Source organism: Panicum hallii, chromosome 4 (genome assembly GCF_002211085.1).
Source record: "Panicum hallii strain FIL2 chromosome 4, PHallii_v3.1, whole genome shotgun sequence".
Classification (NCBI taxonomy): Eukaryota; Viridiplantae; Streptophyta; class Magnoliopsida; order Poales; family Poaceae; genus Panicum; species Panicum hallii.
Window position 1 is genome coordinate 23,923,455 of NC_038045.1, and position 70,389 is coordinate 23,993,843.

Sequence of the window (70,389 nt, forward strand, 5' to 3'; positions counted from 1 at the left end):
AGGTTAATTATTTTTCCTAAGTCCTACATGTCAAAGCAAAACTAACACAATTGAGTTTACATTTTTACCATTTTTCTGGTATTTATTATGCATTTTCTTAGCCTAGAACTACTTAAACTTAGTATTTAAATTAGAGCACAAACCACTCAGAAACTGAAAGTTAACTTATAATGAAAGATGTAGATCTTAAAATAAGGATTCCAACAAATTTTAGTTTGCATTTTTATGGTTTTTCCTTGAATTGATATGGAATTTCAAAGTCTGCAATAAAAATTACACAAGGGGGTCCTTAGGGCACTATTCCTATGAGTCACACTCTTTGCAGACAGCCCCTCGGGCTTTTGATTCTTCCCACCCGTGGTCCTTGGCTGTGGTCAGAGAGAGGGCAGGAGTTTGACTGGCCGGTTCCGACGACGGCGATCGCCGGCGGCGAGGGTGGAGGGGTGGGGAAGTATCATTGAGTTCTTGCGCACCTGGGGGTGGTTGGGATCAGGTCGGGGTGGCTTGCTGTGGCAGCGTGACGAGGGCAGTGCGGCCGGCGGCAGAGGTGATCGGCGGGGGTGGTGCTCCGGTGGTTGGGGGTGGCGAGGAAGAAGTCGAGGAGCTTCAGGGCAGTGTGGAGAAGCTCGGGGTAGAGGCAATTGGGGTCGAGGAGGGTCGGAGAGAGGCGTCCCACGGCGAACAGAAAGCAGCGGCGGGTGGAGATCGCCGGCACTCATCGGGAAGCTGGTGTGGTGCACAAAGGGATCGATTGAAGGGTCATAGAGCTTCACGGGGTCGATGTGGTGCTAGTTAAAGGGTTGTTGTGGTGCGGGGATGGCGGAGGTGGGCTGCCCACGGTGAGCAGGAGGCGGCGGCAGACGGTGGTCGGCGGCGACCGTGCTTCGGCCAAAATTGGAGGGCGGCTAGGGGCTGGGAAGCACGAGCAGAGCTTGGGGAAGCTTTCTAGGGGGTCAGTGAGAGCAATGGGCGCTCGGTGGTGGCTGTCCACGGTGACCCGTGGCTCACCGGAGAGAAGGAGCGGGCAGCGAAGGCGATTGGAGCTCGGGGTGTGCACGGCAAGGGGAAAAGAGGTGCAAACAGTGTCATTGTGATCTCCTGGTTCTGTTGGGCAGAAGAGAAGAGGAGAGGAAGTAGGCGCGAGCACAGAACGTGGCGGCCGGCGGATGGCTCGGGACGCCGTGGCGCGCGCGGAGGAGGGCAGCAGGGAAGGGGAGCAGAGCCGAGATAGGGAGAGGCGATGCGTGGAAGTCGATCCAGCAGGAGGTGGAGCGGCGGCGGCGGCAGAGCGGCGACCAGGGGCGACGCACTGCGCCGGCGGCAGGGGAAACAAAGCAGGGCAGCACGTGCTCGAGGAAGAAGAAGAGAGGGGAGGGGTCCGGGGGCCTATTTGGAAATCCCAAAAATTCTAGGCACTTCTCGGTAAACTAAGATTTTCCACTGATGTAGAGGTCTAATGAGGAAATGCCCAAAATGAAAGTTGGAGAGTTTTTCAAACTCTAAAATATTGTTTTAGGGCTCAAGTTCAAAAAGCTAAATTTTACAGCTTTACATGTTAAATTTTGAGTAAAGGTGGAATTTGAATTACTTTTGTCCTTACCAAGATGGATTTGATGTAATTTTGGGTATGTTTACAAGTTTTCCTGTGATGTCATGATGACTTGCATTCTTACATTTTGGCCCTAAGTAAATTTGAAAGTTACTCTTATATTTCAACTATTTTACATAAAAGGACCCATGGTTTTTGTTCTAATCACATCTAGGTCCCTGTCTTCATACAAAGACCCATTTTTTTCATAGAATTCAACTCATCTTTTGCACTTTCTTTCCTATGGTGATATAAATTTGACACCTAGTGTCACATTTTTCCTAGGTTTTAATACTATCTCCCATTCTTACCCAATTATTACTAAAGGGCCTATATTTTACAAAATTACAGTTATACCCCTATTCCTTTGTACTACACACATACACCATAGCAAGCATATACTTTCCACATTAGAATCTAGTGTCTATATTTCTAATTACCTGAATGTCACACATGGTGGGGGCCGGGGTGCTACCACTTGTCACTGCCCCCACCATTGCCAACACCAGGCTACACCACGTGCTGATCGACGGAGGCGCCGGCCTCAGTGTCATCAACTATGCAGCGTTCAAACACCTGCAGATTCCGGAGTCCAAGTTGGCCCCGTCTCGTCCATTCTCCGGAGTGGGCCCTGGTCCCATCTACCCGGTGGGGACCATCTCCTTACCGGTCACATTCGGGATGGAGGTGAACTTCCGCACAGAGAATGTACAGTTCGAAGTTGAGGAAGTGAACCTCCCTTTCAATGCCATCATTGGCAGACCGGCTCTGTACCGGTTCATGGTCGCTGCCCATTATGGGTACTTGGTCCTCAAGATGTCGTCCCTTGCACGAGTTCTCACCGTGCAGGGTGACCGGACCGCTGCGGTGGTGGTGGTAGAGAAGCTGCATGCGATGGCAGCGGGTCTTGCCTCCACTGCCGGCGTAGAAGGGTCCAACCCCTCGCCGTCACGCGCCGGGGTGCCAACCAAGGCACCCAAGGTCCATCCGTCTAATACGGACAATGTTCCCATGAAGACCATCTAGGTCGGAGCAGAGACCTCCCGGACCACCCGCATCGGTGGGAACCTGGGAGAGAAATAGGAAAGCGCGCTCATCGCCTTCCTCCAAGCAAACATCGATGTGTTCGCCTGGGAACCATCACAGATGCCCAGGATTCCCAGGGAGGTGATTGAGCACCATCTGAAGATCCACCCTGACGCCGAGCCGGTGCAGCAAAAGCCACGAAAGCAGTCCATCGAGCGGCAGAACTTCATCCGTGAAGAGGTCCACAAGCTGCAGCAGGCTAGATTCATCGAAGAGGTCTACCACCTTGTGTGGTTGGCCAATCCGGTCGTCGTCCCAAAGGCTAATGGAAAGTTTTGGATGTGCATCGACTACACAAACCTCAATAAGAAATGTCCAAAAGACCCCTATCCACTTCCTCGAATAGATCAAATTGTAGACTCCACCTCCGGGTGTGACTTGCTGTCCTTCATAGACACCTATTCTGGTTTTCATCAAATCAAAATGGCTAAGGATGATAGGAAGCATACAGCTTTTGTAACAGTGGATGGTCTTTATTGCTATGTTGTAATGCCATATGGACTACTTAATGCTCTACCCACCTTTGCTCGTGCAATGAACATCACATTAGGTGATTTGGTTAAAGACATAGTTGAGGTGTATGTTGATCACATCATTGTCAAGACTAGAGAATCGAATTCCCTGCTAGAAAATTTAGCTCAAGTCTTCGACAAGCTACGTGCAACCTCCACGAAGCTTAACCCCGAGAAATGTGTCTTTGGCGTTTCAGCGGGGAAGCTTCTTGGTTTCCTAGTGTCACACCGGGGGATCAAAGTGAACCCGGATAAGATCCGGGCAATCGAGGCAATGAGACCCCCTGCACATCTCAAGGACGTGCAGAGGTTGACGGGGTCCCTTGCAGCCCTTAGCCGCTTCATCACAAGGCTGGCGGAGAGGGCCCTCCCCTTCTTCAGGCTAATGAGGGGGTCCGGTCAATTCACATGGACTGAAGAGGCAGAACAAGACTTCCAGGAGATGAAGCAGTACCTCACCTCCCTGCCGGTCCTGGTAGCCCCGGACCCAGGTGAGATGCTGTTTCTGTACCTTGCAGCGATGACTGAAGTGATCAGCATGGAGGTGGAGGTCCGGCCTCCACCAAAGTGACAACCGACCTTGCTTTGGGTGGTCCGGCCGGGTCCCGACCCAGGGAACAACCAGAAAATCTGGGGTCCAGTGAGTCCCCAGCTCAGGGAGAAGGACCCAGTCTCGCTGGCAAAGTCAAGACCGTCCAGATGCCGGTCTACTACGTCAGCGAGGTCCTGCATGAGGCAAAGGCCAGGTATCCTGAGACGCATAAGCTCCTTTATGCTATACTCATTGCATCCCGGAAGCTCCGCCATTATTTCCAGGCCCACAAGATTGTGGTGGTGACCTCTTACCCTTTGAGGGCCATCCTCCACAATTCCAATATGCCACGGGCAACATCGCCAAGTGGGTCGCAGAGCTCGCTGGATTTCAACTCGACTTCCAGCCCCACCACGCCATCAAGAGCCAGGTCCTCGCCGACTTCGTTGCGGAGTGGACTCCAACACCAAGCATCCCAGGGGGTCCCGACCATGGTTTGGACCCCCCACCTCCGGGAGTCCGGGCTTCGGCGTTCACCGGACCCCACTGGACGTTTTTCTTCGACAGGTCCACACGTAACAAGAAGGCTCTAGCTAGCGTGATCCTCATCGACCCAAGTGGCGAACAAGTCAAGTACATGGTGCTCCTTGACTTTGAGGCCACCAACAACATGGCGGAGTATGAGGCCTTGATCTTCGGGCTTACGTTGGCCCTATCCCTAGGGGTCCGGGAGCTCCTGGTCAAAGGAGACTCCCAACTCGTTAGTAGACAAGTCCGGGGGGAGTGTTGCTGTAACAATCCCCAGCTCGCAGCATACCTCATCCACATGAGGAAGCTGGAGAAGGACTTCGATGCATTGGAACAACAACACGTTCCACGTGAGGGCAACTCAGCGGCAGATGCACTCTCCGTGAAGGCATCAACTCAGGCACCCGTGCTGGAGGGTGTCTTCCAAAGATGACTGCTGAAGCCTTCCGCCTAGCCTGTCGGACTGGGCGAAGGGGGTCAGACTAGCACCTCGAAGCTAGCAATCCCGGTCGCGCTCCATCCGTGGAACCCACCAAGGGTTGTGTGCACCCTCGAGGGTCCCGAAGACCTCGAGTAGCCGCACCCAGCTTCTGAGGAAGGTCCCGATGCATGGATCTCCGAGATCTGGGACTACCTGAAAGATAATTTCCTTCCTGAAGACCAAGCATCTGCTGAGCGCATAGTGCGGTTGGCTAAGCGATACGTGGTGGTAGAAGGGGATCTCTACCGCTGCGGCGCCATGGCATCCTCATGCAGTGCATTACTCGGGAAGAGGGCTGTGACTTGCTCGCAGAGATCCATGGAGGCGAGTGTGGAGGTCACTCTTCATCCCGCACGGTGGTAGGTAAAGCCTTCCGGCATGGCTTTTACTGGCCAACAGCACTCCAGGATGCAGCTGAGCTGGTAAGGTCCCGCAAGGCTTGTCAGTTTCATGCAAAGCAGATACACACTCTAGCTCAGTCTCTGCAGATGATTCCACCCTCTTGGCCTTTCGCCGTATAGGGGTTGGATATCTTGGGACCTTTCCCCAAGGCCGTCGGCAGGTACCGGTACCTCTATGTTGCCATTGACAAATTCACTAAGTGGTTGGAAGGAACTCCTGTGGTCAACATCACCAAGGCATCAGCAACTGTGTTCCTCAAGTCAATTGTGTGCAGGTTCAGGGTCCCTAACCGAATCATCACTAACAACGGCACCCAGTTCAAGAGACAGTACTTTCAAGAGTACTGTGAGGACATCGGCATCTAGCTCTGTTTTGCTTCTGTAGCACATCCCAGAAGCAATGGCCAGGTTGAGCAGGCTAATGCCGAGATACTCAGGGGGCTCAAAATCCGCACCTACAACAATCTTGAGAAACATGGTGCAAGGTGGATTGACCAGCTTCCAAGCGTACTACGGGGGAACCGGACCACACCCAGCCGAGCAACCGGGGAGACCCCTTTCTTCTTGGTCTACGGGGCCGAAGCATGCCTTCCCCCGGAGATCACCATGGGCTCACTATGAGTCCAGGCCTTCGATGAGGAATTGCAAGAGTGGCAGCATCGCCAAGATGTAGACCTCGTCGACGAGCGAAGATGGTGAGCAGCAGTCCGAAATGCACGGTACAACCAAGCGCTCCGGCGTTACCATCAGCGGTTCGTGCATAGTAGGGAGCTCCGAGTCGGGGACCTAGTCCTGCAGCGAATCCTGAACCGAGAAGGGCTCCACAAGCTCTCCCCTAGCTGGGAGGGCCCCTTCAAGGTGACAAAAGTGTGCCGGCCCGGATCAGTTCGCTTAGCTACGGAGGAAGGCATGCAATTACCCAACCCGTGGAACATTGAGCACCTCCGTAAGTTCTACCCTTAGAGGCCTAGCTGAGAGAAAAAAATTTCCTTTGTAAATGGTAGCATCCCAAAGCGGACCAGGGCGGTGGAGGTCCATCCTCGTAAACCCAGCCCCCGGCGTCCAATGCACGTCCTATCTGTACCAATTTATTAAGGAAAAATTTATTCTCAGTATGTCTTTAAGATTTATGCTATCCGGTTTTTTCCTTACGCTAACCCCCACGTGGTCCTGAATCCCCATGCCGAGCCCGAGGCCCGCTTTGAGTTGCTACGTGTGTCTCCATCTAGGACCTCTGCTTCACAGGAAGGAAGGGTCCGGCCTTCCGGGGACTGGCTTTAGGGAAACGTACTTGTCCTCTGCGGGGTCCAGAGTTGTGTAGCCGCTTAGCCTGGTTTCGTACCCTAAGCCTACACGCTCTACCTCCCTAGGATAAGCATCATAGTACCTCAAACCACGGATCCAGAAGCCTGGACCCCTTCAATCCTTGAACCCAGGTCCTGGTGCTCTGATTCGCTATGCATCTCAAAGGACCCTTGCCGGCAAGGTCCGGGACCCCGTGGGTACGATTGCTAAGCAACGATTCAAAGTCATATGCAGGGTTACACCTCGTTTTAATGGTAGCTAGTCCCGATTCATCGCGACAACCTCCCAGGGGGCCAAGGGACCTCGGCAGGTCCAAAACCACATGACAGGATAGGAAATTGGAAAAACGGCTAAGTTTTTCTCGCAAAAACAGTTAAGTTTGCTTATCATATGCAAAAACATTACATTATTTACAATATACAAAAAACTACTCCTATTCTATTGGTGGTCCGAAGGGGTCGCTTCCGTTGGCAGGTCCAGCCTAGCGCGGCGCTTGATGGGGGACACCACGATCTCCACCGCCTCTTGCACTCCTTCCCGAGCAACGGCCACCATTTCTGGTACGGGACCAACCAGGATCGGGGTAAGCAGAATGGCGGGGTCGTGGCTCCGGAAGCAGGTGAGGATGTACTCGACCATCGCCCGGGCAACCACTCGCCCTTTGGTCTCCAGGCGCTCGAGGACGGTGGACTCTATGCGTAGCAATCGCTCTGCGGCGGAGTCCAGCGCTGGAAGGACGGCGCCAAGTGAAGGAGGGGCCTCTGCAACCTGGATGGGACTTAGCCCGAGGGTATCCAGGGTGGGGTTCGCTTCGCCGACCCACTTCACAACCCGTTCGATCCCGGCGCTCCGCTCCGCCAGGAGTTCCTCCATCTTGGCCTCCCTCTCATGGAAGGCCATCTCTCTCTCCTGGAGAGCCGCCTCCTGCTCCTTGAGGTCTTGGGCCTGGGTCACCAGGTCTACCCGGCTTGCGGAAAGGCTAGCTCTCTCCTTCGCCACGGCCAGCTCCTGTTCCTGGAGGTCGGCTCGCTGCTCGTCAATCATCTTCGCCGCAGCCTTGGCATGGTTGATCACGTCACGAGCGGCCTTCACCTTCTCCTCCACCTCCAGGTCCCTCTCGATCGCCGCCTTCTCCCGCCGGACGACCGCCTTCTCCCGCTGGGCAACTGCCACCTCTCGGTTGAGGGTCCTGCGCATCTTCTCATGCAGGACATCACGCTCCTGCTCAAGCTGGGCTCACATCTCGGCATTGCAGGAGGTAACTGCTTCGATGCGTTCCCCCAGGCAGTGTTCCCAGTCGGCAAGTCGGTGGCGCTCTACCTCCAACTCCTCCCACTCCTGCCGGAGGCCCGCCTCCATTTCTTCCATCTCCCGTTGGGCCTTAACCATGAGGCGGGGGAATCGAACCTTCACTGGCTTTGGGAGGAGGCGCCTCCCGTACACCACCTCTGGCGCATCCTCCTGTGCGGGCTGCGGGTCGGGGTCGGGGGCCTCTGCGACCTCCGCTGTGGTTGCCTCCACCGTTGCCGCAGCCTCCTCTGCAGCTGGCTCTTCGCCTGCTGCGACGGAAGGGGCTGCCTCACCCTGAGGTGCGTTCTCGTCCCCCTGGGATGCAGTCTCAATCTTCCGGGGTGCGGCTTCGTGCTCCGGACCTCCGGGTCGGGCCCCTACCAATGCAAGTGGGGACGGTGGTGCTGCTGGTTTGTCATCGGTCTTCCGGCAGAGGTGGATGAAGCTGGCTGGGGGCCGGAACCCCCGGCCGGTGATTCGCCGGAAGATGCGGTGGTCACGGGAGGGCAAGTAGTCTTGGTACGCATCAATAAGGTGAGTATGCAGAAATTAAATGGAACAAAGAAAAGCATGAGGAGATGCCACCCACGTGAAGCCGTCCACCACCCATTCTCCCCCAGTGATCGGGGTATCCTTCCTTCCTGAGGAGGATGCCCCGATCGACTGGTGGGGCCTTCTCGCTGAAGGCGTCGCTGGCGGTGGAGGCGGGACCTGCGGCTCTCGCTAGGTTGGAGGTGCTGGCGGCGTTGCCTGGCGTTGCTGTGTTGGCGGCAGCGATGGTGGTTGATCCTACAGCAGAGACCACCTCGCCTCCTCCGGCTTCCCCTGAGGCTGCTGGCGTTGCGGCGGGGGTGGTGGAGCCTAGGAGTTGCTCTGCCCCCCCTGACTCCGCCGTCTTCTGGCGCTTGGGGGCCGGCTCCCCCACGAAGGTTCCGTTGCCGTGACGGAGCCTCCGTGACCTGGCCTCCTCGTGGTCCTGGCTGCTCCGGGTGGTGGCCGCTCCCCGCACCTCATCATCCTTCCGGATCGGGATGGAGCCCACGTTGTACTTGCGGCGGAGCTCCGACTCCTGCTCCTTCCTTTTCCCTTTCCCGGCGAGGGCCGGACCTCCATGGCAGGACTCTCTGGGGCCTTGGTCGGCGCGCTGCTAGCTGTCGGGTGAGGTACTGGGGATCCGAATCCAGCGATTGGGATCGCCTTCCACCTGCCGGACCGCCAGGCCGCCCTCGTCGAGAGTCGGCATCGACACCAGGACCGCCGTCCGCATTGCCTGGTCCTCGCACAGGGTCTTGATCCCCCTCGAGAGTACTAGTGACTCCGGGGTGTACGTCTCGCCGGTCATCACCCGGATCGAGGCCTCCAGCTCCGCACCGGACAGATCTGTGCCGGCCCTGCGTACGATCCTGTAGTAGTCGTTCACCCCGGTGAACATACAGGCCATCCTGGACCGCTATTGCAGGGGAGCGATGCGGCACCTCAGGAAGTCACCCAGCACCATCATGGACGTCAGGCCACCCCTCGCCAGGGTTTTGACTCGGTCCAGCACTGGATCGAGCTCCGCCGGCAAGGTCGGCCTGGCCTTCCAGCAGCTGCGGTCGCTGAGGTGCCCTTCCGTTGGCAGCTCGAGGCGGTCGTTGGCGTCGGTCATGTAGGAGCCGGACATCCCGTGCCGGAGCTGGAAGTAGTAGGCGTCGATCTCGCGTTTGCTCCTCCCTGTGCCAACTAGAGCATAGAAATGCCTGAAGATGGTGATGCAAGGACAGACCCCCCACGAACATCTCCATGAGGTGGGCGAAGATGGCCACGAGGAGGATGGAGTGGGGAGTGAGGTGCTGGAGCTGAAGGCCGAACTCCTCCAGGAGCAGGAGGAAGAAAGAGGAGATTGATGGCACCAGCCTGCAAGTGATGTACGAGTTGAAGAGGACGAACTCCCCCGCGACCAGGTCGTTGAGGGAGCTCGAGCCTGCCCGAATCTTCCCAGCGAGCTCCGCGTGGTCCACCCCAGGAGGTGGCGCACCGTGTCAAGCTGGCCCTGGCGCTGAAAGCGGCGGGGTTGACGAAGCAAAGACGTGGCGGTGGTTGCTGCGGTTGTGAGGGGATGGATTGCAAGGGAGCAGGAAGAGGAAGAAACGCCGGGCGCAAAATGCAGATCGCAAATCTGCAAGTGGAGATGAAGGGGCGCTGCGGCGTCTGGACAAGGCAAGTACGAAAAGATTGCCGATCTCTGCGGCGCATCCTTTTAAGTAAAACTGCACACCCTTTCGAACTCCACGAAGACCGAGCAGAAGCCGAAGGGTCGCTCGCACCAGGCCCCCGCCTCTCACCCTCTATGATTGGTGGGCCCAGGCTTGCCAGTCAAGGGAGCGGTCGCTGGAGGCGGGGGGAAAATGTGGAATCCGAACCGCCAGTGCTGTGGGACAGGCTCAAATAAGATAAGAAGCTGAACCGTCAGGCGCGTAGAACGCGGGCCCCCTCGGGGATCTCGCCGAGGGGGAAAGGTCTTTCTTGCCCCTTTACTGCGGACGCAAGCTGTCCACCCGGCGCAACGCTGGGATGTGGCCCCACCTGCGGGTTCGTTCCTCACCCGAGGTGGGCCCGGGGGCCTCTGTCGGTACATACGGACAGGGGTACCTCCTGCTTGGGTGTCCAGCTCCGGCATGTGCGCCAAGCGCATCGTGGTGGACGCGGGCCACCATATGCTTAGCCGCCTTTCCTCGATCATCGCTAAGGAGCTGCTCAACGGCAGGAGGTCATGGTGGTCCGCTGCGAGGAGATCTGCATGTCCGGCGGCCTCGTTCGCCAGGGTGTCCAACCCGATGGACGCAAGGTTATCCGTAACCTCGCCCTATGCCTTTGGGTGACGGGGCGTACGGCCCGGGCCTGACAGCTGGGGGCATGGTCTCCGGACCTTCCCTCATGCTCTTACAAGTCCGGTGCCCCCACGTACCCACAAGGACAGGTTGCTTAGGAATGGCCTCCATGGACCCGGACCCCCCGCGGGGGGTCCGGTGCCACCACGTGTGGGAGCCAGACCCCCTGGGGGCCTATGCACCCGGGCCGGCCTCGGGGGCCCGGACCTTCCTTCCCCCCTAGGAGGAGGTCCGGTGCCGCCACGAGCCTTTGAGGAGGCGGCTGCTAAGCCAACTCTGTCACGTGTCCGGTGGCAGCTAGCCTTCTGCGGGGCGCCAGCCCAACTACCGCATTAAGTGCGGGTAGGTGGGGTGTGCCTGCCCGGGTCAAGGTGTGGGCTGTCCACGGACACGTCGGGCAGGTGTGCTGACACCACGGTAAGCCCACCTGTTACCGAGGCAGCGCGTCACATCACCGCGCTGCGGGCGCGGGCAGGCGGCGTATAGTCACATCACAGCGCCGCGCGCATGAGCAAAGGGTAATTATGATCTGCTGCAGGAGATCTGCGGCGTGCGCTGCTACAGTGTGCGCAGAGGCTACGGTGCAGCGGGTCAACATAGCCCCTTCGTCTGTCAGTGGGAATCGACCCAACAGTGACAGCACGTCTTCCATTGTGCATGTCACTGACAGCAGGCACTGTGCCGGTAAGGCGGCACACACCCTGGTTGTGTGTACGCACATCAACTTCTCGATCGAGAGAGCTACAGGAAGGAAGATCTTTGTATCTTGGCGTTAAAGGCTCCAGTGTGTGTACATTATTTAATAGGTCACCGGACCCACCTGTCGGGGCTCCCCCCAGTGTACGCGCTCCCCTTGAGCCTATAAAAGGGAGAGCGCGCACGTTAGAACACAGGCTCTCGAAAGTCGAACTAGTCCAAGTTCTCTAAGGTCTCAAGCTCTCGAGCTCGCTCCACAGCTCTAAGCTTTTACAAGCAATACAGCACACAAGTGGACGTAGGATTTTACGCTTCGGCGGCCTAACCACTCTAAATCCTTGTGTGTCCCCCGTGTTCATTGGCCTCTTGATCTTGCGCTCCTTGACTTCCCCAAACTCATCCTAAACTAAGATTAGGCGGGTGCATTCTGCCACCCGGCTGGAGATTTCCTCCGACACAACTGATTGCGTATAATAAGATTTTTGGATTGGTAAGAATATAGGCAATTGCAGTATTAAATTCCGTATAAAATAAATCTTGATGATCACATAAATTAGCATGCATAGATCTAATATACTAGACAACATAAATAGCATAGCCAGGACCTTAGGGTATATGCTTAAGAAGTAGATCAGATCACAGAACACGTACTAAGTATTGGCTGGAGGGCTCACGACGACGAACCCGCCGCTACTGGAGACGACGAAGGCGGTTAGCCCGTGATGCGACGAAGTTGGGTGGAAGATGCGTTGTGGTGAAGACCTTGAGTAGTCGCGCGAAATGCTTTCAAAAACCTTATTTGTTCTCTTCCGGTGCAGGATTCCAAAGACGAAGCGTTCCAGAGACCTACTCTCCCGTTTGCCGGTGCATGTTAGTGCTCGGGATGGAAAAGGCTACAGCGACGGCGCAGTAGCGAGAAGAGGCAAAACTCTAGCGTTTTGATATATTTTTGGTGTAGGCCGTTGGATCATATATATATATATATATATATGTATATATATATGTATATATATATATATATAAAAGCCAACCGCTATCACTCTCCTCCGCTATCAAGGTGAGACTAAATTTGCCTCTATCCTCTTCCATACGTAGCCTTAAGATTTACCAAACTTATTGTTAATGGCCAAACCCACTAAAATTCCAGCAGAGCCTGCCTCGACTACGGCCGCGCGCGAGCTAAGCTTGCTGATGATCTCTCTGAGCCATCACCCGCATGTACCTTGCTGCCTGCTATTACGCGAGTCTTGCTGAAGTGCTGCCGTCGGACGCCCATGAGCGAGCTCGTAACATGTGCTGATTTGGAGAAGATTGAGATGCTTCTTGCATCTCAAGCAGATAGGAGCGCTTGCTCTCTATCGATTGCTTCCTGGATGGATTGGATTTGGAGAAAACAAGAGCTGTTGCTGCAAAGGTGGATTGGATGCTTGGATTTAATAGGGATGGAAATCTGATTTATTGATTTGGCTGTTTGCTTGCTAGAACAGAGAGGAGGGAGAGATCGATGGGAAGACGGGGAAGAGAGAGAGGATCGGGAGAGGAGGGAGGGAGACGACGATAGCTATAGCAGAGAGAAACAGTATAAAATTATGTGAAGAAACCCTGCATCGGAGACTATAGTTTCTAACATGAGTGTCTTGCTGATGGCACCTTAGACACTACCTTAGGAAACCAGCGTTGGGACTGCCCTAAACAACGAACGAACGACTGATGGAAGCTTGGGAGGCTGGTCCCCGTTCTTCAGTTCTTGCCACAGCTGCTCCGAGAGTTTAACCTCTTCAATCTCTGTCCTCGCGGAGCTCCTCTGTTGGGACCATGTCAGTTTGCTGTCCGATCCCAACCAAACATTTTGAATTTTGGCTCGGTTCACGAATGCATTGCAGCGGCCCTTTGCTCTAACTTATCAGTAGCAGGAACGAAGGAGATCCCTCGACATTATCTTGCTTGTTCCTTAAAAATCGCATCTGCATTCGTTTAGTCGTTTGTTTCCACCGATTCACCGGTTTCTGCGCTGCACCCGAGTTCCGAGTCCAGTGAGCCCCTCAGTAGTTGAGTCCCATGAGAAAACCCAACTAGAGCATGAGATGCTTTGCACACAGGTGTGCTGCCCGACGGCTTCCCTGCACGAGTAGCACAACCTGAAACCTCCCAGAGGCCATAACGTTGATAATCCTGTTTCTGCTAGTGTGTTTTTTAACATGCTAACGCGCTCATGCCCATCACTACAAAAGGCAAGCATCGCCCAGTTACTGGACATGGTTGTGCTGGCTTCTCTAGGGTTGGGCTTGAGTTCAGATCTGGGTTCCTTTTGTTTCCGTGTAGAGCCACAGTATTTGCCTACAAGGGATTTTCAAGCCTTGGGCTGTACAACAGTACTAGATAAAAATTGTATCATGTATGAGTGTATGATAGCATCGATGGCAGAAAGGATCACACAAACACCAAATGATATCTCAAGTGGCTGAAAAAGAAGCAAATTGGTCAAACCACCACGATCCCGTTTGTTGTCCTATGTGGAAGAGTTCACAAAAGAAACCATACCTTGACATGTACACGTAGTTGTAAACAGTATCCGTGTGTACACGCACTTACTTTTTCAGCAGCATATCTCACCACGATTTCCTTATCAAAAGACTTCTCAACAGATTAAAATTCATATTAGCTTATCCTTTCCATATCTTGACATCGCAAGAAGCACAAATGTAGAGAAAAAACTGCCACACTACGCCTAATCCTCAGGTACCTTTGACACCACATGAATAACCAAAATGCTATCATGGAGAGCCAAGGATCTCGTTTCCTTTTTTTTTAAGAAAGAAATAGATTAGGCCGGTTATTTAGTATGCAAACCTTCACTTGCGCCCAACTGCGCTTATTGATAAAAGCAAATATGGTAAAAGCACCAACACACCACTTATTGCGCACAAATGTGGACTGAAAAGAACTTGTTCATTGTTCCATTTCAATAATTCACCGAATTGCAAACATTGATTGATATTCTTAACCACATCAAAAGTATACTTGTCTCAATGATCAGATGTCTCTAAAGAGACTAATGGAGCAGCCAAAAGGTCAAACAAGGTTACAGGGGAGAATTAAAAAAAACTGCAACGTTTTTCCTGTATACCTGCAAAAATGTACAGATTTTTCAATCCCAGATCAAATTTTAATCTCACCCTTCAGCAACATATAACTGATTTTTAACGCATCCATGCAATGCAAAACATGTATTGAAGTTCACCGACTCCAACAGTTCAATCTCCCATCACAAAATATGTGTGGAGGCCTGGAGAGTGTACTAGTGCAAAAGCAGTCAGTACACTACATTCATCACAAATACCGGAATCCATTTAAGTTCAGTACCTACACACTGCCGTAGTGCCATACAACCAAACCACACAAGTAAACACTCAAGAACATCTCAATATATGATGTCATATGTGGCATTACCTTGACGAGATGGTGGAATAGGGCATAGGAACATCTTGAACAGAGGCATCCAGAACATGGAATACAGAAAAGGCAGCCTGCTCCACTTCTCCAGTTAATTTGTGGCTCTGGACCACTCTGCTTTCATACTGTTTCTTCAGAGCTGAGGGCAGTTGGATGCACTCCAGCTGCTCTAGATGAAAATCTTGGAGCAGAAACCCTCCCAAGCACTGCCCTAATGCTAAATGATAATCAAAATTGATTGATGCAAAACGCAACACCAGGCTGAAATATCAGCACACTTTGCATTGCACAAGATAGGCTTTGTGAAATGTTTTGGCCACAAGGTGCATGTCATGCTTATAATTTTGAAGGAGGTGTCGTGCATGCTAGCAGCTTGAAACCACCAGTCCATAAGATGATGTACGCTTTACAGAATAAGTATAGATGATTGAGGCAGATTGCAGAGTGAGAATAAGAGCATGGCTAATGATTTAGCCAGCTGAAGGCTAAATGCTATTGCCATGTCAGATGAAGTTGAAAATATAGCCTGTTCATATAATGACTTAGCTGCTAGGTTGACTATTAGAATGGTTGGATTGAAGATGTAAATAATTAATGTTCGTATGACTATTGGCTGACGGCTAAAAGCTGGCACTTTTTTTCTCGGTTCCTATGTTGCCCGGCATTTCACCAGCAGCCAGCTCTGTTCTCTCTCCCCTATATTCGCACCTCCAGCTCAGATTTTGTTGACGTGGAGTGCTCTTCCGCCGGCTGAATAGGCATTACTATACTTGCTCTAATAGGATAGATCTTGAAACAAACGTTAGCTTTGTATTTCGAATTTTGATGCTGTGGGAAAATTATTTTTCCTGCAGACAACTGATTCTCAGCTGAGGCAATGGTAGGGTGCAAAACAAACTTAACTCTACTAAGATTGGAGCTTATTATCTACCATTTGCTAGTTGCTACATCACATTTCTGATACTTTTGATATTGCCCTTGAACTTCGGCACAAAGAATCTGATAACATTTCAATCTGCATTTACCAAGGAGCCAAGCTTACTAAGTCTTCCTACAGCAATTCATGTACCAACAGAAAGAAAGTGACGAAATCACCATTCACTTGATCAAACGCAGAAGAGCCCCGGCGACATTCCTCCTCAGCTGGTCAAGCTCCGCGCTGGCCCTGGCCTCCGCCACCCGCTGCATCTTCACCCTCGCCTCCAGCCGTGCCGCAGTGTCGTCCCCGATGCGCCCGTACGCCCTCTTTAGCACCCTGGCGGCGGCCGCAGCGCCGCACCCCTTGTCAATAGCCTCCACCTCCGCTGAGAGACAAGGGTACAGCTCGGACAGCTCGCCGAACTCCCTCGGGTCCTTGCGCGCGTCGGCCGCACGGGTCTTCGTTTTCCTCTTCCCCTTGCGCGTGCCCGCCCAGATTAGCTTGGAGAGCCTGTAGATCGTGACGTCGTCGTCCTTCACCGGGATGGTGCCGCGGGAGAGGCGGATGGCGGCCGCGTCGTACCGGGAGCGGAGCGCGCGCAGCCGCTTGGCGACCTGCTCGGCGCCTAGGCGGTCCTCCGCGCGGAGGCGGCCTTGCAGCGCGGCGGCAAGGTCGTTGGGCGACGGCAGCCGCCCGTGCTTCTCACGGTGCACCGCGACGGCCTCGAGGAGCGCGATCTCGTCGGAGGCTGGCCACGAGCGCACGGGGGGGCGGGGCTTCTTGGAAACGACGGGTTCAGATCCGGAGGAGACGACCGAGAGCACCGAGGATGAGGTGGAGGCATCGGATTCGGGAGCAGAGTCGAAGGATATGGTAGTGTCGGAGGACGCCGGCGAGGGACGCTCTTGAGTCATCGGCGGCGGCGGCGGCGGCGTAATAGAAGTTGTGGTTTCCGGATTTTTTGGCTCGTATGAGCGGCGCTCTTTACAGAGTGTGGGCTGGATGGATCCTGTAACCAAAACCCGGTTTTTAGTGGGAGTAACGGAAACAGCTATAGGCTTTTTTTTTTCATGGCAGTTCTAATCTACGGTGCTGTCTAGAGAAAAACGAGGATAATTAATATTAAGTATATACTACTATTGGAGTTATTATAAACTCATAAGCCCCTCGCATAGAGGGACTTATTAGGAGTTCAAAGTTGGTTATAGCGGCTTATAAAAAATCTCTAATGATCTTTCTACCTCTTATAAAGACAATGGGAGGGAAGAGAGTATATTTTGGTGAAGTCCATATAAAATAAACCCATAAGCGTATTTTGGAGGAGCTTACGGAACTTATGGACATAAACCTCATCTATAAACCTTCGTACTTTGGTATTTTAGATTAAAAGAGCCTTATTAGAGGTTAATAAAGTTTATTGGTGAGGCTTACGGTAAATCCATCCAAACCAAACCAAACACCCTTGAAGTATCTGCAGCACAGTTTCCATGGAGGAGAAAATTTAATCACTCTTTACATGTCACGTAAATGGTGAAGGATCAAGTGTGGCACGCATTCTGTACACCCGAAAACAGCAGCAAACTGGCACATGTACAGATTGTAGCCTAAACAAATAAAATTAGATGGCTTGTTGGCAACCATCATACGCACAAGAGAAGATATCACATTGACACAAATAAACTTAAAGATAAATAGGCATCCATTTTGATAATAAAATAACCTGACAGCCACAATGTCACAACTCAAACTGGTAGCCAAAATGGCAGGACTCAAACTTGTAATCTCTCGTGAGCAACTCATATAGCAGCACTTGCAGCACCAGACTAAACACATGAAGCCACAAGTTGGCCACATGCATGACACCAAAATAACAGATAATATGACACTACATGCTAGGATAATTTAGGTAGTCTGATGACATCAGAAGGTAGAATTTCAGTAGACACGAGCAGTTCTCCAGGTTGACAGCAACACCAAATTGGCACGACCTGATCTGTAAAAAGAAAATCACAGACATGTCAATATCAAAACAATGTAGAAGATTCGCATTAAGAAAATATGAGAAAACTTATTTAGTCAACTGCTAGACTAACATGTAACAACTTAGTATATGAAGCATACTAGCTATATGTTATACACAGTTATGTACAATCACCTAATAAATTTTAATTCCCAAACTTCTGCCAGATATGTTCAATCAAGTCTGATTGAAGTTGTCTATGAGCAGCACGATCACGAATAGTAGCATTTCTTTGTATCACTTCTTCCATTTCTGGGTTAGGTCCTTGAGAGATTGTTGCTTCTTGCACAGTTGATGTGCTTGGTGTCTCATTCAAATCAAGAGGAATTGACTTCAAACCTTTCTCATTTTCAATTACCATGTTGTGAAGAATGATACAAGCTAGTATGATATTCTCAAGATCCCTTTGATCATATAGACGTTTCAATTACCATGTTGTGAAGAATGATACAAGCTAGTATGATATTCTCAAGATCCCTTTGATCATATAGACATGCAGGTCGTTTCAAAATACTAAAGAGAGATTGTGAAATACTGTCGGAGGAAATCTCCAGCCAGGTGGCGGAATGCACCCGCCTAATCCTAGTTAAGGATGGGTTTGGAGGAGACTTAGGAGCGCTCGATCGATGCGTGGATGAACGCAGGAAAGACGCGGGGAATTTAGAGTGGTTCCGGCCGCCGGAGAGTAATACTCTACGTCCACTTTAGTGTTGTATTGGCTATGTGAGTTTGACGTGAACTTGTCTTCTAACGAGTGCACTCTCCAGCTCCTCGCTGTGCGGGGCCCCGACAGGTGGGGGTCCGGCCAAGAGGAGCCCGCTCTATGTGATATGGAGATCTCCCTCTCCAGCTCCTCGCTGTAGTCTTCACGGTTGGGAAGATAACGTGCGTATCCACAGCTTGGATACGGTCGTGTGCTGCCTTGCAGGCACAGTGACCGCTGTCAGTCTCACTCAACAGTGAAGCCGTGCTACCACTGTTGAGTGAGAACCTGTCAGGCGAAGGAGCAGCGCTAACCCGCTGCGCCGTTGCGTCCGAGTGCACTGTGGCAGCGCACGCCTCGGCTCTCCTCTTAGAGGCCATCACCTGGCGCCGCGCGCAGCGCTGTAACGGGACTGTACGCCGCTGGCGCACAGTATTCGGTGACACGACGCGCCGCCTTGGAAACAGGCGGGCTTACCGTGGTGTCAGCCTACCTGCCCCGTGTGTCAGTGGCAGGCCACACTTTTTGACTTGGGCGCGCCCGGCCCAACTATCGCATTAAATGCTGGTAGGTGGGCGGGAGACCCGCGAAGGGCCTCCTGCCACAGGCACGTGGCAAGGCCAGCCCCGCTCCCTCCGCAGGGGCGGCACGTGGCGGCACCGGACCCCTTCCCGGGGGGAGGGGGGTCCAGGCCCCCGAGGCCGGTTGGAGCGGTCAGGCCCGTGATGGTCTGGCCATCATACGTGGCGGCCCCGGACCTCCGTGGGGAGTCCGGGTCCGCAGAGGCTACCCGAGAGCTCCCCTGCCTTCCTAGGCACGTGGAGGCCCCGGACCTCTAAGAGCACGGCGATGGTCCGGAGACCATGGTCCCAGCTGTCAGACCCCGAGCCGTACGCCACGTCACCCAGAAGACGAGGGGGAGATCACAGATGGTGAGACGCTAGGGGCCTGGACACCCTAGCAGGAGGTACCCCTGTCCGTATGTACCGACAGAGGCCCCCGGGCCCACCTCGGGTGAGGGATGAACCCGCAGGTGGGGCGGGTTCCCAGCATTGCGCTAGGTGGACAGCTTGTTCCCGCCGGGGAAGGGTATGGATGTCCTTTCCCCCATAGCGGGATCCCCGAGGGGCCCGTCCTCCGCCCGCGCCGTGCGCATCAGGCGGTTCAGATTCTTGTCTTATTCGAGCCCGTCCCACGGCTCGGGCGTTTCAGATTCCGCCTTTCCCCCTTTCCTCCAGCGGCCACGCCTTTGACTGGCGGGCCCGGGCCCACCGGTCATTGGGTGTGAGAGGAGGGGGTCTGGTGCAGGCAACCGTTCGAGTTCTCCTCGGTCGCCGTGGAACGCGAGAGGGCGACAGCCTTTTGCATAAAAGGTAGGCGCCGAAGGGAATGGCTACCTTTTCGCTCTTGCGAACAACAGACGCTGTAGCGCCCCTTCGTATCCGCATTCTTCCTTGCGATCAGCTTCCTTGCGCTCGGCATCCTTCTTCTTCCTGCTCCCTTGCAATCCATCCTTAGCAATCTCTACGCCATCACCATGTCTTCGCTTCCTTTCCCGCGCCGCTTCCAGACCCAGGCCCAACTGGACCTGGTGCGCCGCCTCGTGGGATGGACCACGCCGGAAAACGCCAAGAAGATCAGGGCCGGCAAAATCCCCCTCCGCGACCTTGCCACGGGGGAGTTCATCCTTTTCAACTCGTACGCCATGTGCAGGTTGGTTCCTCTGTTCTCCTCCTTCCTTCTGCTCCTGGAGGAGTTCGGCCTTCAACTTCATCATCTCACGCCCCACTCCATCCTCCTCGCGGCGGTCTTCGCCCATTTCATGGAGATGTTCGTGGGGGTGCACCCTACACCACCATCTTCAGGCAATTCTATGCCTTGGTCGGGACCGGGAGGAGCAAGCGCAAGGTCGGCGCGTACTACTTCCAGCTACGGCACAGGATGGCGAGCTCCTACATCAGCGCCTTCTCCAGCTCCAAGTGGGAGGACTGGCGTGAAGGCTGGGTCATTGCGGAGGCTGACCCCCACGACCGCCTGGAGCTGCCAACTGACGGACCTCAGAGCGACCGGAGCACCTGGAAGGCCAAGCCGACGATACCGAAGGAGCTTGGCCCGGTCCTTGATCGGGTAAAGAATCTCCAACGGAGCGGCCTGACATCCATGATGGTGCTGGGCGACTTCCTGAAGCGGCGAATTGCTCCCCTGTAGCAGCGGTCCCGGATGGCCTACATGTACACAGGGCTAAATGACTGCTGCAGGATCGCGCGCGGGCCCGGCGCCGACTTCACCAGGGCGGAGCTGGAGGTCGCGATCCGAGGGATGACTGGCGACGCATTCAGCCCGGAGTCCTTGGTCCTCCCGAGCGGGGTGAAGGCCCTGTGCGAAGACCAGGCGTTGCGGGCGTCAGTCCTGGCATCAATGCCGACCATGGACGAGGGCGGCCTGGCGGTCCGGCAGCTGGAAGGCGACCCCAATCACGGGCTCGAGATCCCCGGCACCACACCAGACCGCCAGCAGTGTACCAGCAAAGGTCCCGGGGAGCCAAGACCCGGAGGTCCGGCCCCCGCCGGGAAAGGGAAAGATAAGGTGCCGGTGCCGGAACACCGCCACAAGGACGACGCGGGTGCCGCCCCGACCCGGAGGGTCGACGAGGCGCAGGGGGCAGCGCCCGCGCGGGGCAGCCAAGCCGAGGGGAGCAAGTCCCGGAGGCTCAACCGTGGTGACGGCTCCTTCGTTGGGGAGCCGGCCCCCAAGCGCCAGAAGACGGCGGAGGCGGAGGGGCAGAGCGGAGCTCCACCACCTCCGCCGCAGCGCCGGCAGCCAGAGAGGAGAACGGAGGAGGCGCGGCGGCCTTCTCCGAGGCAGCAGACTCCTCCCTCACCACCGTCGACGCGGCGGCCAGCGACGCCACCACTACCGACAGAGCCAAGGCCACAAACCCCACCCCCGTCGCCAGAAGCACCAGTGGTCGGGGACGTCCACCAAAGGTCCGGTGGACCTTCGGCAGAAAAGGTGGTCCCCCCAAAAGTGCGGGGCAGTTGGGAGTGGTTTGATTTCGAGTAAGTGGTCTTGCCTGGAATTTCTTGTATCCCAATTTGTTTCCCGGGGCCCTAACCTTGTTGATGATCTGACAGGCCCCTCTCTTTGAACGTTTCAAGCATGTCCACCGAAGCCGCCCCAGCTAGGGGGTCCGGCCCTCAGCCAGCACCAGCAGCAGCCGGACCCAGAGGTCCGGAGCCGAAGGCCGCCACACCCCTAACGCCTGAGCCCACCCCAGAGGTGGAGGCCGCCGGACCTGCTGCGTCAATCGAGGTGCCAGAAGCAGCAGCAGCACCGAACGCCGAGTTGGAGCCTCCTCCAGCTGAACCAGCAGCAGCAACACCGGAGGAGGCGGCACCGGAGGCGGCGGCGGCGCCGGAGGCAGCGGCGCCGGAGGTCACAGAAGTCGCAGCACCACCACTCCACCTGCGCAGGAGGAGGAGCCGGAGGTGGTGCTGGGGAGGCGTCTTCTTCCAAGCCCAGCGGAGGTCCCGCTCCCTCGCCTCTTTGCCAAAAGCCTGCAGGTTCATGAGGAGCTGGAGGCAGGCATCCGCCGGGAGTGGGAGAGGTTGGAGGCGGAGCGCCACCGGCTCCTCGACTGGGAGCAGCGCCTGGGGGACCGCATCAAGTCCGTCACCGCCCGCTACGCCGATGAGCGCGCCAAGCTCGTGCTGGAGTGCGAGCTCCTGCAGGAGCAACTGCAGCAGGCTCTCAACCGGGAGGCGGCAGCGGCCCAACGGGAGAGAGCAGCCGCACGGCGGGAGGCGCATGCCCTCGAGCGGGAGCTCCTGGCGGAGACGAGGGTGCAGGCGGCGGAGGAGAGGGAGCAGACCGCCCTGGAGCTGGCCAACCATGCCAAGAAGGTGGTGGAGATGACCGCGGCATAGGAGGCCACTCTTGCAGAACTGGCGGCAGCCGCGGCAAAGAGGGAAGAAAGGCTCGCCGCCCGCGAAGCAGAGGAGGTGTCCCGGCTCGAGGAACTCCAGAAGCGGGAGGCGGCCGTGGAGAAGGAGCTGGCGGCCGGGACCCGGAGGCTTCGGGAGCAGGAAGCGGCCCTCCAGGAAAGGGAGGCCAAGGTGGAGGAGTTCCAGGCGGAACGGAGCGCCAGCATCGGCCGCATTGCAAGGTGGGCCGGTGAGGTGAACTTCTCCCTGGAAGCTCTTGGAGCAAACCCCATCTGGGTGGCGGAGGCCCCTTCATCGCTTGGCGTCGCCCTCCAGGTGCTGGACTCCGCCGCCGAGCGACTTCAAGGCCTGGAGTCCGGCATGCTCGACCTCCTGGAGACAGAAGGGAGAGTAGTTGCCCGAGGGACGGCTGAGTACATCCTCACCTGTTTCCGGAGCCACGACCCCGCCATCGAACTAACTCCCGTCCTGGTTGGCCCCATCCGGGCGCCGGCAGCCGCCGCAAAGGAGGGTGTGCAGGAGGCGGCCGACATGGTGGTGTCCCGCATCCGACGCCGTCCCGACGCCTCCGGACCACCAGGACAATAGGACTAGCATCTTTGTTATTGCTTTTGTAATATAACTTTGTGATGTGATGTAATATAACATTATCAGTAATATATTTAAGTATTTCGTGCGTCTACTTGCGAAAAACTTAGCTGTTTTCCTGATTGTCGATCTGTAAAGTGTTCTCAAGCACACCGAGGTCCTGTGGCCCCCTGGGAGGTAGTCGCGATCGGTCGGGACTAGCTGCCATAGAACCGAGGTCCTGCACATGACTTAGGATCGACGCTTAGTAGACGTCCCCACGAGGTCCCGGTCTGGCCAGCGAAGGCCTCCTGAGTTGCGTAGCGGGTCAGAGCGCCAGGGCCTAGGTTCGGGGATTAAAGGGGTCCCGGCCCCCGGGTTCATGGTTCGAGGTACAACGGTGCTCGCCCTAGGGGGGCAGGGCGTGTAGGCTTAGGGTACGGAACCAGGCTAAGCGGCTACACAACCCTGGACCCCAGCAAAGAAAGTGCACGTCTCCCCGAAGCCAGTTCCCAAGTGTCCGGTTCCTTTTCTCCTGCGAGACAAAGGTCCCGGGGCAGAGACGTAGCGTAGCAACTTAGGAAAGGCCTTGGGCACAACACAAACGCGAAAAACCACGTGGGGGTTAGCGTAACGAGAAGCAAAGAAAAATAGAATCGCATAGACTTGAAGGACACACTGAGAACAAATTTTTCCTTAATGAATTGGTACAGAAGAGTTGTGCGATGTACGCCAGGGGCCGGGTTTACGAGGGCGGACCTCCACCGCCCTGGTCCGCACGGTGATGCTACCAATTATAAAGGAAAATTTTCCTCTCAACTAGGTCCTAGGGATAGAACTTACGGAGGTGCTCAATGTTCCATGGATTGGGTAGTTGCATGCCTTCCTCCGTAGCCAAGCGAACAGATCCGGGTCGGCACACCTTTGTCACCTTGAAGGGTCCCTCACAGCTGGGGGAGAGCTTGTGCAGGCCCTTTCGGTTCAGGATTCGCCTTAGGACTAGGTCCCCGACCCGGAGCTCCCTACTACGCACGAACCGTTGGTGATAGCGCCAGAGCGCTTGGTTGTACCGTGCGTTTCGGACTGCTGCTCGCCATCTGCGCTCGTCGACGAGGTCCACGTCTTGGCGACGCTGCTGTTCCTACAAATCCTTATCAAAAGACTGGACTCGTAGAGAGCCCATGGTGATCTCCGGGGGAAGGCACGCTTCGGCCCCGTAGATCAAGAAGAAAGGGGTTTCCCCTGTTGCCCGGCTGGGTGTGGTCCGGTTTCCCCACAGCACGCTCGGAAGCTGATCAATCCATCTTGCGCCATGTTTCTCAAGATCGCAGTAGGCCCGGATCTTGAGCCCTCTGAGGATCTCAGCGTTGGCCCGCTCGACTTGGCCATTGCTCCTGGGATGCGCCACTGAGGCGAAACAGAGCTGGATGCCAATGTCCTCGCAGTACTCTTGAAAGTATTGGCTCGTGAACTGAGTCCCATTGTCGGTGATGACCCGGTTCGGGACCCCGAACCGGCACACAATTGACTCGAGAAAAGCGGTTGCTGACGCCTTGGTGATGTTGACCACTGGGGATGCCTCCGGTCACTTGGTGAATTTGTTAATGGCGGCATAGAGGTACCGGTACCCTCCGACGGCCCTAGGGAAAGGTCCCAAGATATCCAACCCCCATACAGCAAAAGGCCAAGAGGGAGGAATCATCTGCAGCGCCTGAGCTGGAGTGTGTATCTGCCTTGCATGGAACTGGCACGCTTTGCAGGACCTTACCAACTAAGCTGCATCCTGGAGCGTTGTCGGCCAGTAAAAGCCATGCCGGAAGGCTTTACCGACCAGCGTGCGGGATAAGGAATAACTTCCGCACTCGCCTCCATGGATCTCCGCGAGCAAGTCACGGCCCTCTTCCTGGGTGATGCACCGCATGAGGATGTCGTTGGCGCCACGGCGGTAGAGATCCCCTTCTACCACTGTGTACCGCTTAGCCATCCGGACTATGCGCTCAGCGGATGCTTGGTCTTCAAGAAGGAAATTATCTTTCAGGTAGTCCTGGACTTTAGAGATCCATGCATCGAGAATTTCCTGAGAAACTGGGCGTGGCTCCCTGAGGTCTTCGGGACCCTCGAGGGAGCACACGACCCTTGGCGGGCTCCACGGATGGAGCGCCGCCGGGACCGTTAGCTTCGAGGTGCTAGTCCGACCCCCGTCGCCCAGGTCGGCAGGCTGGACGGAAGCCTTCAGCAGACGTCTCTGGAAGACGCCCTCGGGCACGGGTGCCTGAGTTGATGCGCTCGCGGAGAGGGCATCAGCTGCTGAGTTGCCTTGGCGTGGAACACGTTGCAATTCCAGCACATCGAAGTCCTTCTCCAGCCTCCTCACATGAATGAGGTAGGCTGCGAGCTGGGGATTGTTACAGCAACATTCCCCCCGGACTTGCCTGATGACGAGTTAGGAGTCTCCTTTGACCAGGAGCTCCCGGACACCCAGGGACAGAGCCACCGTGAGTCCAAATATTAATGCCTCATACTCCGCCATGTTGTTGGTGGCCTCAAAATCGAGGTGCACCGTGTACTTCAACTGCTCGCCACGTGGGTCGATGAGGACCACGCCAGCCCCCGCCCTCTTGCTGCGGGCGGAACTATCAAAGTATAGCGTCCAGTGAGGTCCGGTGAACACCGGAGCACTGACTTCCAGACGTGAGGGGTCCGAGCCATCACCCGGACCCCCAGGGACGCTTGGCGATGGTGTCCATTCCGCGACGAAGTCAGTAAGGACCTGACTCTTGACGGCATGGCGTGGCTGGAAGTCGAGTTGGAATCCAGCGAGCTCAGCTGTCCACTTGGCGATGTTGCCCGTGGCGTTGGAATTGTGGAGGATAGCCCTCAATGGATAGGAGGTCACCACCACAATCTTGTGGGCCTGGAAGTAGTGGCGGAGTTTTCTGGATGCAATGAGTATAGCATAAAGAAGTTTATGCGTCTCAGGATAACTGGCCTTTGCCTCATGAAGGACCTCGCTGACGTAGTAGACCGGCTTCTGGACGGTCCTGACTCTGCCAGCCGGACTGGATCCTTCTGCTTGAGCTGGGGACCCGCCGGACCCCAGGTCACTTGGTGTTTCTTCAGGCCGGGACCTGGCCAGACCCTCCGAAGTAGGGACGGTTGTTGGAGTGGTGGAGGCCGGACCTCCTTCTCCAGCAGGAGGGTCCGCGGGTACCCCCTGCGGGAGATGCTCGGACCTCTCAGTGACCAGCACCATGCTGATCACTTCGGCCGTCGCTGCAAGATAAAGAAACAGTGTCTCGCCTGGGTCCGATGCAACCAGAACCGGCAAGGAGGTGAGGTACTGCTTCATCTCCTGGAAGGCACGTTCTGCCTCTTCAGTCCATGTGAATGGACCTGACCCCCTCATCAACTTGAAGAAGGGAAGTGCCCTCTCCGCCAGCCTCGAAATGAAACGGCCGAGGGCTGCAAGGGACCCCGTTAACCTCTGTACATCCTTGAGGCGCGCAGGGGGTCTCATTGCCTCGATCGCCCGGACCTTATCCGGGTTTGCCTCAATCCCCCGGTGGGAGACCAGGAAACCGAGGAGCTTTCCCGCCGACACGCCAAAGACGCATTTCTCGGGGTTAAACTTGGTGGAGGTCGTTCGTAACTTGTCGAAGACTTGAGCTAAATTTTCTAGGAGAGAATTTGACTCTCTAGTCTTGACAACGATATCATCAACATACACCTCAACTATATCTCTAACCAAATCACCTAAAATGATGTTCATTGCACGAGCAAAGGTGGGTAGAGCATTAAGCAATCCATAAGGCATTACTATATAACAATAAAGACCATCCACTGTTACAAAAGCTGTATGCTTCCTATCATCCCTAGCCATTTTGATTTGGTGAAAACCAGAATAGGCATCTATGAAGGACAGCAAATCACACCCGGAGGTGGAGTCTACAATCTGGTCTATACGCGGAAGTGGATAAGGGTCTTTTGGACATGCCTTATTAAGATTGGTGTAGTCGATGCACATCCGAAGCTTCCCGTTTGCCTTCGGGACCACGACCGGATTGGCCAACCACAGTGGGTGATAGACCTCCTCGATGAAGCCAGCTTGTAGCAGCTTGCGGACCTCTTCACGGATGAAGTTTTGCCGCTCGATGGACTGCTTGCGTGGCTTCTGCCGGACCGGCCTGGCGTCGGGGTGGATCTTCAGATGATGCTCAATCACCTCCCTAGGGATCCCGGGCATCTGTGACGGTTCCCAGGCGAACACGTCAACATTTGCCCGGAGGAAGGCGATGAGCGCGCTTTCCTATTTCTCTCCCAGATTCCCACCGATACGGGTGGTCTAGGAGGTCTCCGCTCCAACCTAGACGATCTTCACGGGTACATCGTCCGTATCGGACGGACGGACCTTGGGTGCCTTGGCTAGAGCCTTGGCACGCAAGGTGGAGGGGTCGGGCCCCTGGGCGCCAGCTATGGGGGCGAGCCCTGTTGCCAGCGCATGGAGTTTTTCGACCGCCATGACGGCAGCAGCCCGGTCGCTCTGGACGGTGAGGACGCCTGCCGGAGAAGGCATCTTTAGGACCAGGTACCCGTAATGGGCTATGGCCATGAACCGGTACAGGGCCGGCCTGCCGATGATGGCGTTGAAGGGGAGGTTAACCTCCGCGACCTCGAACTGCACGTTCTCGGTACGGAAGTTGTCCTCCGTCCCAAATGTAACCGGTAGGGAGATGGTCCCCACCGGGTACACTAGGTCCGGACCCACTCCGAAGAATGGGCGCGAAGGAGTCAGCTTAGACTCCGGGATCTGCAGGTGTTTGAACGCTGCATAGCTGATGACGCTGAGGCCCGCACCTCCGTCGATCAGCACGTGGTGGAGGCGGACGTTGGCGATGGTAGGTGCCGTGATGAGTGGCAGCACACCAGCGCCCGCCATGTTCTCCGGGCAGTCCGACGGCCCGAAGGAGATGATGATGTTCTTCCACCGCTGGTGGGACGCCGCCTTCGGCGCCGCCGGCTTCACCGAGAGGATCTCTCGGCGAAGGGTCTTGACGTCCCGCCGGGAGACGAGCTCCGAGCTGCCACCGTACATGACGTACAGCTTCTTGCGGCGCTCGTCACCACCGGACTCGGAGTCGGACTGGTGGAAAAGACCCTTGAGGTCCTTGTTGGGGGTTTGGTACCCCAACTCCCTCTCCGTCGCGGCTGCGTCGGCATCGGAGGCCTTCTCCTTGCCGGACCGCCGCAGTGGGGAGGAGCCTTCCCTTAAGGCTTGGTCACGCCTCTTGCTGAGGCGCTCCGCGAGCTTCTGCATCTCGCGGCACTCGGTGGCGCTGTGGCGAGCCCTAGGATGAACAGAGCACGACCCGGGGTCGGTGCGCTGTTGCCGTGGGCGCTTGCCTCGAGGGTTCTGGCCCCCAGTCGTTGCTGCAGCAACGGCCGATCCCCCGATCCGTGACTTGTCGAAGCCACAGCTCTTCTTGTTCTTTTTCTTGCCGCTGCCAGGGACAGCGACACTGGGCCCACTCATCTGAGCGGGTCCTGCCTGGGCTGCAAAGTGCCATGCACGGCCTTCTGCCGCCCTATCGCATTTGTCCGTCAAAGCGAACAAGGTGGTGACAGTTTCCACCTGGTGAGTCGCCAGCTTCTCCAGCATCTTCTCATCACGGACCCCCCTGGCGAAATGCCGTGATAATAGACGCATCGGAGATGCGCGGAATAGTTCCACGCACCTTGGTGAAGCGGGAGATGAAGGTCTGGAGGGTTTCTCCGGGTTGCTGCCTCACATCGTGGAGGTGGGCCTCCACACCGTGCTGCTGGTACGCACTGGCAAAATTTGCCGTGAACTGTGCGCACAGCTCCCCCCAGGATCGGATGGATCCCGGAGTAAGGTTCATGAGCCAGGTCTGGCCCGGTCAAGGCTACATGAAAGTAACTTGCCATGACGGCGTCGTTACCTCCAGCCACCGTGATGGCGGTGATGTAGACCTGCAGGAATTCTGACGGGTTGGTGGTCCCGCCATACTTTTCCGGCAGATGCGGCCGAAACTTGGACGGCCAGGCGATCGCGTGAAGATGGTCTGCGAGCGCTGCGCAGCCCACCCCGGACACTGGTGCCTGGACAGGTCCCTGCAGCGCCGGAGCCACCACAGCGAATTCGGCATCGAGGTCACGACCCTCGATACTGAGCCGGCGACCACGCGCCCACTCGATGGAGACACGGGCGTCCTCTCCCGCACATCTGCGGTTGAGCTCCGCCCGGAGGTCCTCGGTCCGTGCACTCCTCACTGATGGTGAGTGCACAGAACCGGATGCGCCGCCCTGACGACGGCGTTGTCTGGAGACAGAACCCCCCCCCCGGCCGAACATGGGGAAGCATGCGCCAGGTTGAGGAGGCGGTCGACGTCGCCACGCCATTGCCTCTGGGCGTCGGGTGAGGCCGCCTCACCAGGAGGGTTGCGAAGCAACTCCCTGGCTGCCATGAGCGGCCCATTCGGTGCGGGCACCGATTGGGCCGCAGAGGCCCGCGCCGCAGCGCGCTGCGGAACTACCCGCGCTGCCGCCCTGGACGTAGGGCGGTGTGAGACGTGTGGCGTCGTGGACGCCACTTCCTCACCCAACTGGAGGTCGTGATGACCATCTTCCTGCGCCATTGCGGTCTTGAGGGTCGACCGAGCGCAAATCAAACCTAGTCCCCTACCTGGCGCGCCAAATGTCGGAGGAAATCTCCAGCCAGGTGGCGGAATGCACCCGCCTAATCCTAATTAAAGATGGGTTTGGAGGAGACTTAGGACCGCTCGATCGATGCGTGGATGAACGCAGGAAAGACGCGGGGAATTTAGAGTGGTTCGGGCCGCCGGCGCGTAATACCCTACGTCCACTTTGGTGTTGTATTGGTTGTGTGAGCTTGACCTAAACCTTGCAACCTTAGCCTAAATGGACCTTGATGTGAACTTGTCTTCTAACGAGTGCACTCTCCCTTTTATAGTTCAAGGGAGGTGCTTACACTGTGCGGAGCCCCGACAGGTGGGGATCCGGCCAACAGGAGCCTGCTCTATGTGATATGGAGATCTCCCTCTCCAGCTCCTCGTTGTAGTCTTCACGGTTGGGAAGATAACGTGCGTATCCACAGCCTGGATACGGTCGTGTGCTGCCTTGCAGGCACATACGGTCGTGTGCTGCCTTGCAGGCACAGTGACCGCTGTCAGTCTCACTCAACAGTGAAGCCGTGCTACCACTGTTGAGTGAGAACCTGTCAGGCGAAGGAGCAGCGCTAACCCGCTGCGCCGTTGCCTCCGAGTGCACTGTAGCAGCGCACGCCTCGGCTCTCCTGTTACAGGCCATCATCTGGCGCCGCGCGCGGCGCTGTGACGGGATTGTACGCCGCTGGCGCACAGTATTCGGTGACACGACGCGCCGCCTTGGAAACAGGCGGGCTTACCGTGGTGTCAGCCTACCTGCCCCGTGTGTCAGTGGCAGGCCACACTTTTTGACTTGGGCGCGCCCGACCCAACTACCGCATTAAATGCTGGTAGGTGGGCTGGAGACCCGCGAAGGGCCTCCTGCCACAGGCACGTGGCAGGGCCAGCCCCGCTCCCTCCGCAGGGGCGGCATGTGGCGGCACCGGACCCCTTCCCGGGGGGAGGGGGTCTGGGCCCCTGAGGCCGGTTGGAGCGGTCAGGCCTGTGATGGTCTGGCCATCATACATGATAGCCCCGGACTTCCGTGGGGAGTCCGAGTCCGCGGGGGCTACCCGAGAGCTCCCCTGCCTTCCTGGGCACGTAGAGGCCCCGGACCTCTAAGAGCACGGCGATGGTCCGGAGACCATGGTCCCAGCTGTCAGACCCCGGACCGTACGCCACGTCACCCAGAAGACGAGGGGGAGATCACAGATGGTGAGACGCTAAGGGCCTGGACACCCTAGCAGGAGGTACCTCTGTCCGTATGTACCGACAAATACCAAAAGCACATTCGACATCCTTCCTTGCCCCTTCTTGATGTTCTGCAAATAATTTATGCTTTTCTGATTGTGGATGGCGTATGGACTTAACAAAAGCAGCCCATTCTGGGTATATGCCATCTGCAAGATAGTAGCCATTGTTTTATTGCTTTCCATTGACATGATACTGCACCTGAGGACCTTCTCCTCTCAGCTGTTGGACCAACAAAGGTGATTGATTACGGACGTTGATATCATTGTTGGATCCAGCAACACCAAAGAAGGCATGCCATATCCAACGATCATGTGAAGCTACTGCTTCTAGAATGACTGTAGGAACTCCTTGATCACCACTAAGTATACATTCCCTTCCATGCAACAGGGCATTTTTCCCAATGCCAATGCATGCAATCTATGCTACCTAACATGCCAGGGAACCCACGCTGCTCACCAATCTGCACTAAGCGTTCAACATCTTGTACGGTAGGGCGTCGCAAATACTCTTCACCAAACACCTCGATCACACCCTTCACAAACATCTTCAAGCACTCCACTCCAGTACTTTCTCCAATCTTTAGGTACTCATCAAGTTGGTCAGCAGGGCTGCCATTTCCCAATTGGCGAATAGCCGCTGTGCATTTTTTTAGTGGAGATAACCCTGGGCGGTTAAGAGCATCCATTCTCAAAGTGAAATATTTATTCCACTCACCAAGGGCTTGAACAATGCGTAAGAACAGGGGCCTCGTCATCCTAAATCTTCTACGGAAGATTGTGTCATTGTAGACTGGATTCTCCACAAAATAATCAGACATCAGCCCCTGTTCAGACTCTGGATAAGGCCTATCAACATACCTCCTTGGAGCACTCCGCATGATAGGTCTCATGTCTTGTAGAGATGCAACTTCCGACTTCAATTTAGTAGCCACATGATCAGCAAAATCGTCCAATATGCTGCTCACCTCATCCATTGGGTACATATCCATCAGATCTATGCTGCTCACCTCATCAAGAGAGTCATCATGCACAGGGGAATCACTTGGCAAATGATTATCAGATTGGTGGGACATGATGGTGAGGAAGAGAGAAGAGAGAAGAGAGAAGAAAGCATTAGGAAGGCAGAGGGTACTCCCCGTGGGGGTATATATACACATAAATGTACCAGGGAAGTCTAATGGGTTAGTGGACTACATAATATGATCAGACTTTTAGTGTTCACACTAATAGTAAAGACATTCAATTATCTGCATAAGGCCTATCAACAAGAAATAAAAAGGCATACCCAATTATCTTTAGCAAACAGAGCCAATCTCATAGACTCCGTTGCTGTGGATCTCTCAGCCAAAGCTTCTTCACTAAGATCATTTGTGGGAGCACACAATAATTCTTTGTAAAGCTCTACCATTTTGCTCTTTGTTTGTTCTTGGGCTGCTTTATGATTAAGCTTGGCCACTTCTAGCTTCTTGTTTGCCAAACTTTGTTGCACCTTTGCCATCTTCTCAGCTTTATTACTTACTTCAATGAACTTGTCAAGTTTCTGATCAATAGCAGATATAGCCTCCGGTGTTCCGTTGCGTTCATCTTTGGCAGGACATTGTACGAACTACCTAAACCCTAGGAACATTGGAACAAGACACACGAACATCACATAAGCTAATCCAGTAGATAACTAACAAGATTATTTAATAAAGAGACTAGTTCAGACAAGCAACTGAATTTGGAGAAGGCATCATGTACCAGTTCGAGCTACCAGGAGACGCTGCTCGCTACCATGGATAATCACCGGCGCCCGGAAGATGGAGTGCTGAACTACCAGTCACTGTAGCACGAGCGGCCGGAGGACTGCCAGCTCTTGGATCGATGCTAGCATCTGGAGCAGGGGCTGCCCCCTGGAGCACCACTACCGACGGCTGGAGGATGGAAGACTGGAGCACCAGCAGTGGGAGAAACACCAGCGTTTCGTGCACCGCCGGCTCTTGGAGCTCCACCGGCGACCGGACCGACGGCTGGAGCATCGGTCTGATTGGATTTTGACCGCCGCTTCATTCTTCTGCTACGCTTGGGGACGATTCCTTCCTCGGGGATGATGGGTTGGGATGGATTTCGTCGATTGTAGCTGGAGAGTAAAGGGATTTGGACGGTTTCTTCCTACACGAGTGACTGGGGAAAATTTGGGACCGGCAGATAAAAAGATGGAGAGGATGTTGGCGCGGAGAGGATTCGGGTGCGCGCCAAAATGAAATACGGGGCTGCGCGCGGGAGGAGCTCGCGCGCGGGAGGTGTTCGCGTGCGGGCTGGGCATGGCAGTGGAGCGGAGGCGCAGGCGCAAGGGATCGGATGGCGAGGGAATCGCGGGGAGGAAGAAACGATGCGTCTCCCCAACGCTCTTTTTCGCTGGTTTCTTTCGTCTTGGTGCCGCGACGAGCTAGTTTCCCGCATGCGACTCGGTTTCCATGCTTTTCCTTCTCTCCCCTCTTCTCTCGCTCGCGCCGGCTTCGCTCGCTCCCTCTCGCGCCGCGGCTCGCGCGTGCGCCGGCGAGGTAGAGGAGGGGGAGGGGGTGGAGCGGCTGCCGGCGAGGGGTGGGAGGTGGGGGGAGCTGCCGCAGGCGAGGTCTCCGGCAGCCGGCGTGGTGGTCGAGGCGGCGGAGGTTAGGGTTTCTAGGTTGCTGGGGCTTCCAATGCCCGGCGGCTCTAGAGGAGAGGTCGGCAACGGGTGGTGAGCGGGCGGCGTGGCGGCGAGAGCCACCGGCCAGGGCGGAGGACGAGAGGGCGGGCGGAGGATAGCCGAACGGAGGATGGCTGGACGGAGGAAGAAGATGATGTTGGACGCTTTAAAGATGCATCTCATAACCATCTTCCAGAAGAGGAGCCCCCAACCTGTGCTGCTGTTGGGCCGTGAGACGCACGCGAATCGTGTGACCGCGCAGAGGAAAATTAAGAAGGTTTTGGACAAAATAGGGTGACGAGCATAGGGACAAATTAAGAAGATTTTAGACAAAATAGGGTGATGAGCATAAAATATAGATTAGGTACTGTTTTGATGTAGATATCTCTATCTCTACCACTAAAAAGAGGTTAAGGGCAACACAATTTTCATTTGTCCGCAACCTCGTGCGACGTACGTTGTCTCCCCATCGTTTCCTCTGGCCTTTGCCATACGAGGATCATCCAATTGTCTCCCTATTTAATTTGCGCCTCACAACCCCCACGCTCCCTTCCTCGTCCCATACCTCCGTCCAGTTCCAACCCTAGCCACCCTTGCCAGCTGCCCTCCCTGTCGTTCTCTCACTCCACCCCGCCGCCAACCGGCCTCCTCTCCATCTCCGCACACTGCACCCCCATGACGCCATCCCGCGCTAGGCCCCGTTGCTCCACCCTGACGCGTCATGGGGCCACGGTCCGCCGCTCTGCCAAGGACGTCCAACTCCATCCAGATCCGGACCGCACCTCTCCCCCAGGCAAAGCCCTAGCATGCCCCACCAACGCATTAGGTCGCTACGCCGGATCCTCATCCCGCTCATCCTCCTCTCGGGGCTCACCTTCCGCATGGACAACAGCGGCGCCGCGCTCGTTGCGCCCCGCCCCGCGTGCTCCCCGCGCCCACACCCCGCCTTGCGCTTCTCGAACGGAGGAGCTGTTCCAGAGGATGATGGGGCAGTGGCGTTGCGCTATCCGCACATCGCCAGGGGGGGCGCTCCACCGAGATCGTCGCCCTGGCATCCCCTACCTCCTCCGTCATCCTCACGCCCCTGCCTCGTGACGTCCCACACCGCCTCCGATTTGATCGCGTGATCCGCGTGACCGCGCCCTTCCCTGTTCACACCACCCCTTCCCACTGAGAAAATTGCAATTTTAGGACTCCAAACAACGCGTTTCACAAATTTGCCATTAGTAACATTGATATCGTAAAATTAGGATTCCAAACATCAACCACTTGATTGTACTGCCATTTGGTGCATTTCCCTCTTTTGTTTTTTTTCTTTTTCATGTATTTCGCATGTGAAAAGACCCTCCTTCTAGTACTACGACCTAGATCACCTTGCGCTCCTCAGGGCCCAGCAGCCCTTCGCCGAGATCCTCTCCAATGCCGTCCAGATGTGCCCCTGCAAGATCTCCCAGCTGCCACTGCACACAGACACGGTGGAGGCCGGCAGCTTGCTGGCAGCCGAGAGCAACTGCGTGGGCAGGCGCAGCAAGGGCGGGCGTGGGCGGCGGTGGAACGCTGGAGGCAGCGGGACAGCGCTAGGTCACAGACAGCGTCCATGCATATAGAGGGGTAAAAGAATCTTTTCGCATGCGAAATATATGGAAAAGAAAAAGAAAAGAGGGAAAATACACCAGATGATAGTACAATCAAGTGGTTGATGTTTGGAGTCCCAATTTTACGATGTAAATATTACTTATGGTAAAATTGTGAAACACGTTGTTTGGAGTCCTAAAATTGCAATTTTCTCTTCCCCGCTCCACGTCCAGCCGTCCGCGTCGTCCTCCTACGCCGCCGCCCCTCCGTTCCCCATCCACCGTCTGCTCCGCGTGGGCCGGCCATCCTAGGGGATCTTCGAAGGCTACCGGCCTTTCCATTCGCGGACGCTTGCTCGCTGCCACTGTCATTGCCGCCGTAGGGGATACGCATACGCAGTTCGTGCTGACACACAACAAGGTCGCCATCTCCCGCCCAGGCCCCAGCGTCGAGCGCCTCGCCGTCACCCTCAACCTCTACAACCAGGGTACCGCGTGAGTCCTTGTCTCCCTTTCCCTTCCTCCTTCGATCCGCACCTTTCCTTGCCAGATCTCCCTCGCAGTTTCAGGTAGAAGCATGCAAGGACTGGAATTAGATCAACAGGGTCGGCTCCGTTTCTTATCTGATGATTAGCATTAGCTAGCCTTACAATAACAACAACTACCACTTTATTGGACTGCATCTTTCATTCTCAATTCTGGATTTTTTTCTTAAAAAGAACACTCATTTGACGGCTTCCCCAATAGTACGGGGATTGTAACACCTGTCTTTTACCACATCTTTTGGAGTTTGTAGATTGTATGTATTATTTTGACCGGCTAAGGGCCATTGTTGGTCATGAACATGTCTAAACGCTTAATGGAGAATTCACCACCCATCACTGTTGTAATGAGTTATCGACGCACGTAGCTTAAATGTGTCTGAGTGGAAATGCAACAAATAAATTTTACTTCACTTCATCAGCGGTATGGAGGCTTTGTTACTGTCCTAGATCTAGCAAACACTGTCCGAATATGTACTTTGATTTTGGTCTACTATTTTTCTTACAATCCTGGAATCTGGAGCCAAAATTGCACCCAAACATACATGGGATACTAATCCTCAATCACAATTGACTTTTGAATCTTTCTCTCTCCTTTGTTGTTTCAGCAGGAAAACTAAGCAATTCATCGTGATATTCTGCACTGGTGTCACCACTGACTTGTTATCTCTAAATCTCTAAACCTGGACCAAGCTCTTGCAAGGCATTGGCCCACGTCACCTTGTTTTTGCAGCCGTTAGATCCCTAGAAATTATAATCGGACGATTGTAGCATCAACAAATGCTAGGTTTCTGTAGGAGCTTCCTGAGCAGGCAGCGTCCCTCCAGCTACTCTTCTGTCCCTTCCAGATACTCTCCCTTCCCTTTGCTTGCTCTTTTTTCTCCGACCGCGACGGCTGCAGAAATCGTACAAATTGCCCCATTCGAAACTACAATACTCATACCTTCTCACAACAAAACAACACATGACACTATGTAAAAAATTAAAGAAAGGAGGCACTATATCAGTGACGTAGTAACAAAATACGTCACTAAAATAGAATTAAGTGACTGGCTCCGATGGACACCATGAAGAGACGCGTGCCAATGAAACACGCCTCTGATGTGCGAGTGCTTGTAGCTGGGGACGGGTCTGATCAGAACGCGTCGCTGACGAGGAAACCCGGACCCGAAATTTTTATGAAATGCGATTGAAAGCAGATTCGCATCCGTTCCATCCGTTGGATGAAATGCGATTCCATCCGTTGGATACCTTCTCCCCACGCTCGTCTCTCCCTCCCTCTCCTCTCCCCTCTCTGTTTCCCTCTCCTCAAACACAGGAGTTTGAGCGCGGCGGCGGCGAGATGCGGCGGCCGAGATCCTCCTCCTCCACATGATGTGGCGGCCGCGACCCTTCACCTCCACGCGACGCGGCTGGGGGCGGTCTCCTCTTCCCAGCGAGGGCGACGAGATCCACGGCGGCACCGGGGGCGTCGTCACGGGGACCACGACGGCAATTATCCACAGCAGCAACTGGATCCTCGGCGTGCGGGCGAAGTGGTGGCCAGTAGGCGAATCGATTCAGTCTTCCCCCACCCTCCCCAGACCCCATCACCAACCCTTCCCCAAGTCCGGATCTGGAGCCACCAGAAGCTCGCAACATCAAGGTCAACACGTGCCGCAGGAGCTCGGCCTCCTCCCCTGCGTATCCCATCAAGATGCTTTCGTGCTTAAGTAAAGGTTTTTAGTTCTTCATGTTTTAGGGTTATTTTTCTTTCAGTGCTAGACAAACTCGAATTAACTGTTCTGAATATAAGCTGGATGAACTAGTTAACTTGTTGTTTGTTCACTAATCTCTGAATTTTACCTTACAAAGCAATGCTATTGTCTGCAGCATATCATTATCTGACTAAAATTGTCACATCACTTTTGCGATTGCTGAATTAACTCAGTCTTACTGGGCAGTAGAAAATAGAATTAGTTGAGTCTTCTTATATTTCTGGATTCGGATTATGATGGCACTAGTCCAGCCGTAGGCGAAAATGGTTAATGTTGAATTTCTTTTGTTTCCAGTCCAATGATTTCTGCGTGTGGAGCTGTGAACTTCTCAATAAAGCGCAGGTAAATAGACAACTTTTTGTAGATTACTTTGTAGCCATTGACCTGGCAGCCAGAGAGTATTTTAGCTTCTGTTTGTAGATTACTTTGTTGCCTGAAAGTATTTTAGCTAACATAAATTTTAACCTCATACTGAAGTAGTAATGCCTGAGCTTTATGTATACAACCATATATGTAGCAATTTTATTTTGCTGGAAATCAAATTACTTCATTTGCTAGCCTTAATGAACTAGCTACAAAATTGTTACTCCAAAGGTTATTACTATTCTACTACCATGTTGTTCTTCTCTTATGTTTACATGTGCAGTGGATAGAAATGCACAGATTTGTTCTTCTCTTATGTTATTACTATTCTACTACCTTGCTGCCTCTGCAGGGTTTGTGGCCTGTAGGAGTTATGCTGCGAGAGGCAAACTGATGATGAGGGCAGTGCCTCCAATCCGTGCCAGCTTCCAGCCAGCATTTCCTCAACACTCAAGCTTTCAAGATGCAAACAGGAAGAAACAAACTGTGAGTGGGTTTTCCCTGTCTCGCAAGGAGTTTGCTATACATGTCTGTTTACTATGCTTGACTCTAGCATTGTTATTTTTTTTTTCAGGTTCCTTGCTATCAAAGACAACAAGCTCCACAGATAGAAGCCAAGTAAGCCACCTAGTTCTGATTTTGTAATGGGGAAAAATGTTCATTGCCACTTCATTATTAGTCTAGTACTTGATTACTATGTGATTTAAACTTTTGTCACAGTAATTAAGTACCCTATTAGTTGATGTAATAGCCTGCAGCCTGCCTGCTCACTTCCGAACTGATAAGGCCATATTTTACCCATGTTCTAGTTAGGAAATTTGATTATTTTGTTTCTATGTAGAAATTCCTAGAAGAATCTGCTGAATCCCTGGCTTTTTGAGAAGAAGGTTTATATCTGCATTTGCTTGATCTTCTCAACTTTGATCATTAGTAGATGAGTTATATTCTTCGGTAATTGGAATACTGATAAAAGTCGAACAAACTCGAAGGTCGATGGAGGAGGTATATGACGCTTTGGCTGAACACCTTCTTTCTGTCTTGAAGAATATTGAACGTCTTGACTCAATTTGTGTTGCCATTTATACCATGCCGATACAATGCTCCTAGATTTTTTTTTCCTGAACCACATGACTACTAGATTACTCTGCACTTATAAATTTCCTTGAACTTAGTTGATAATTTCCCTGAAATGATGATTTCTTTCATTTGTTTGCATGCACAAGAATTGTCTCACCTAGCCACCCACTGGTGAAAAGAAGTAAGGACAGGCAAGGCAAAAAAGTAAGTCTAGCTCCTGCAACTCAAAATATATCGGTATATTCTTCATGTGAATGATGCAGAATCCTGAAGTTTCTACTTATACATATATTAACTGTAACTAGAGAGCTGCATTTGGGTTTGAGTTGAGAGGATAATCTCATTAATAGAATGTCAGTCAATTCTTCTAGTGGAAGTAGGAATTCACCATCTAATCTTCCATAATCTGTGTGTTCTTGCTTGAGGTTACCAGGTCTGCTCATTACCATGCTTGACTTGTTTTCCTATTGCCAGGTGCCCTAAATCAGAAAGGGACTGCTTTAGAAGCACACCGACAGTACCCTAGAGAATATCGAATGGAAGCACTTTAGATGTGTGTATTAACAGTATCAATAAGGTACAGGGCCATTATAAATTTTTCTGATATAAAAAAGTTAAATTCTAGAAAACCATCCTGCATTTCTGAACTAAAGGAGCTGCAGGACCTGAGGATATTTTGCAGATAATAAATGTGAGTCCCTTGATCACCGGAAAGTACTCGCTGCCCCATGTTCTGAATCTGATATTTGGAGAGCTAAATTTGTAATGGTGTATGCATGCCAAAATACTAAACTCCCTGTTGTGGTATTGCCTTCTGTCAGGAGAAGGCTCTGGTGATTCAGGAGGCTTCTCAGGTTGTTTTCCCTTTATTTATTTGTTTAGGGTGGACTCCAGCTGATAAAGGGCCGTTGACATTGAAGGACATTTCGTCATTGTGCCATTGTACAACGTAGCACGGGAACTTAACCTGTGCAATTTGCTCCACATAATACTAGCCAGTGCTGACTAATTGTTTCTGCCTACAAATTTCCAGCTTTAGATCAAATTACGGCACTAAAAGCATAGCAGTATACCTAGTACTATATTGCAGCTGAAAATTACTACACTAAAAGCATAGCATGAAAACCTTGAATAGCTGGATTTCATAAGCTATTAACAGTGCTCAAGTTGAAACGATTTCTGTGCAAATGCAATTCCTCTTTTTGCTGGAGATTGATATATTGTCCAAATGCATATGACATAGTGCTAATGGTGGGCTAGTGAACAAGGAGATAATAGTGATGGCTTTAGAGATCACAGTTGATCTGTATGAGTTCAATGGATTAAGCTTGTGTATGACTGCAATTCATGGCTGTGTGTTGTGTATAATGGATAAAACCTGTGTACCTGTAATGTAAGTAATATATATAAAGGATGAAAACTGTGTATTTGTATCTCTTTTTTTTTTAATTTGTCAGAGACGGGAGTTGTGAAAACATGTCACTGATGAGGATCGTATCAGCGACGTTGTTTTCGTATCTCCCGTCACTGCGACCTTATCAGTAACGGGGCCTAGACAAATGCGTCACTGATATTTGTAATCAATGACGGGCTGTTGGTAAAATGCGTCACAGATGACCTTATCAGTGACGTGTTTTGGTAACAGACATCACTGATGATGGGTTGTTAGTGAAGTAGTTTTCCACGTCACCGATGTGAAAATTTAGTGACGGCAAATTTCAGCCGTCACTGATGTTGTTCTACAGCCGTCACTAATATGATATTCTGATGTAGTGGGAAACAGCCTAGGGTGATTAGGTATGCATGTAATTTTCTTAAGATTGACGATAGTGATATTTAGAACTGAGTTTATATAGAGAAATTTTATATCTTATTTGGATCCAAATGCTAATGGATAAAAGTGTTAAACTTTTGAACTAGTCAATACTTAAAAATTTTAGCATGCGTATGAATGCTAATATGTTCTGAAGTTTAATACTCAATTTTAGCTCATCCGATAGACACACATCAGTAGCAGTTAGAACTACAAAACCTTGAGTGATAATATGTGTTAGAAGTTTAACATAGCTCATCCAAATAGGCTATTGATAGACATACAGTAGTAGCAGTTAGAACCACACAACCTTGTGCCCTAAGATTGAACGGATGCACATCATACATTATATTTCAGTTATAACTATGAAGTCAATGATACATTAGATTTTGCAACGTTGCCTTCCATCTGATCGGTTTGGAGATGACAGGTGAAGATAAGTTAGGGGACCGGTGGCACGCAAGGGATGGATGTGGGTAGCACGAGTGATAGAAGGAGGAAAAGGAAGTAGCTGAATGCAAGGCACACGACAATAGCCGGCGGCGCGCTTTCCTGCTGACTTCAGTAGGGAAATCAAGGCACTCGGTGACAAGCATAGCTAATGGATAAGGCAGCGCAATATGTATGCAGAGTGATCCAACAACAACGACTCGGGGAATAGAATAGAACTACCTATTCAACTGAATATTATCCATTCATCTACATAACAGAAAAAAATATTAGAGGAGACACAGATATATCTATGCAACTGAATATTATCCTCTTCCTCTACAACTTCTTTTGATTTTTCACACAACTGTGTAAAATGTATCCAAGACATAAATGGTAGTCATAAAGTTCTCTATCTGAACACGCTGCCAAAGGATCTTCACTTTTCGGCAATTATGGATAGACAATTATACACTGGTCCCTCCAACGTTGGCGCGGCAAGACCACGCCATGGTTTCTAGTAAATTCTAATTTTGCAGGACTGCATATTATGTTAGCCTGAATGATACTCTTGGCCGCAGGAAGCATTTGAGATTGTCTCTGGAAGCACGTCGAAGATAGTCGAAAAGCTTGATCCGTGAGGAATCAATCCATAATGCATTTTACTTCCATTGACACGCCTAGATTTTTTCCTACCCTTTGACTTTATTTTCCAGTGGTGCTACTGCTTCTCACAACTTTATTTTGGAGGTGAAAGTAGTTATTAAGTGCCGTGTTCTCACAAACGCCGCACTTGAGGTGTGCATCGTTTACATAGTTTTTTTTATTGTGGTGACACCAGTGCAGAACATGTAAAATAGACCTAGGTTAAATTTATCTTTTTGCCTCAGAATCTGGTGTATTGTGGTGATTTCTCTCTTTTTTCTTCCTTTAGAATTATGAGAGGGAGAAAGAGATTGGGGTACTGAACTTTTTAGTATGCTAGCGATGTATTCTTCCTGTTTGCACCATTAGATTGTGATCCTGAAAATAATCTAAACACCATCAATTTGTCTGAAAGTTGTGAGCCTGAATATTTTTTTTGTTAGATGTTTCATGATTGTATTCTTCTTTTACGCAGATATTTCAAATTTGTCAGATCCTACACCAATTGTAACTACTCGTACCGAATTAGTCAGAACAGAAGAAAAGTACCAAAAAATACTCGGTTAGGACTCCTGAACTTGTATCCGACTAGAATTTTCATGTAATTATGTCCCCCCAAACTATATAAGAGCGGGTAGGGATCCTCTCCAAAGAGATCAACCAGATCAACAACTAAGGCAATACAAACCACCACACAGGGTATAGGGTATTATGCCGTTGGCGATCTGAACCTGTCTAAACATTATATTTCTTGCACCTTCGAGTTACTGATCTCGGCGACATCCTACCTACAATTCACCACCTCGAGAGTATCCCTCAGTGGATTTGGCTGTAAAACACCGACAAAATTAAAAGAAACTCGATAAACATTCCGAAAATCTGGATTCGTAGAGGTGATGCTGTGCAGTTCAGAGTGACAAGGTAGTCCTGACTTGTGTTTTATTCTGCATGTTTGTGAAATTGTGTTATTGAATTAGGTTTAGATAAGCAAATTCTTCCAGGCTAATGTAATGTGCATGTGTTGATAGGTGCATGAGGATTTTATTTTTATCTGGCCGTAGCAACGCATGAGCAGTGGAGGCGGTGGCGTTCTATGGTTGGAGCTGTAGCAAGAATCGATGGAGAGAGGTGAGGCCATGGTGGTGATGTTGGAGCTTGATGATTTTGGAGATGGATTTAGCGTGCTGCTGCTACTGCTGTTGTGCTATTGGAAGGAAGAAGGCTAGCTGGGTGGCTTTTCAGCTCCTGGTGCTTGCAGGCAAGAAGGAAGAGCTACTGGTTGGTGCTGCTTGGTGGAGACAAGAACAGAGGAGAGTTGAACTCCTCGGAATTGAACTCCCATGTAATTCCCTTTCCCTTCTCTAATTTACTTTAAGGTTGCTTTCGATTATGTTTTAGACATGTTGCACCCATAATAATTGCGGCAGTTCCTAACAGCAAGAAATGATTCATTTTGATTAAATGGAGCCACGGTCACCTATAACATGTCTTTGGATAGCGCTGGGATCGGAGTAGTAATAGCATAACTTGAAGATGGGAGTATAGTACTAGCATAACTTGAAGTTCTTTCAGCAAGAGTGGCAGGTATGCATATGGTATAAATATACGGTTTTCTTTTACCTTGTCTTCAGTTTTTCTTATTGTGAACTTGCTCTATGGTGAACACAGATATAAACATTTATGCCTGTAGTATTTGTCTGACATGTACCCATGTGTTCACTATTCTTGGGGCACCAATGCAGTGTTTATGAGTGAGCCAATTGTGCAGCTAGCTTGTCCTGTCTCATGTGGGAGTCCATCCATGCACATTAGAAGCTTATGTTTTTATAATATACCATTTCAATCAATCATCTTGGCACGTACGAGTACTGGATGATGATTTTTTTTAAAATTTGCTCGATCCATCTTGGCCAGTATGTGTACTAGATGAGGATTTTTTTTTTAATTCTTGCTAGATTGATCTTGGAAAGTATCAGTACTAGATGAGGATTTTCACATGAATTATTTCCTAAGATATATGAAGGTCAATTCAGATTCTCACAATTCCTTCTATCTAGAAAGAAAACTGAATGATAGGCCTCACAAATAAATAACTTCAGAAAACAATAATTATCTTACCTTTGGAACCAATACCCTGTCCCAATAATGCAGAAACATAATGAAAATACTAATTTTAGAGATTAGTGTAGTCTAAACAAATTTGTGCGTAATGTGGATGTGCGTCCAAATTAAGTTTGTGACTGTAATTCAAGATAATATACGAGTGAATGGATTTTTTTTCCAGAACATACACTTAGCTATCTACATTTTGGCATTTGATTGGAACCAGATCTGTACGGACAAAGGAATGTATTCTGAACTTTTACGCTGTCACATAGAGCTAAGGGCAGCTGAATAATTATGGTCCAGCAAGGCCAGGCTACCCCTTCTTCCAGAATATACACTTTATTGTATGTATTTTGGCGTTGTTGATTACTTTGCTTACATGTTAATATCAATAGACTTGATAATATTTTTTGTTGCCTATGATCTATGTATTGTTGCCAATATTTTTATTGCCCAACGCACGCCCACGGACCTAGTCTAGAATTTGAAATTGGTATGAGTGCATCCAATATTAACTGTTTAGATGTTTTAGGAATTAATATTAAAAACTTCCACCAATGCTAAGCGGTATTCAACTTGCTACTGCACCCCTCCCACGATTCCAACCCCTACTGCTCTGTACTGGTTGCATTCACCGCGCCCCTCCGCTTCTCCATCGCTCCCTGCCACCCCTCCACCACCACACCGCGCAGCTCCACTGCCGTGCCGCTCCCTGTGCCCTTCGCCACTGCTCTGCTCCCCATGCCCCTCCTGTTCCGCTGCGTCGCTCCCCATGCCCTTTGTCGCTGCCACTATACTCCCCCGCGCCCCTACGACACAGTGCCTTTACCCCAGGCCCCTTCTACTCCTCTACGGCCCCTCCGCCACCGCTCCCCCACGCCCCTCCACCCCTCCTCGCACCCCTCCGTCACGGTGCCGCTACGCCGCGCACCTCCAGCTCCTTCGCGCCCCTCATCAGCTGTTGCGCCGCTCCCCTACACCCTCCTGCTCGTCTGTGTCCCTCAGCAGCCGGTGCCGCTCCCGCACTGGTCTGGAGAGCGTGGACCATTATTCGTTGCTGGTTATTCGAGGCAGTGCCTAATGGGGGGCTATTAATAGTCACATGTGTGGCTGGTAGCACTGGTATCACATAAAGAAAGAAAAATAAGATGGGCTCTCTGTACGCCGCCCAAGGAAGAAAAATAAGATGGGCTCTGTACATGGCTACTTTGTTCATAAGCATATGATTACAAGTGGGCTTAGTGGATTTGATGACTCAATGTATGCACCATGAACAAGTAATTCTTTGATATTTACTTTTAGAAAAAAATGCTCTCCTTTATCCATTATCGTTTCCTGTGATTTACACTTCCATTTTTTTTCTATTTCTCATTTTCTCAAAATAATTCTTGGTCCATTGGCATTTTCCATCACCGTTTTAACCCCAACTGAAAAATATGGCCACCAGAATAGTAAATTACAAAATATTTTACTTTTACTTTGTGCTCCTGGTGGGATTTATTTTTTTTGATTCTATGGCAAATATTTCAACATAAAAGCTAGACAATATGCAGACAATGTTTGAGAAAAAAACTAGGCGCTATAGTTTTTTAGTACATACAAATGAACTAGTCAAAACTGGATTTGCAAAATCATGGGTCCAAAACATTACTTATTTGTGACAAGAGAGAGTACAGTTTTACTCTTTTAGCAATATTCAGTTAAATGTTATAATTTTATGACGTAAAGTATTTATAGGTGCAAAAATATTTCAAGAAGAACCAGGAATAGTCACAATCCAAAAGTTGCCACTTTTTCAAATTTATATGGAGTCCAGCTTCAGGTTAACCACGATGATATAATCCTTACCATAGCTGATGTTTTGGAGTATAAAGAAAATACATGGGCTGATGTAACAATCCGGTTGACCCAAGTGCTTTCTTTACTCCAGGTTAACCACGATGAAAGTATATAAGAAAATGCTATGCATACATGGGGTTACATAAAATTAATATCAGATTTTTTAAAAATGTTTTTCTTATTTGGAAGAAACATGTATTACTTTCAAATATTGACATAATAAAATGAAATAAAATAAAAATAATCATGTAAAAATTAAGCTTTTATTAGGTTTGCATTTTGAACGGTCAGGGAATTAAAATAAGTCAAAACATTGTTTACATGGTCGTATTGGATAAAGTGAATGATTGGAGTAGCAAAATGTCTTTATTAATTAACTTATTGTCTGTAGGATAGGCCACCCCTCACATTACATTTGATGGCCGAATTCTTCATTTTGGCAGTTTTTGGGTAAGCGTACATTATTATTATCATACTAGTTGAATGCCCGTGCGTTGCTACGGGTGATAATACTTTTTTATAAGAATTATTTATTATAGCTTATTGCATTGAGTAAGCAAGGATAAAAAATAATACACAATTTAACACCCAACACTCCAAGCTATTTCAATCAATGTTCAATATGGTGTAAAATATTAAGTTAGTCAAATTAGTCTATGAGAAGTAAAACTCTTGCGGCTAAAAGATTGTCCAAATTTCTTAGAGGGGGGGCCTAATATGGGCCTGACAAAAAAAATTTAACCCATCAAAAAGCAGTATTAACGAGAGGACCATCTATATTTGTACGAGTTCATGCACATGGCAAACAAAGCAAATGACAAAAGCACAATGTATCAAAATGCACGAGGTCAAATTCCGTCTTCTTTTGACACCCAGAACCTGTGCAGAAGACCCTTCTTCTCTTTCTATATTTGGTTCTCAAGGCTCGGGAATTCTATCGTGTTGTATGCCATATCAAGCACGATTGGATTGCATGGCACTGTTTGGAAGGGCGGTGGGAAATTGGGAATTGCGCGATGCGACATGGACCGTGTTTGGCTCACCGATTGCTGATTCATAGCTCTCTAGTATATCAAGAAGATACTTGTTCTTGTGCAAGATACCGGTATATCATTAGTACCTGTTATTAAAAAATGTTCGGTAATAGCTTGGCTTGCTGTGCTAATAATAATGAAGATAGGTTGAAAATGGTTACTGGCAGCTAGACATATCAGGCTACTCAAACTGCCAGGTTGCTACTCAAAGTATCGCCAGAGGCACTTATCACTCCAAGAATAGTATTTAAAAAAGCAAAAGCCAAATTAGTGTCAACCTTTGGGCATTCAGTTACTTGTCCAAAACTTTGCCATCGTACAACAGTCGACATAAACATCAGAAGTAATTCAGTGCAAACCTAGATCTTCAGGGTATCCTACCAATGCTGCAATGCTTATGTGGACAAATTTCATAATGATAACATACCTTTGTTTTATCATCAAGTGAAATAGTTGAGACTCCTTTTGAAAGTTTTAAAGGAACACTATACTCCTCCATAATACCCGTCACATGTTCTATGCAGCTATTGGATCTACAATTGTCGGATAAAGACTTCAGATCTTGGATTAAAGCATGTGAAAAATGAGCATGTGTTATAAATTGAGAGCTTTTTCTACAGTAGAACCATAAAAGCCATATTTTGAGAAAGCCAAAAAAGTCAATTGACTTGGGATTCGATTTGCTTGAACTTAGGGGAGACCAAAACCTATGTTATTAGATTAACTGGACAGCAAATAAAACTCCTGTATCTAGTGTCTAGTTATCACATTAATACTCCTCAAGATCCAAAGAAGTATATGAATAAAAAGTTTGCAAGCTGTCGGTTCAGTGTCAAAACCTTGTCAGGACTGTTCGCAAGCTGCTGTGAAAAACCAGTGAGAGTTCGTTCATGACAGAATAATGCATATGCTTCTGCCCTTTTGCTAGCAGAACTATATGACTTCGCCAAAAAGAAACATCTGTCTGCACAATTATTGAAAGTGAAACTTTGCTAAGCAGCAGAAGGATTTATACAAACGGGGTGATTTGGAAAAAGAAAGTGTAAACTAACTATGCAAGTGATTTACATTAAGCTCTTCGATAACCTGATTGTGTTTTGGTACATATAGATAATTGGTGAATAGCCCGTAGCAAGGCATACAAACCAACATGTCAACATGTCAAAGGGTGAAAAACTCACTACCAAAAAATAGTTCAGGAACAGATTTATCGCCAAAGGAGAGACAATGGATGCAAAGAAAGGTAGTTGTTAAAGAGTTTGTTATACTTGGGATAGAGTATTACAAACCTCGCAGCTCTGAAAGCCGAGCCTGTCAGCTCATACTCATGAATAAAAGAGTACTCCTCTTCATTTTTATTTCTGCCAGAGCTAAAAAAAATCTGTCAAGTCCGTTGTATTCTGCAAAAGGTAGTGACGGGTCCAAGGACCCGGGATCCCCAGTAGGCTCACTTCTCATTGACCAGTCCAAGACCGCGTCTAGAACAGGCACCCATCCGTATAAGGCAACAACTTTATCTGGACCGTCTCGGCCCACAACCCCGACTGACAACTCAGTCGAGATGACCAAGACCCATATCCTCGACTGTTGGGACGGTTAGAGGCCGGGTCCGTATGAAGGCTTTGACCGAGGACTCCGACTGGGCTCCGTCTTACACGTGCCCGTCTTCCCGACCGGCAGGCTGGTCGGGAGGCCAGACCCAGCTTACCAGCGGCCCCAGGAGTAGGTACGAAGGATAAGGATGAGCTTCGGGATCAACCTGTCGTACACAACCAACCACTCCCTCCACAGGGGTTAAAGTCGCCTTTGCTGTGGCAGCAGGGCGCCACTACTCTACCTGCCCGTCCTCGTGAAAGGACGGGACGAAACATCATAATGATACGACCGCCGTCACGACAAAGTGGCCGGGCAAGGTGCCAAGGATGGCGCGTGATAGCCGTACCGTATCTATCGACACCCCTACGACCGCTGACCGACAGGGCATGATGCGCGGGGACAAGACAAGACGATTGCCCATGATGCAGAACATAGACGGTAGTCATCGGAAGACTCAGACTCACAGGATGAGAAGACCCGACTGACGAAGCTGACGACCCCGACCGACGGGGTCGGGAGTGTTTTCTTTCTATCCTCACACCCTTAGCTCCCCTGTAACAAAGCCTCCCTTGGACTATAAAAGGGAGGGTCTTCCATCTAGGAAATAAGGCAGACAACTCATCAGATCCGATCTCTTGATAGACCTAAACCATAGACTCTCGAATCTCATAGCTTCCGCTCGAGGCTTGTAACTCCCCAACTCTCACGAACACCTGGGCTCAAGTAATACATCCGACTGACCCCCGACTGGACGTAGGGCATGATTGCCTGAACTAGTATAGATCTTGAGTCATTGTGTGCTAGGCCATATCCGATCACAACGCGTGATGCACACTTCGAGTAGGTTTAGCTATCGGCCATTTCCGGAACCGATAGTTTGGCGCCGTCCATGGGGAGGACATAGTGCATCCACCTTCCTAGTGATCTGATGGCCTCCATCTACGGCACCTCCGACCTCGTGAGCCTGGGTGGTACAATCCGCTTTGGCTCGCTGGAGTTTCCCGTGGCCCCGTGCATTGGGTTGTGAGAACCTCCCATCTTCGCACCCTTCCAGGCCTTCCGCTTTGGAAGCCTAGACTTTGTTGCTGATCGTCTCGGCACACTTCGTTTCCATGAGGAGCCCATTCCTCTAACATCGCTCGAGGGAGACACTCCCTCGAACGGGCCGCTGGCCGACCTCGACACTGAGGCGCTGGCGCGGCGCATCGAGCTCATGCTCGGCGCCGACCCCTCAGCGAGCGATGTGGACCTGGTCCTGTTCTCGATGCACAACTTCTTTGACCAACTGTCCGGTGGGACCCCGCAATCCCCAGTGTGCTCACCGCGCAGCCTCACGAACGCCACTGGCATACATGCCAAGGAGCTCCCAAGAACCATGCCGCTACCTTTGCTCGCGACCAAGCTTGTGGGCATGATAGGGTATTGTGACACCCTAGGTGTCAAAATTGTAAAACATTAGGAAAGAATGTGTAATGTAGGTATTGGATTGAGTGACATTGAATGAATGTGTGGAAATAAGGACTTATGTTTAATTTTTCAAAAATATGAGTCCTTTTATGCAAAATATTTGAATTACAAAGGTAAATTTTAAATTCTATGAGGGGTTAAAGTGTAAGAATAATAGTCATCATTGCAGTATATAAAATTTGCAATTAAGTCCAAAAATACATGAAATTTACCCTAATAAGGACAAAAACTTTATAAAGTTTGAATTAAGTCCAAAGTTTTAAAATAAAGCTCTATCCTTTGAGTTTTTGAATTTGAACCCTAAATAAAAGTTGTAGGTTTCGAAAAGTTCTACAATTCTTATTTTGATCATTTTCTCATTTGAGATATAAAATAGTGAGAAAATCTGGTTTTTCATTGAGGTCCCTGGAGTTTTTGAAACTTCACATCAGCCCCTAGAGCCCCCCCTTTCTTCTTCCTCTGCTCCCCCTCTGCCGCGCAGTAGTGCCGCCGCTGGCCACCGTGCTGTGCCGCCTGAGGCCCCTCTGCCTCTCCTGTCCTCCACGCGTCGCCCCCGAGCTCGCCCACCGCCTTAACCCTTCCTACTGGCCTTCCCCGAGCGCGCCACGCCGCTCCGCCGCCCGACTGAGCCGCCACCTTGCCGTCGCAGGCCGCCACCGCTCACCGCCGCTGCAGCTCTGCCGGCGCCACCTCCTGCTCTGGCAGCTCCCACGCGTCGCCCACAGGCCGGCCGCCGCCCTAGCTCTTCTCCTCTGGCCTTCTTCCGCGCACGCCACGCCGTCCCGCCTCTGCCCGAGCACCGCTCGGCCGCCACGTCGCGCCGCCGGTCGACAGCAGCTGCTCCGGCTCGCCGTGCCTCTTCTTAGTCCCACAGCATAACCAGGAGCCCTCTTCGACTACTTCTATCCACTCGCACGACCGCAGTTTGCTTTCTCGACTTCTTCTCCACTTGACCACCGCCGCACTCGCCATCTGCCGTCGACCACCGTGCCGTGGACAGCCCACCCCGCCCCTTCTCAAGCCACACCATCATCTCCAGTAGCTTCGCCATGATCCCGTGAAGCTCACCAGCCCCTCCATCGCTGCCCTTGAGCACCGCATCCACCTCGCCGACGAGCTCCCCCTTCACCGCCGCCTCGGGTCGCCGTCGTTCCACCCCCTCCGGTCAACCCCGACCATCACATCACCCCCAGCAAGGTCCGTGCTAGCCCCCTGGTCCTTCCTTCCTGGAATTTGGCTGGCAAGACTCGGCTTTTCTTCCCCAGCGAGCCAAGGACTCGATTGCAATGATTTAAATCTTTCTAAGGGTCTGACTGCAAGATTTCAATCCATCCCTTCAATTCAAATCAGTGATCTTTAGAAATGTGTAAGAATTCGTAGGAAATTCAGAAAAATGTCAAACTAGTTTTGTTTGAATCCTTGAAGTAAGCTCTACAACTTTTGTGTTATAACCTTGAGCTGAATAAGTAAATATTTTGAATTAGAATAAATACTAGGAAATGGGTGTGCTAATTAGATCTTTTGATCCATAGCTATACTATTGTTGAAATTTGAAACCTAGGATGTGTGTCTCATGTATAGCTTTATGTAAAATTTATAGACTTAGAACTGTTCCCTAGCTATGATGTTTAAGTGTTTGTTTTATATTGATGAAAGCTTTAGGATTTATTCAAGGGTGAATCTGTTAGTGTTTGTAGCTGAAAATTTTATTCTAACTTTCTTTCAGCATGTGTAATCCATGATAAAATTTTGGATACCAGTAGCATAGGTTAGACTAAGATATAAATTTAAGCTTAGATTTAAAGATAAATCATGAATAATAGTTCTAGTATATGAAAATTTATGAAATTAAATTAGAGTGTTACTTTTAAGTAGAGTAATATGTTCACCAAATTTCAGCACAAGATCTTGTGTAGAACTTCTGATATAAATAGATCTTAATATCACAATGTTGTTTTTGTTTATTTTATAGCATAATTGCTATAAGGATAAAAATCTTGATAAAATCACAGTAGCTTAGATTCAGATTAACCTTTCTCCACTAAAATTTTTATCCTTAGATTTGCAGTAGATCAAACTAGGAAAATAGTTCATGATCTAAATGTTGTTTGATTAAGGAAATAGTACATGATCTAAATAGTTCAGATCACATGTCATTTAATGCAATTAGGTAATTATGTTTATACTCGATAAATGATTACCCAGTATGAGAATAGATGATATGTTTGCTAAATAGGATGTTTGTTTATTAGATTGCAACTTTATCGTGAAAAGAAATGGAAATGTATGCATTTCCTCAACTGTGATGTTTGCATATCATATAGACTCGACAACTCTCGCTGACGGAGATTACCAGCTGATCCTGGAACCAGAAGAAGGAATTTCTGAAGATCCCGGAAACATCACCAGAGATCTAACAGAAGCCCCGAATGTAACATTCAGGTATTAGAATTATAAACCCACTAAATTCTAGTATTAAGTGTGCATGTTGATCATGTGTATGTGTGTTTAACTTGGAATGCTAAAGGGAAAAGGACATTAATGTAATTCTGAAAAATTTGGGTCCTTTAGTGTTAAATGGGAGAGAATGGGAGGTAAAATCAAAACATATGAAGGTTGTATGGTAAAAGTGAAGAACTTGCTTTTAAGTCGCAAATATAAGTGAAACTACCCCTAGGATGTAAGTGTAGTGTAGTTTTTAAATAGGATTTAATTAAAGTTTAAAACTTTGCCAGGTTTTATGTTAGTTTCAAATCCTTAGCTCTTCTGCAACTGAACCTTAAAGAAAAGTTGTAGATCTTGTTAAACCCTACACTTTTTCTTTTGGGCACTTTTTCATTTGAGCTATGGTTTGAAAGTTATCTAGTCTTTACAGTAGAGTCCCTGCACTTTTGGAGAATCACAGATCAGTCCTCATCATCTTCCTCCAGCCCCGGCTCCTCTGTTTCTTCTCTGCGCCGCCCTCGCCGGCCATGTGCCGTGCACCCACCGCCCTCGCGCCGCTCTGAGCTGTGCCACGTGCCATCCCAGCACCCGCGCCGCCGCTCCCCGTCCTCGCGCTGGCTTGTTCTCGCCTCTCCACATCGCGCCGCCGCCGCCCGAGCCGCCACGCATGCCGCCGGCGTCACCAGCTCCTGCTCGCGTGTGCAACGCCTCTCTTGGCCTTAAGACATGCTCAGCTGTTGCTCTGCGATCTTCCTTACTCACCCGAGCACCTTTAGTCCACAGCATTTTCCCTTCTCGAGCGTAGCCCCTCGCCGGACCTCCACCGCAACCCCTGGCCGCCGTCGTCAGCCGCCCACGCCGCCTTCGAGCCCCGATCCAGTGCTGTTAGAGCACCGCCACGACCCACTGGTGCTCCCTGGCCCATCCAATTTCATTCTCCCGCACCCAAACATCGTCTCCCGTAGCGCCGGTGAGCTCAAAGCTCCGCCGCCGCTCGGCCTCGCCATCGACCTGCTGATACAGAGCCTCTTAGCCCCGGCCAAGCACACCGTCAGCACCATATCATCACGTGGGAGCTCCTCGACTACTTCCCCGCCGCCCTCCGGCACCCTAGCCACCGAAACGCCGTCGACCCCCTCGGAGCTCCGCCGCCCGCTCGGCTTCGCCGTTGTTACACCACCTCAGCCCCTCCCTTCCCCGACACCGGCCACCCACGTGACCACCGTGAGTCCCTGGTCATTTTCCCCCACTTGCCCCTCGCCACCGGTGAGCCCCCTCGCCGGATTTGATCACCGTCGATCTGTTCCCCTGTTGAATCCCGACCAAAGGCTTGATTGCAAGGATTCAAATGATTCTAGGGGCCTTTCTGTAGAAAATCAATACCCGTCTCTATATTCAAATCAGCCAACTTGTAAAATCCATAGGAATTTGTAGAAAAATCTAAAAGTTTCCAAACCAGTTTTGTTAGAATCTAAAAGTTTAAATCTACAACTTTTGTTAACAAAGTCTGGTTTGAAACTGGATACTTTTCGAATTATTTTAAATTTAAACTTAAGTAAAAGGGTATCTTATGCATAACTTTTACATACAAGCTTATTTTCTTGTGATTTTTGGTGTGTAGCCTGTTTAGATCATAAGTAAGCTTGTGTGAAAATTTCATACTCAGTACTACTCTGTAGTTTGTGTTCTTTTAAACTATTGCAAATTAGATTTGAAAAGGGTTTGAATTTAATTAAGCATGCTACTAAAGACTTTATACCTAGAACTTTTTACCATGTAATGATCTACAGTAGAATAGTCCATAGTAAATATTTCAGGATTTTACAACACTTTTTTACTTAAAGTTTGCATTTAAACTTGAAGTGTGAATTAAAACTTAAATACGCTAGTTTGTATTTTCAGAAAATTATGAAAAATTCATAATAAACCTACCCACTAGAAATAAGCTTATCCACAAAAATTCAAGATCAGAACCTTTATGGTTTTTAAAATAAAAATCAAACTTGTCAAATTACTTCAAAGTAATTCCATTAATATAACCACAAATTAAGTATAAATAGTAGCTTTGAATCCAAACCACCTTGTGTCATGAGTTTATATTTGTTAATTTATTGGATTGCAACTTTATTGTGAAGTAAAATCCTTAACCCAAGAACCATCCCACTTAAATCATTGCATATCATGTAGAGTCAGCAACACTCGACGACGAAATCTACGAGCTGGTTCAGGAACCCAAGCTTGGATTATCTGAAGATCCTGCGAACGTCGCCGAGATATTAACTGAAGCCCCGAACCAAAGTTTGGAAGTTTCTGACACCACTGACCCTAGCCCAGCTCAAGAAGGCAAGCCCCGGTGCATAACCCAGTATTTCAAATTACTACCATATGCAATCTTATACTTATAAATTATATCTTGCATTAAGTCTAGGAGTTGAAAGGGAACCCTAGATGCATTGATACTAGGAACCTATGTAATGTGCCCGAGTCCTTATCGAATAAATGCTCTGCTAATAGGACCGGTAGAAGTCGGGAGATTTTCTGTCACTCGCGCGATATAGGAATTGAATGCTTACTATTCTGCAATCACTATAAGGATGATGGACGGGGTCATGTGCAGTGTCATGACTCGAAAGGTTACCCTGTCTGTGTTGATAAAGTTTGTTAAGGTCGCAGTGTGTGGTAGTGGTGGCTAAGCGTTTGAAAGTACTGGCCACATGCCGCGAAATATGGTAAAGCGGTAAGTCTAGTACCTGAATGGCCTGGCAAATGGACATGTCTCCACCACTCGATTATTGGGTTTCTGTTGTACACACGCACCGACGTGTGGGAGTATGTTCTGCATAGCAGACATGAGTACGATCATGTAGTCGCGCTACAGACGTATATCCTGCACAATTGGTGTGCGTATGGTTTTGCAATCGCTTGTGGTGGCCCTGATCCATAACTCGGAATATGAGGGAAACGGTTGCTTCGGAACGATCTTTGGATGTTCCAAGCGTGTGAGTTAGGTTTACCCTTGCAAGGTTTGGAAATTTGATTCAGAATCGTCCATTTCTCACGGAGATTGAGACTGCTTATTCCTTCTGCCACATAGAGTAAGAATAGTAACCACTATGGAATAATCTGCATGGATGTCAAACTCTACCATGATTGTCTAGAATAGGCGCTTACCTAGAATAATTAATGAGACTAGAATCTGAAAGCTAAAACATGAAAGTAGATCATACTCTTTGATGCTTTTTAGCTGAAATTAAACCTAGAACCATTACAAGTCAGCATAAGTCTAGCTAAATGGCTATGTATACCATGACCCGGTTAAGTCTTGCTGAGTATTAGTATACTCAGTCTTGCTAGTCTGTTTTTCAGGTATGATGCTTAAGAATCCCACGGATAGCCCTGCATGGCCCACTTCTGTTCCGTTTGGCTGGTCCGTGGAGTGGGATCCGTCCCCGGGTGGCAGTGACCCTCCTGAATGATGCCATACTTCGGGCTGAGCATGGTGTCAACCTTCGCGACGTGTGTAGTCGCGTGTTAATTTTCTTCCGCAGTAAACTTGGCAAGCTGTTTAGCTTGTCGTTTTAAACAATATTTATTTATTACTTTAAGTTTGAACCGGTTTGTAAGAATGTTTAATACTTGGTGAATTTAAAGTTGATGAGCTGTCGTGTGATTGTAAACTGGCCTTCGTGCGAGGTAAACCTGCTTCGAGCCTGTTGAACCGTGGTTGCATCGGGCGGAGACCCGACAGACCAATGGGTTGTTCCGTTTGAAGTGCGTTGAGTTAGTATCGGCTGTATAGCGATGACTAGTGCACTTGAATCGGAATAATCCAGGCGGTTCTGCCACAGCTGGTATCAGAGCAGCAGGTTTACTCTTTCAACCGCAGCAGCTTTTAGGAAGTGTTTTCAGGATAAGAATTTGCTAAACAAATGAGTTTACAAAGTGCGTTGGATTCGTTAAGGTTGGTGTTTAGATCGTAAAGCCCTAGGGACTTATATGGGAATGATCAGGTGGCTATTGGCATATATATATATATATGTATAGGATATAATTCTAACTTGCAGCACTACTTTTGGTCAAAACTTAAATTCATGCATAACCCAACTTTACTACTTGTAATGACACCATCGATGGTAAGGTAAGAAGGTAAGGATCCTCAGCTAACTGGGGAGTTAGCCTTTCCGTCGGTGATGCGAACCGAACGCTGTTTCTCAAGCAGTGGCCTACTTGAGATGCTGCCAATATATCAACTTAGGTTGGTTATATTGGGAGTATATGGTTTGGCGCAGGGTATGGTGATCGCTGTTCATATCCCCGCAATTTGCGGTACCCCCGTGAATACGTTGTTTCGATAACGTATGTTAACGTCGTCTGTACGGCGGTAATGGTACAGATGCTGTTTCTATAGTGAACAGTACTGTTTGGGGACGCTTTCATGTCGTGCTGCCATGAAAGGTTCAGGTTATATAATTGTGGTCTTCTGCAGGTACACTAACCACGATTAGAAGGTTAAGACGGATAGGATTTATCAACTAGATATTAGTGAGAGACGTATGTGTTATGCCACCGAAATTAACCGCGTAAGTCCGAAGATATTCGGCAGTTGTTTTGGTTGTGAGGTCGAATAGTACGTGTATGCATAATCCATCATCAAATAAATAAGTGCTTAAATGTATTGTTCTTTAAGAACAGGTAAAGTGTTGTCTATCCTTAGTATGGTTCTAATAGGATTCTTGTGATAGCTTTAGTTGAGTACCTTAAGCATCCATCTGATTTCCAGTCTTTGCTGTTATCAGAATTGATTGTCTCGTTCCATTTACCTTGTGAGTTCTCAGCAGGGTAAATATATCTCACCATTTGCATTCTTGTTGCAGATGGCAGCCCCTTCAAACGTCTTCTGGGATCACGCGGGGCATCTCCACACCAATGCCTTGCACCGGGAGAGTTTTCCCCGTCTCCTATGGGAATCCCTTAGTCTATTCTTCTACACCGAGCCTCCCCAGTACGACGGAGTGGAGTATCGGGAAGAGGGTGTTCCCCGGTGCAGAGTCAAGATGACTATTCCTCAGCACCCTTTCCGTTCGCAGTGGCAGCCCATCGAGGTCGATGTGGTTGGTTATCGTCTCGTTGACACCATCGAGACTGCAGCTCTTGAAGCCATCCACCTCTTCTGCGACCAGCATCCCATGGAAGTTGCAGGGTATCCTATCGGCCTATTCCCTGCAATAGATTCTGGTGATCCTGAGTGGAATTTCAGAATAGCCCATTATGGCCACTTGTTGGGAGATTCAGCTAAAGAAATGCTCCGTGGTCTTATCAGGTTCATGAATGTTCAGCACCACTATCAGATTCTGCTATGCCGTGGTGTGGGTCAGTTGATTGGCATAGCTCAAGGTCACTATCGAAATGCTGATCGACAGGTCACCCAGATAGTGGAGCTTCAAGCCTTGGTCACGGAGAAGGAGGAGATTATCATAGCACGGGAGGAGGCTATTCTTCACCGGGAGGATTAGATCAATGAAAGTGATGCAATCATCACTCAGTGCAACACAATCATTGAGTTCCTCCAGGAGCAAAATTCACGACCTTATCCTTGAGGTCGACGATGCTCATGCTCACATCAACGAACTCTAGGAGTAGCTAGTACCTCCTGCTGTACCTGTAGCCCCTGAAGGTGGAGAAGAAGACCCGGAGGAAATCGAGGGAGTTTCTGATCTTGATTCCGAGCATGGAGACCTAGAGCCCAATCCTCAACTAGATCATTCCTCTTCCAGCAGCCAGTCCTCCGTAGGCAACTTCGACGATTTTTAGTCCATCTAAATTGTCGATCTTTCAGATGTACTTAGTGTAGAATATTGTGATATAGGTTGTGAGTAGATTACTTAGACTTAGAGCCACTTGTTGTAGTATATGTGGCGTGTGTACATATAGCTTAACTCATAGCAGTTGAACCACCCTGATGCATGATATCAAGGACCACCAGTATTTGCGATGTAATCTAAGCCTCGTGTTCTGCCATCTTGTTCAATATCTTTGCATCTGAAATGAGTTGGTTGAATGAATCATGTGAACTACATGTCTGCTAGCAGTATATCATCTGAAAATAGGAGTAAGAATATGGTTGATAATGGATATCTCCTTTGTTTCAGATGGTTGGAGCTACTCGTGGAACCCCGGAGGGTTTCCGGCCAGACCAAGCTAGCGGTTCCCAACAACCGCCACCAGCCCCGCCAAATCTAGCAGAGGTCATGGCCCGATAGACAGAACTACTCAACCAGCTAGTGCAGGCTCAGATGGGTCAATTTCATCACCAGTCCCGAGGTCGTGATGAACATCCATCGGCTAATTATCAAGATTTTCTTAGCACCCAGCCCCCATTGTTCCATAAGACAGACGAGTCCCTTGACGTTGACGCATGGCTCCGCACCATCGAGTCTAAGTTTGTCGGTGTTTAACCGGCTGCCCACCGAGGGATATACCCAAGGTGGTAAGTTTTGGGTGAGGGAACGCCGAGATCAGGAACTCGAAGGTGGAAAGAACACAAGACTTTAGACAGGTTCGGGCCGCACGGAGCGTAACACCCTACGTCCTGTATGGTGGTTTGTATTCTCTTTGGTGTATAATGACCTAATGATCTTCTGTTTTTTAGGGGGGTCTCTGACCTCCCTTATATATCTGAGAAGCCAGAGTTACAAAGATGCTAACCGACCCCCACCGAAGGATCACACCAGAATTGATCTCGAGTAGATCCTCTCCGTGTTGGTTAGCCCTATCTCCTATTTAAACGGGATAAACAAGAGATAAACAGAATGAATAAGAGATAAGACGGGCCTAATCTCTTAGACTACATAACATGCCCAACCCGGTGGCCCCGGGTCTGACAAGCCCCCGAGCTCTTCGTAGCTAAGTACTGCAGGCGTATCGAGTACTTTCGAAGCAGTCTTCGACTTCTTTTTGATGATTCGCCTTGAAGTCCTTCTTCGAGTACTTGCTTGGCTGCATCGAAGCTAGGAGGTGCTCATGCCCCGAATTTTATTTCCGATATGGCGTGCGATTGCAAAATCGCACTCCATATGGAGTAGCCCCCGAGCCTTAGGTTGAATTGGAGGATCAGGCTGAGGGTCCCACTTGTCTGTAGTCTTCCTTACCCTTCAAAGAAATTTGAAAAATAAGTAGTCGATGCCACATACCCGCAGCCCCCGAGCCTTGAATCCAAATCCCACAAAGTTGGAGATAAGGGTCCAAAAATCGTGGCATACAGGCTAAACAATGAAATGCTACGGGGAGACCGAAGCGATGGTACAAATGATGTAATTAGACCAAATATTCGAAAAACCCCTTTTTTCGGGCTAAGTAGCCCTGAAAAAATGATTAATCAAAGGTGCAATCTAATCAGATCACCAAATGACCCCTCATCTTTGGAATATTCCACGAAACGACTCTTGAACTTCAGAACAGTATCTTTCCCCCACTCCGCTGGTTATTTAACCCCGCGATAACTGTAGGAAAAAACCACGCTTTCAATCTGCATTCCATCAAGAGCCACCAAATTCCCCAGTCCAAACCAAGCGCCACCGCCTTCCCCCAAGAAAGACTCCCACCCCGACCTCCCCGCCCCTCTCCCCGCAGCCCCCGAGCATCTCGTGGCCGGCGCATCGGAGATGACGTCCAAGAAGTCAGAGATCGAGAGAATGAAGAAGGATGCGGAACCGACAACCGCGGAGTGGACACACAGTAAGTGCTCCCTCAACAATCTGAAAAAACTTGTTTCTGAGGGGTTGCTGCAAGAGAAAAATCTCGTCAACTGGCGCCCCTCTTTCCGTGAACCTTTCTCCATGGAGAATGTCGACGAAATCGTCACATTCTACCATTTTGCCAAACGGGGATTGGCCCTCCCCACTTGTTCTTTCTTCCGCGGCCTTCTTTACTACTACGGGCTTGAGCTCCATCACCTCAACCCGAATTCCATCTGCCACATCTCCATTTTCATCCACTTTTGTGAAGCATTTCTCGGAATTGAACCCCACTGGGATCTATTCCGCTTCCTCTTCCGCGTGAAACCCCAGCCAACCACGAAAAAACTCGCCGTGGTAGGGGGCGCCGGCATCCAACTGCGATAGCAGGCCGGCGAAAAATACCTTGCATATAGATTCCCCTCCAACCTTCCTGGGTGGAAAAACCTCTGGTTTTACATCGAGAACCATGCTCCCCCCCTGCCGACGAAGTCGAGCAAACCGCCCGTGGTGAGGGGGGAATGGAACCTTGAACCCTCCGGCATGGAAATGATTCAAGTCAAGGAGCTGCTGGAGGCCATCGATGCACTGAAGAAGGAGGGGGTGACCGGCGCCTCCGTCATGTTCTCCTTTTACAAGCGCCGCGTCCAGCCCATCCAACAGAGGTGTTGCCTGGGCTTCGAGTACACCGGCCCTGCTGATCCTTCTCGCATGTGCACAGAGGAGGTGCCAGATGAAGTCACGCTCCAGCGGGTGCAGCGGGTGCTGCTGGACGTGAACACCATGCCGTATGTACCCATCTTGTACTCCGCGCAACATCCGCCCCCGCCGGTAAGTGCTCGACTTCTTTTGCTGAAGAACTCGACTACTGCGCCGGTACTGAACTGGAGGACTTTCCGCAGGGACATTCGGAACTGTACTGCAGCTACCCGCCGCAGCCGGACCTCCCCCGAGCGTATCACCTCCTTCCTTCTGCAGTCACGGTGGCCAAGAAGGCTCGCCTTGCTGCGACCCAAAGCCGCAACGAGGCTGCCGAACGCGTGGACTTGCCAGCGGGGGAAGAAACCGAGGGAGGTCCGCGCCCTGTTGCCGCCGTTGCCACCAAGGCGGCACGCCATACTGCGGTTCAAGGCAGCAGCGAGTCCACGGAGTGCGTGGGCTCGCAGGCGAGCGGAGGGACCGTGGGGGAGCCGCGCTGGAACAACTCCTCCGATCAGAGCGTGGAGTTGGCCGGCGCTCTGCCATCGGTGCCGAAGGGCCAGCGCCAGGTGCGCAAGCGCAAGGCTCAAGAGGTCGAGTCCTCCAGGTACGGAATTGCTGTTTTGGCCAGTTCCAAAGTTTCCATGGTGCTGAGTACTGACAGCGCCCCCTTGCAGTCCTCCTGCTCTGCTGTCCGGATCTGAACCCGAAAGGGTGGAGACAGGCTCCTCTGACGCCGCGGCAGTGACAATTGCCGTGGGGGGAGCCCCTCCATCAGCCGGCCAGGCCTCGCCATCAGCGACAAGCGTTCCTCGGCGGGCCTGACGATTGAAGAAGGCTGCCAAGAAGAAATCGACACTGTAAGTTTTACTTCAATCGCTTGAAGATCTTGACCGTGCCCGTGTGGATAACCATGTTGTCGATGGCACCAGTGCTGCAAGTGCGGTGCAACTCCAGCTGGAGCCGAGCAGGGCTGTGGCGCCTGCCTCAGCTGCAGCAGCCCCCGAGCCCTCGGCGCCTGGGGGGCCCGTACCCGCAAAGGTGGCCCCTGAAGCAGATGCGGGGCTCCCCGACTTGCCGCCTCCCGAGTCCCGACGAGAGGAAGCCGGACCCGGTGGCGATGAACAAGTCGTGGCCCCAGAAGCAGATGCGGGAATCCCCGACTTGCCGCCTCCCGAGTCCCGACAAGAGGGAGCCGAGCCCAGTGGCGAGGAACAAGTCGCGGCCCCTGGTGCCGCTCCCACCGGTGGCGCAGGTACGTGCTTACCCGCCCGCGGCTTGATGCCAGGGTCCGGGCATAATGTGGTGACCACTTCGTATGCTCGCAGGTGTCCGGCCGCCGCCGTCCGGAGAAGCCGCCGGGCCCTCGGGGAGTCCTCGTGAGGTGCTGAGGGCCGGGCCAGGGCACCAGGACATCATCACCACCGACCTGGTGGATGATCTTCTGCTGACGGCCGAAAATGTGAAGACTTTCAAGAGCACCTTCAAGGAGTTATACGACTTCTCCATGGTAATACTCGGGTAATGGTCCGGGCGCGCGCGTTGATGAATTGTTTAGGACTCATTCTCCTCCTTTAGCGCAGCATGTGATCACCAAATCCCAGAAGAAGTCGGGTAAACTCCGCGCGGTTGTGAGTGACGCGCGGGAGTTAGGTGTCCTGCACAAGCGCATCTCCGAGGAGAAGACGAAGAATTGCTATATGCAGCGCGAGCTTGATATACTGAAGAAAGAAAGGACTCGAGAGACCTGGCTGCTCAAGAATGACCTGAAAAACATGGAGAAGGCCAACTCCGAGCTCCAGCAACAGCTCAAGGAGCAACAAGCGGAGTACCAGGAGCAGCTCAAGGCAGAGAAAAAGGCGCACCAAGGTAAGCTCTCGCTTTCCTCGAGTACTTTTTCCTTAGTGAGTCTCCTTAGATGCTGAAGTACCCTTGCCGCAGAGCTTAGGAAAATAATGAAATACAAAGAGGAGCTGCTTACTGACGTGAAGAATATGCTGTATCGTCGTACAGATGAAGTCGAAAAGCTGCAGAAGGTGATCGGCGACACTGAGCGTCAATTCGTCGACTGCCTTCAGCAAGTCAAGGCGCTGGGCGAGAAGGACGAGCAGATGCGCAAGGAGCTGGAGGACCTCCGGGGGGCCGCCCAGGAGCTGGTGGACATGGTGGATCCCCCAGAATAAGGCGAGGCAGGCCCGCGGCCCCTGCTGGAGCGACTCCGTGAAGCCCCGAAGAAAATGCTCAAGTTCCTATCCGAAGCTCCAGTCGCTTGCGTGAGCAACGCCCTCGCATATGTAAAGTCCTTCGTGCCGAATGCGCAGCTAGGCATTTTTGCGCAGGGGATGGCGGCGGACTGCTCGGACGAGCGTTTTGAAGAGTACCTGCAAGAAGCCCAACCTGTAGCAGAACAAATTGTACACAGTGTGCTGCAGGATTAGGGTATGAGAAACAAGTAATCATTCCCTTGTATATATGGTTATTTTGATGTCTCTACTTGTGTGTGTGTGTGCCTATGCTGGGCGGGTGTCCCGGCTTTCAAGGCGCAAGTAGTAGACTATACCCCGGGGCGCAACGACCCTGAAGGTAGCCATAGCTCCGTGTAGGAACTTGTCAAACAAGGTATCCAGAACTCGATCTTGTAGGTCTAGACTCGTTAGGAAAGAACGCGAGCTTGCCGTGCGTAGGGCAAAAGGTTAGGACTAGCTCGAGTGCGGCGACTCTGAGTGTAGTCGAAAATCGCTCCTGCTTGTGAGCGTGCTCCGTAAGCTGAGTGAGACCCGGGCGGACGGATCGAGCCTGTTAGGAGCAGGTGCGGTCGTTGCCGCGTTTTGGCCATTCTTCTGGCAAAAACATGACTGTTCTGAGTGCAGCCACTCAGGAAGTAGGCGAGGTGGCTCTTTATGCGAGCCTTTCCAACGCGCTGTTTTTTAGCCAGTCGAGCGGATCAACTGAGTTGGACAAAGTGCGACATCGGTCGCGTGCGACCACCTAAGGTCGCGGTGGAACTCGATATATCGAGGAGTTTTAGCCGAAGCGAATGGTTCGACAAAAAATAAAGTCGATAAGCTGTGAATGTAGTCATAACTTTATTCACGACGAGTAGCCAGCTTACACGAGAGTTTCGCCCGTGGCCGTGGCTGTCGTGCGCCGGAGAGGGAATGTGCGACCCGAATATTGTGGCTCGTAGCCTCCAATATGAATCGGGGAAAGGAGATCTTCCAAGCCCCCGGGGAACTCGGATACCACCGAGCGTTTGCTTATGGGTAGAACTTGCGCAGGTGTTGGACGTTCCAGGAATTTGGGACGTCCTGGCCTTCGGGGCATTGTAGTCGATACAACCCTAGCCGTGTGACCTGCTTGACGACGAACGGGCCCTCCACCTTGAGTTGAGCTTGTGTAGGCCAGATTCGTCCTGGATACGACGCAAGACCAATTCGCCAACACTGAATGACCGCTCCTTGACGTTGCGATCATGGTATCGGCGGATCCCCTGCAGGTACCGGGCTGACTGGACAAGAGCGGCGCAACGAGCTTCTTCCACAGAATCGAGCTCTAACTGCCGTGCCTCGTCCGCCTCGCCTTCATTGTACATTTCGACCCTTGGGGACTTCCACATGATATCGGCTGGTAAAATGGCTTCGGATCCATATACAAGGAAGAAGGGTGTTTGGCCTGTGGCTTTGGACGGCTGAGTCCGAAGCCCCCAGACTACATGCGGCAGCTCGTGCACCCATTTGCCTCCCTTCTTGCTGTTTTCAGCATATAGTCGCTTTTTGAGACTGTCGATTATCAAGCCGTTCGCCCGCTCGACTTGTCCATTGGCTCGCGGGTGTGCGACTGAGACATATTTAACTTTGATGCAAGCATTCTCGCAGAACTCCCAGAATTGGTTCACCGTGAAGTTTGATCCCAAGTCTGTGATAATGGAGTTGGGGAAGCCGAAACGATGCAGAATATCTGAGATGAAGTCGACGACCCGATCTGGTGTGAGCTTGGCTATCGGCTTGTACTCGATCCACTTGGTAAACTTGTCGATAGCCACCAGAACATGGGTGAAACCGCCTGGTGCTGTCGTGAAGGGCCCAATCATGTCAAGACTCCAACAGGCGAAAGGCCAGGACGGCGGTATGGTGATGAGGCTGTGAGCTGGAACGTGCGTCTGTTTGCCGAAGAATTGACAGTTTTGGCACCTGCGCACGAGATCCTCCGCGTCGGTCACCGCGGTGGGCCACCAGAAGCCGGCTCGGTAGGCTTTCCCCACCAGCGTTCTTGAAGCCGCATGATTACCGCAGACGCCGTCGTGGATCTCCCGCAGTATGGCGTAACCATCTCCCTTGGTGACGCACTTCATGAGAACCCCTGACCGGGCGCCTCGCCGATAGAGCTTGTCGTTGACCAGGACAAAACCCTTGCTTCGTCGCAAGATGCGAGCTGCGCGAGCGCTCCTGGCGTCGACTCCCGCTGGCAACCGTTGATCTCGTATGAAGTCGATAAAAGCCCCTCGCCAGTCTTCCTCCAGCACCATAACCTCTCGATCGGGTTGTTGGGGACCCGCGTCGATGGCTACTTGCGGAGAAGACTTGATCGATGGCTGGTTGAGCTCCTGGACGAAAACTCCCGGCGGGACCTGGGCGCGCGTGGACCCCAGTTTAGACAGGATGTCCACGCCGACGTTGTGCTCCCGCAATACATGATGAACTTCCAGGCCGGAGAACTTGCTTTCCAACTTGCGCACTTCCTGCACGTAAGTGTCCATTGTTTCCTTGTTGCAATCCCATTCCTTGTTGACCTGCTGAACAACAAGAAGAGAGTCGCCATATACAAGTAGTCGCTTGATCCCTAGTGATATTGCCAAACGAAGCCCGTGAAGCAAAGCTTCGTACTCGGCTTCATTGTTGGATACCGCCCACAGGATCTGAAGGACGTACTTCAACGGCTCGCCTCGTGGGGAAATAAGCAGAACCCCAGTGCCACCGCCGTCGAGCTTGAGGGACCCGTCGAAATACATGGTCCAATGCTCTGGCTTGTCCACGGGAGTTGGGACCTGATTCTCTCTCCACTCAGCCATGAAGTCGACTAGAGCCTGTGATTTGATTGCGGTGCGTGGCTTAAAGTCTATTGACAAAGCCCCCAGTTCCACTGCCCACTTGGATATACGTCCCGTGGCATCTTGATTATGCAGAATATCCGCTAGCGAAAAGTCCGTGATCACAGTGATATTGTACTCGTCGAAGTAATGGCGCAGCTTTCTAGATGTGATCAAGATAGCGTACAAAAGCTTTTGAACAGCGGGATACCGTACCTTGGATTCGGAGAGGACCTCGCTGACGAAGTAGACAGGCCTCTGCACTCCAAACGCATGGCCTTCTTCGCCTCGCTCGACTACAATAGCACTGCTGACGACATGTGTTGTTGCCGCAATGTAAAGTAGTAGATCCTCCCCTGGCAACGGTGCTGTGAGGATTGGAGGTGACTGCAGATGATGTTTCAGATCTTGTGAAGCTCGTTCGGCCTCCTCCGTCCATTGAAACTTATCCTGTCATTTCAGGAGCTTGAAGAAGGGTAGTCCTCTCTCCCCGAGCCGGGAGATGAACCTGTTCAGAGCCGCCATGCAACCTGTTAACTTTTGCACATCCTTGACTGTGGCTGGAGCCTCCATATCAGTGATGACCGTGATCTTCACAGGGTTGGCTTCAATGCCTCGGTTGCTGACGATGAACCCGAGCAATTTCCCTGAAGGTACGCCGAAGACGCATTTGGTGGGATTGAGTTTCCACCGGAATCTTCGCAGACTGCTGAATGTCTCCTCCAAATCCACGATCAAGTTATCGGACTCCCTGGTCTTGATGACCACATCATCCACATAAGCCTCGACATTTCGATGCAGCTGATCCGCGAAACACATCTGGATTGCCCGCTGATATGTCGCACCTGCATTTTTCAACCCGAAGGACATTGTTTTATAGGCGTAGGTTCCGTACGGGGTGATGAATGCAGTCTTGATTTGGTCCTCCTCTTTGAGCGCAATCTGATGATACCCTGAGTAACAATCAAGAAAACAAAGGACACACCCGGCCGTCGAATCGACGACTTGGTCAATGCGCGGCAGCCCAAAATGATCTTTTGGGCAATGCTTGTTGAGATCGGTGTAGTCGACACACATTCTCCATTCATTATTCTTTTTCTTTACAAGGACGGGATTCGCTACCCACTCTGGATGGATTACTTCTTTAATGAATCCAGCCGCGAGAAGTTTAGCGATCTCCCGTTTAATGGCCTCACGCTTGTCGTGGGCAAACCTCCGCAGGCGTTGCTTTTTAGGCGTAGCCTTCGGGTGTACATTCAAGGCGTGCTCGATCAACTCCCTGGGCACCCCTGGCATATCCGCTGGTTTCCATGCGAATATGTCTCGGTTAGCCCGAAGAAAGCTGACGAGCGCGAGTTCCTATTTGTCGCCCAAGCCCGCACCAATGATGGCGGTCTTGGATGAATCTCCCTCCTGGAGCTCGATCGTCTTGAGGGCCACATCGTCAGTCGACTGGATGCTCGACTTGTTAGCCTTCTTGGAGGGAATCTCTAGCCCAGTCTGGGAGAGCTGCTGCGCGGCCGCGAGTACTTCTCCCGAAGCATCTGGCACGCGAGTAGTCGAGGCGTACTGGATCGCCTCCTGATTGCAATCATACGACTTCTTCAGGTCACCACGGAGGGTGAGTACTCCACCGAGTCCTGGCATCTTAAGAAGTAGATAGACATAATGCGGCACTGCCATGAATTTGGCAAGTGCCGGACGACCCAGTATTGCATGGTAAGAGGAGTCGAAGGTAGCCACCTCGAACTTGATAAACTCGGTACGATAGTTCTCCCTCGTGCCAAAGGTAACTGGGAGGACCACCGTACCGAGCGGATGCGCCGCATTACCTGGGACAATGCCGTAGAAGGGGGATTTGCTGGGAACCAGCATGTCCTTAAAATCCAGGCCCATTTTCTTCAGAGTGCTGACGAAGATGAGATTGAGCCCGCTCCCGCCATCGATCAAGACCTTGGTAAGCTTGACCTCCGCCACCACAGGATCCAGAACCACGGGAAACTTGCCGGGCTCGGAAAAACTCATCCACTGGTCATCACGAGAGAACGAGATGGGGACCTCCGACCAACGGAGTGGTCGTGGTACCGCCGGCTCGATGGACATGATCTCTCGGAGGAGCAGCTTCTAATCCCGCCTGGAACAGAAATCCTCGTCCCCCCCGAAGATGACGTTGACCACCTTCGACGCATCCTGAAACTTCGGATTGCGCCCGTGATCCTCCTGATCATCATCCTCGGGTTCTTTGTCAACAGGCTTCTTGTTCTTCCTGCCGCCACCGGAATTGCTGAACGTCCTCCGAAGGTGATAGCAGTCGATGGCAGCGTGATTGGCGCCTGGATGCCACGGGCACTTCTTTTGTAGGAGCTTCTCGAACTCTTCCTGAGTTGTCGACTTCTTGCCCCGCGAAGGACGATCGATAGCCGCGATGACATCATCTGGCTTTCGTTTCTGGGGTGGCCCGGAAAAGTCTCGCTGGCCTTTGTCGCTGCGGTTGTCGTTTGGGCGCCGCAGATTGCTATCATGGCGCCGCGGGAACCGCTCCCGCATCTTCTCCTCCTGCTCGGACCAATCGTGCATCATATCACGAAGGCCCGCAACGGTTTTCGGCCTGTTCCGCCCGAAATCTCTGTATATGCTCGGGTCGGTGATGCCGTTGTAAAAGCAGTCGATGATGTCCTCCTCCGAGATGTTCGCGATGGTGGCGCGGACGTCGAAGAAGCGACGCGTGTAGGACCGTAGAAGCTCGTTACGTTCCTGCTTGCACTGGGCAAGATCGTGTCGAGTACCTGCACGGGTAATTGCTCCCTAGAAATTATCGATGAAGACCTTCTTAAGTCATTCCCAGGAGTCGATGGAGTTACTGCCGAGGCTCTCCAGCCAAGTGAGCGGCGCAGGGTCCAAAGCCATCGGGAAGTAGACGACTTTGGTGATATTTGAGCCCCCCGCGACGTCAATGGCCGTGGAGTAGCAACGAAGCCACTGCTGGGGAGCCTGCTTGCCGTCGTACTTGGTGATGCCGATCGGCTTGAAGCCCTCCGGGTACTTGTAGCTGCTGAAACGAGCAGAGAAAGCAGGAAATCGATCGCTACAATCAGTACCTTCAGCTTCGACTTCTTCGCGAGTCTTGCGCCTGGAGGAGATCACGGTGCGCGTGTCGCGACCGTCATTGATGTGCTGGCGCAGGTCCTCCGGAAGAGGTCGTCGACTGGCCTGTCGCGGACGACCCCCTTGCGGTGGCTGTTGCCTCCCGCCAGGGGCCTGGCTCGCGCATGCGTTGTCGTTGCTGATCTGATTTTGAGGATGACCACCAGTCGTTCGACTGCGAGCCTAGATCCGGCTCTCGTCCACGCGCTCTTCCCGGATGATGGACGCCGGATTATGCTGATCCAACTGGATCCAAGCCCTCTGCGCAAAGAGGAGTGCTTGACGTACCTCCGGGTCGTGGCTGCGCTCGAGAATGGCCGTGACCCTGGCAATGTTGGCCACCGGGGTCCTGAAACCCCGCTCGCTTACGACAGCAAACTCAGGGTCGAGCTCGCGATGCATAGATCGCCTTCGCTCGTTAGCTCTCCTTCGCCGGATCGTTCGGGCCCTGTTCCTGGCCCTCCGCGCCTCACGATCGGTGTCGTTCTCGTTACCGGCGTTGGCCGTGATCTCATCGTCGGATATCACATCCAAGTTGTCGATGAGGAGATTCCCACCGTCCTCGCCTTCTTCGGCCATCAGCACCTGGCGGGAGGAAAGCTCATGAGAACTTTCGTCGACTAGCTCCGTCGACTCCTCCGCCGCGGTGGCCAACGGCCTGCCCTCCTGGAAAGGCAATGGCTCGAGGTGAGCCACGAGCCGACTCTCTGCCTCGAGTAGATTGGAGAGCTTCATGCCCTTCCAATGCACGATGTGTCCCTTTGGCGAGGAAGCGATCACCAAATCACCGGGGCCAAAACAACCCGAAGCCCCCCGACACGCGGTGGCTTCGGGGTTTCCGTCCCGGAGCAGCAGATCCAGATCCTTCTCTAACATGAAGAGGGATCTGAGCGCATTGGCCTCCTGAAGATCAGTAGCCGATTCACGCAAGCCGGGTTGAGTCCGACCCAGCGAATCCCTGAATTGGAACGAGTCGAAACCAGGAGAAGTTGTCGCGGCACCAGAAGAAGTCGAGCTTGGAACAGATTCCATCTCGACCTGTGCCGCGGAAGCGTAGAGCGGCAAGTTGTCGAGCTCGTCGACGAACTTGTCGCGGCCGCTGCGAGGATCCGCAGCGACAGTTTTTGGCGTCATGTCGACGAGGAATCGCCGAAAGTTGCCCGCACCGTCTGCGACGCAAACCCACGAGCCAAAAACAAACGTCGTACCTTGAGAGGGTACTGACCTGATGAAACTGAAAGTTGCCATCGAGCTCGCCGGCGGATCTTTGACGCGCTCCCCTACCTGGCGCGCCAGCTGTCGGTGTTTAACCGGCTGCCCACCGAGGGATATACCCAAGGTGGTAAGTTTTGGGTGAGGGAACGCCAAGATCAGGAACTCGAAGGTGCAAAGAACACAAGACTTTAGACAGGTTCGGGCCGCACGGAGCGTAACACCCTACGTCCTGTATGGTGGTTTGTATTCTCTTTGGTGTATAATGACCTAATGATCTTCTGTTTTTTAGGGGGATCTCTGACCTCCCTTATATATCTGAGAAGCCAGAG

General features: G+C 51.4%; 3 protein-coding genes and 1 long non-coding RNA gene across 18 annotated transcripts; 1 reads left to right on the forward strand and 3 right to left on the reverse strand.

Annotated features, from left to right (window-relative positions):
- Positions 1–14,278: 14,278 nt before the first annotated feature.
- On the reverse strand, positions 14,279–16,667 carry LOC112888638. 3 transcript variants are annotated; one of them, XR_003227871.1, is made up of 3 exons: positions 15,838–16,667; positions 15,674–15,757; positions 14,428–15,590 (listed from the first exon to the last, which is right to left on the reverse strand). XR_003227871.1 is itself a non-coding variant. In XM_025954909.1 (2 exons), exon 1 carries the CDS (start codon positions 16,573–16,575, stop codon positions 15,841–15,843), a length of 735 nt encoding a protein of 244 aa, XP_025810694.1. In that variant the 5' UTR covers positions 16,576–16,667; the 3' UTR covers positions 14,279–14,416; positions 15,838–15,840. The 3 variants fall into 3 exon arrangements, 2 of the variants coding, with proteins under 2 accessions (XP_025810694.1, XP_025810693.1); XM_025954909.1 differs by lacking the exons at positions 14,428–15,590; positions 15,674–15,757 and adding an exon at positions 14,279–14,416; XM_025954908.1 differs by having other exon boundaries at positions 15,569–15,757.
- A 670-nt stretch (positions 16,668–17,337) lies between these two features.
- On the reverse strand, positions 17,338–18,894 carry LOC112889831. Its single transcript, XR_003228211.1, has 2 exons — positions 17,817–18,894; positions 17,338–17,654 (listed from the first exon to the last, which is right to left on the reverse strand). It is a non-coding gene; the product is annotated as an uncharacterized LOC112889831 (long non-coding RNA).
- Positions 18,895–21,581: 2,687 nt separating this feature from the next.
- LOC112890402 (circumsporozoite protein-like) lies at positions 21,582–21,953 on the reverse strand. Its single transcript, XM_025957297.1, has one exon. The coding sequence runs from the start codon at positions 21,951–21,953 to the stop codon at positions 21,582–21,584; it is 372 nt and encodes a 123-aa protein (XP_025813082.1).
- A 14,901-nt stretch (positions 21,954–36,854) lies between these two features.
- On the forward strand, positions 36,855–40,242 carry LOC112889478. Of its 13 annotated transcripts, none has more exons than XR_003228118.1 (7): positions 36,855–37,257; positions 37,664–37,711; positions 38,085–38,218; positions 38,307–38,350; positions 38,574–38,734; positions 38,956–39,013; positions 39,284–40,242. XR_003228118.1 is itself a non-coding variant. In XM_025956148.1 (5 exons), exons 1-5 carry the CDS (start codon positions 36,984–36,986, stop codon positions 39,290–39,292), a joined length of 570 nt encoding a protein of 189 aa, XP_025811933.1. In that variant the 5' UTR covers positions 36,855–36,983; the 3' UTR covers positions 39,293–40,242. The 13 variants fall into 13 exon arrangements, 1 of the variants encoding a protein (XP_025811933.1); XR_003228120.1 differs by having other exon boundaries at positions 38,574–38,619; XR_003228113.1 differs by lacking the exons at positions 37,664–37,711; positions 38,574–38,734 and having other exon boundaries at positions 36,855–37,324; positions 38,101–38,218; positions 39,284–39,386; positions 39,472–39,500; positions 39,631–40,236.
- The last annotated feature ends 30,147 nt before the right edge of the window (positions 40,243–70,389 follow it).

Bases quoted from the DNA above. Each gene is read 5' to 3' on its own strand.
- LOC112888638 (XM_025954909.1), bottom strand. From the start codon at position 16,575: ATGACTCAAGAGCGTCCCTCGCCGGCGTCCTCCGACACTACCATATCC.
- LOC112889478 (XM_025956148.1), top strand. From the start codon at position 36,984: ATGATGTGGCGGCCGCGACCCTTCACCTCCACGCGACGCGGCTGGGGG. The intron at 38,219-38,306 runs GTGAGTGGGTTT...TTTTTTTTTCAG, and splicing joins CAAACAGGAAGAAACAAACT to GTTCCTTGCTATCAAAGACA. The intron at 38,351-38,955 runs GTAAGCCACCTA...TGCATGCACAAG, and splicing joins GCTCCACAGATAGAAGCCAA to AATTGTCTCACCTAGCCACC.
- LOC112890402 (XM_025957297.1), bottom strand. From the start codon at position 21,953: ATGAACCTGCAGGCTTTTGGCAAAGAGGCGAGGGAGCGGGACCTCCGC.